This window comes from Lactuca virosa, chromosome 4, assembly GCF_052849685.1.
Source record: "Lactuca virosa cultivar CGN04683 chromosome 4, Lactuca_virosa_CGN04683_v6, whole genome shotgun sequence".
Classification (NCBI taxonomy): Eukaryota; Viridiplantae; Streptophyta; class Magnoliopsida; order Asterales; family Asteraceae; genus Lactuca; species Lactuca virosa.
The window spans coordinates 125,478,881-125,550,969 of NC_136429.1; the positions used below are offsets into that span (position 1 = coordinate 125,478,881).

The 72,089-nt window shown below is 37.1% G+C and overlaps 1 protein-coding gene and 1 pseudogene across 2 annotated transcripts; one reads left to right on the top strand and one right to left on the bottom strand.

Annotated features, from left to right (window-relative positions):
* Positions 1–12,066: 12,066 nt before the first annotated feature.
* Positions 12,067–13,351, bottom strand: LOC145107321 (putative long-chain-alcohol O-fatty-acyltransferase 5 pseudogene; annotated as a pseudogene).
* A 3,706-nt stretch (positions 13,352–17,057) lies between these two features.
* On the top strand, positions 17,058–23,083 carry LOC145107322 (uncharacterized). Of its 2 annotated transcripts, none has more exons than XM_079044178.1 (4): positions 17,058–17,329; positions 17,488–17,555; positions 18,277–18,380; positions 22,817–23,083. In XM_079044178.1, exons 1-4 carry the CDS (start codon positions 17,310–17,312, stop codon positions 22,994–22,996), a joined length of 372 nt encoding a protein of 123 aa, XP_078900304.1. In that variant the 5' UTR covers positions 17,058–17,309; the 3' UTR covers positions 22,997–23,083. The 2 variants fall into 2 exon arrangements, with proteins under 2 accessions (XP_078900304.1, XP_078900305.1); XM_079044179.1 differs by lacking the exon at positions 22,817–23,083 and adding an exon at positions 18,566–18,835 and having other exon boundaries at positions 17,066–17,329.
* The last annotated feature ends 49,006 nt before the right edge of the window (positions 23,084–72,089 follow it).

The following is a 72,089-nucleotide window of genomic DNA, read 5'->3' on the forward strand; positions in this document are numbered from 1 at the left end:
GGAGCATAGGGCTGAAGGATGATATTAGATTTAGTAGTTAGATAACCTTGAAATTTGTAAAGTGTAATTGACATTAGATGATGAATAAAAGGTGTTTTATTTATGAGTAAAGTGTTGCTATCTCTTGTCGATCGTTTACTATATTTCTTTTGCATGTTTTGACTTTCAGAATAATTATGTTTGGTATATCATATTATTCGAACCTCCACAGTCGGTCATATGTCAGAATAATTATGTTTGTTATAAAACGTGCTTTTGTGTATAATTCAATGAGTGGTAGAACAAACATATGAGTCGAAGTTTATCTGTTCCTTCTTGGATTAGAAGCTGATATCTGGGCCCCTCGATGATTTTGTTTTGACCTATATACCGGGCCCGGTCAGAACTAAGTTGATGTGTTCAATTAAGTTCTTTGTCAAACAAATCGGAAATCAGGAAACAAACTGCTGGACAATAAGTAAGACATTGTTCCATGTATTTGTCCGGCTGATATCAAGAACAGAGGATTATATGATCACTTATCTTAATGGCGTATCATCATCTTCTCAGTTCCGAGAGACCTTGAAAGAGCTACGATTGCCGATCGGTTCCTGAAGTATTGTTGTTATAGTTATTAGACTTATCCAAGTGGGAGACTGTTGGATAAGGTGTCTAAGTCCATAACTATTTCTGGTATGTACTTGACCCGACCCGGCATGGTCCATTTGGGTTGCATGGCACCATGCAATTGGATAAACTAAAATGAGAGAAATAACACTTATGGTTTATTAATATATTATAAGTTCTAATATATTAATAATATTATTTAATAAGTTTGATCAAGAATTAATTTAGAATTAATTAAGTGATCAAAAGATAACTAATTAAATATATGGGTAGATTATGTAAATCTTCCATATCTTATATAGTGGGCTAAGAGGCTCCATGGATTATCAAGTTGGGTTCCACCCATAGGATGCTCCATGGGAGTTACAAACCCATGGGTCATGGAAATGAAGAGTCATGACACATTAGGGTTTACATGGTGTAACCCTAGATGTGTCAACACTATATAAGAAACCCATTCTCCACCAAAATTGGCTACACACTAAGAAACAAGAGGGCTAGAGCCGATTTTGCAAGTGTAAGATTCTCTCAAAGTTTACTCCTTTGCATTTGGTGTTGTGTGAAGCATTTGAGGCATCACACTTGGGGTGCTAGGCTCACAAGGTTTCAAGGATCATAATCAACAACAACGTAAGTTATTCTATATTTCATTCAAATTAAAAATGTTCCCCATGTATGCTAGATAGGAATATAACCTTGGAATTCAACTTTGCATGATTATTAGACAAACATAGATCCAAGGTTATTAGGGTTGCATGTACACTTAGGAAGTGTTAGAATGCTCAAAACCCATCACATAGAGGTAAAGAGTGGGGGTTTTAGAGAGAAGAAATGAGAGAAAAGAGAGATTTTATCTCGCTGGATAGCTCATATCTCTCGTCATCTCTTTGGGATTATAATCCACCAAAATCGTCCACCAAAATACAGAGATGCTTATGAACTCATGACGAACTGAATGTAAATATCTCTCCCATTGGTATTGCTTCTAGGTTCGTCATTTACAGAGAAAATGAAGAGGGATGTTTTTAGAGAGAGAAAGAGAAAGGTGGAGTGAATGGGTGATCAAAATGATTAATATTAGGAAGGGGGAGGGTATGGCCAAAAATTTTAACTTATGAGGAGGGTTACATTTTATTTTATTTATTTATTTTGTATTAATTCCTTAATTTTTATACAATTTCTTTCAATTTATATAAAATGTATATTTTATATAAATTTTGTTCATAATTCTTGGATTTTTAGCTTATAAATGTAAAGTTAATACTAATGAATTAAATTAATTTCCTTGATTATATTTCCACATTTTAAATATATTAATTTGATATTATAGTGTTTACAAAAAACAATTATGGGATTTTAATATAAAACTTCATAAATTTAAGTTTTTAGGACTTTTAGGGTTTTAAGGAATTTTGTAAATCCTTGGATATCAATTGAATTTTGAGACTTCAAATTATTTTTGTGTTTCCTAACTCTTATTCAAGTTAGAAATAATGTTTGTAGTTTACTTTTATCGGTTCACTGGCATTTCTATGTAGTGGTTCCGAGATTCAAGTGAAGTTGATGAATCAAGTATACTAGTCCTAGTTTCAACTTTTATTTAAGTTTCTATGAGACTTTGACCTAATTTCTACTTCTAGGTCAATTGCATGATGTGTCTACATGATTCATGCAAAGATGTTCAATTCAAGGAATGACCCGAATATGGATACTCATTACAGTTAAGTAGTTATAGAATTCACATACCAATGTGAAATCTAAGTACACTATCCTTCGATTTTACTTGTTTCCAAGTTTCTAGTAGGTTATAACATAGCTCCTAGTTACAAAGTCTAGTATGTGTCGTACCTATATGTGCAACTAAGTTTATTCAAATCTAGAACCGTCTCAAATTTTGACGGTTGTCATAGTGCATGTGGGTCAAAAGGGTAAAAATGGAATTTTATGTTTTTGGGTCAAAAAATTTTCTTAATAGATTAAGACCCATATTAAGTCAGCGAGAAACAACTTAATATATTTCTTAGGTATGTTCCCATCTTCGTGTAGATACAAAAGATCATAGAAAACGGGTTAGAAACAAAGAATATATGAAGGTTAAAAGTAGGGATGTGCGTTCGGACCGAATACCCGAACCGAAACCAAAACCCAGACTGGACCAACCCGAATTAGGACCCAATAAGTTATTTGGGTTGGTTCTCGGTTATCTATGTTTGCCCAATTCGGGTTTCTGGTTATTCAGTCCAGGTTACCCGAATAAAGGTTTAATACCGACCCGGAAAATGAATAGTCACTTGAACTGAATAACCCAAATAAACCGAAATGACCCGAATAACCCAAATAAACCGAAATGGCCCGAATAACCCAAAATAAGGAAATTATATCTCTAGTTCAAGAAAAAACAATATTAGATTAATATTTTTTTCTTCAACTATATATAGAATTTCCTTATTTGGGTTATTTGGGCCATTTCAGTTTATTTAGGTTATTCGGGTCATTTTGGTTTATTTGGGTTATTCGGTTCAAAAGCATAGTGTAAATGTTTATTTGGGTTATTTTGGTCCTTTCAGGTTAATAACCAAACCGAAACCTGTATTACCCGAACCGAACTGGTCCCGTATTAGTATAATCGGTTCGAGTTTTGGTTCCCACTTTTCATCCAATTCGGGTTTCGGGTTATTCGGGGTTAGGTCGGTTCGGTCGGTTCCAGCCCGAAGCACATCCATAGTTATAATATTAGAAGAGAATGTCCCCAAAGATGGAATAGAATCGACTAAGAACTGTTGTCAAGCAGTTATTGCGGCATGGTATACAACTCTCCATGGTGCGGTGAGTGTAGAAAGGGATGGAGAAGTATTTGTTATTCGTAAGCGATAAAGATAATGTACTTTTCCCCCGCGATGCAGTATATGGGTGTCACGATGTGATGGCCAAAGTAGGATGCTAGTGGAGAAAGAGCACCACAATGTGGAAAGTACATCGCCACGGCATGCAACCAAGTGGGTTCCATTGACCAAGGTCAGTAGGCCAACGCAGCATGGTAAACATATGGTCGCGGTACGGTTACACAACAACTTAAAGCTATTAAGCCCTTCATTTTCGTCAAGTAACTCCCCAAAGCCCATAGGAGAGGAGCTCCAATTATTTTGAGGATGAAAGTCAATCAAGAGCATATCAAGGGTGTTTATGGCTTGGATTGAAGGTGGAATGATCAAGAGGTAATCATTTTAATCATTTTCAAGCTAATTAGGGCTAAATGGTGATTTTTATGAATTTAGGTAGTTATGTTAAATTAGATTTAAAAAGCTTGTTATGGTGTTAATGAAAGTGTTTAGATGCCAAGAAAAACCTTTGTATGTGATCACCATGGGTGGGATCAATCCAATGAGAGTTAGGGTTTGAAACCCTAACTAGTGGTTATGTGAATTGATGCAATAGATCTAGATTATAATGAATTAAGTAGTACATGATAGTAACTTCATTGTTTCGGTGAGATTAGAAGAAGAAAAATGAGAACTTAGATTTTCGATCAATTAAGTTGCCCTTTTGACCATAAGATTCATTAAGTTCTTAATAGGCTAAGACAAGTATTAAAATGCTTCCGTATATGTATGATTAGGCCTAAAAGCAAAAAAGATGGAACCAAAATGCATCAACATGATAGTATAGGAAAATAGGACAATTAGTCTTCGCTAACTGATAAGGTGAGTTATTACTCTCGCTCTCTCTCTCTCTCTCATTAGATTATATATATATATATATATATATATATATATATATATATATATATATATATATATATAGATACACACACACATATATATATATATATATATATATATATATATATATATATATATATATGTGTGTGTGTGTGTATGTATGTATGCATGTTAAACCTTGGGGCACTCAGTGAATGTACCAAAGTAATGAGATGAAGTTGGATTAAAAATACACATGTAAGAATATGTATCAGAGCATGTACATATATTAAGAGTATGCATGAGGTATACGTCAGATAGATGTAGGAGATCATGGATGTATACCTAGAGTATCTAAGATTAGATGAGAAGGGTATGTGCTAAATACCTAAGAGATAGAAAAAAGAGTTGGAATATGATTATATACAGTATAATCATAAGGGTAAGTAATAATGTCTAGACATTAATGGTATTGTGTACAATACATATATGTTACTAGACATAGATAAAGATTACGTAATTAATGAGTTAAGTATTAGATGAGTAGTTTAGTGTCTCTTGATGATATAAAAAGATATAGGTTCCTCCCGGGACAAGTGTTATGTGACGAGTCACATAACAAAGAAAGAGATGAAGAGAAAGATGTTTCCTTTAGGTACAAGAGATAGAGGTTTCTTTAGGGACAAAGAGTATTACTGCTTTGGGAATAAGAGTATGGTTCATTTGGGGACAAAGATTATGATTCCTTTCGGAATGATATCATGTATTTGCAGCAAAAAAGATGATGACGCATTTCGGGATGTAAATAGATGATGATACCTTTGGGGATGTAGATAGATGATTCATACGGGAATCTAGATTGTGTATGGTTAAAAAAGATAGAGAAAGGTTCCTTGAGAGGAACAAGACAAGAGAGTTCTTTATAAGAAATTAGATATAATCCTAGAGGGATTAAGAGTAAGGAATCTGTGAGGGATTCAAGATCACAAGGAAAGATTAAGGATCCATGAGAGATCATAAGAGGGAGGAGTAAGACCAGATGAGTGTATCAAAAGTGTTAGTGGGATGTTGTTTCCCTTAGAAGATAGGTAAGATTAGAGTAACGTATGAGATGTGACTGTTAGGTCTAGATGATAACACAATGTTGAGGCATTAGAGAAGAGATAGACCAGAGAAAAGATAGAGTAAAGAAGAGATAGAGTTGAGAAGGGATAGAGTAAAGAAGAGACAGAGTAGAGAAACGATAGAGTTAGAAACAAAGATAGAGTATATACAGAGTATGAGAAGAGCCTGATATAAGGCTAAGAAAGAGTAAGAAATGGAAAGATAATATTATGAGAAATATACTAGATGACAAAAAAAAGATAGATGAGATGAGAAAGAGTAGAAAGAAAGATAACAAAAAAGTAAAAGATATAGATGAAAGAAGAAAGAATAGCAGATCATGCTACTAGATAAAGAGTTAAATGACAAAGTGTAAGAACTAAAAGGAAGAGAAAGATAAGAAAGGATAGAAAGAATAACTCATCAGACATGTTTGTCTAATGTAGTAGAGATTATGTTTGCAGGTTCAGGTAGCAGCAGCCGTGGTACCAGAAGAGAAGATAGGAGAACAATAACCTAGACAAAAATAAAATGTAATTCCTTTGTTGTTTCTTTTATGTAGTAGATTTTTATTGTAAACCTATGATTTATCGTAGAATGTAAAGTGTTTTAATTTTTATAGAATTCCACAATTGTTAGATAAAACTTTGATATATCCCTTAGATTAGATTAATAGAAAACCGAATTTGTTAAAAAGATGTTTTCAACAGAGAATTTGGGAGGGATACGTCGGAGGGAAAGAAAACGGAAATATTAAGAGTGAACTGAATGTAGCGAAATTATGGGACGGAACTGGAAATTAGCGACAACTCTAGAAATATTTACCTAGTAAAAAATAGGGTTTATAGAGGCTCGTAATTTTTGTCATTGATCCCAAGAAAATCCATCGTTAATTAGCTACATATATTTTCCATCACTGATACCTCATTTTCTAGTTGTATTTTATATTTAACAATATAATTTATCAAATTAAGTAATTAACGTTCTTATTATAGTTTACTTTTTTATCATCTAAAACAATAAAATAGAAAGTATTAATTTTTTTAAATGTTTTAAATTATAACATATAAATAAAACACTCCCAAATATTACAATACAACTTAATGAAATTACATATTAATTGAACGTTCCTAAATATCATCTATTAAATTATGTGGCAAAGCATGAAGTACTACACTATCACGTAGCTTAGAATTCCATTGTGATAGTATTTTAACAAAATACAATATGTAATAACATTTGTATTTTAGATATCACACTTTTTAATCAATTTAATCAATGTAGTAATCATAATTTTTAGTTTCTATCTTGTAGTCTTTAATTTTTACTTGATATTATGGTTTTATGTACTTTTATTGTTATTATTATTATTATTATTATTATTATTATTATATATATATATATATATATATATATATATATATATATATATATGTGTGTGTGTGTGTTAAAATTAAAATGGTGATATGGAAATCCATTAAACTTTAAGGTTTTAATGGAATATAGAGTTTAACGGGGGTAAAGTAGTAAGATAAGTGAAATGATGATGTAAAATTCATTAAATTATGGAATGTTTAATGCATTGAAGATGGTCTTATGGGAATATGTCCTTATCCTCGCCTTATCAAGGGTTTATCTTTTTATTTTAGTTTATAATTTTAAGAGAAAACTTGATAATTGGTCTTTGTGGTTTTCTAAAATCTGGGATATACTTCTTTACTTAAAAAAAAACTCATAGAATATCTATGTGGTTTTCAATTTTTATCGTAGTTGATCCTTCACCCACCTAAAAAGACTTATTTACCATTTTAATTTAATGTATTTTTGATTTTCTTTGTTTAAATCTATTTGAAAAGAAAAGGAAAAAGAAAATAAATAAAAACCCCACCCCTTCTTCTCTAAAACCACCAAGTCAGAAATGTTTTGCTTCAAATCGAATTACTGATAGTTGTAAATATACGTTGCAGATCTATGGCGTTAGGCTTTCTTACTTTGAGCTCTCAAGAACAAACCGCAAAATCAAATAGGAAATCAAATATGTGTGTTCTTCAGATCTTTTTTCTCTCTTTATATGAAAATGTAAATGTGTGTGTGTGTGTGAAATTAAATCTAAAAGTGCAAGTGTGTATGTGTGAATTCGAATCTGAAAACCCAAACATGTGTGTATACGTGTGGAAAGTCGATTCTGAAAAACAAGCATATGATGTGCATTTCAAGAACATGTTTATGCCAAGGTATTCTTGGGTAGACTTAAACTCTCTTTTTTTTCTCTTTCCTCTCTTTATGAAAAAAAAAATCAAAATCAAACAGGTGGGTTTGTGAACAAAGGGGTTGAATGGATGAACATCATCTTTAGGTTCATATGATCTGGAAATGTATGATCAGATATGGATTTCTTTCTTTCTCTTAAGAACACATTTTATTTTTGTATATGATACATTGGTTTGTTGGTGTTTATGTATGTGTTCTTGGTGTTTGTATGTGTAAGAAATATGTGTTTGACTTGAGAATATGACCATAAAATTCATTTTTGGCCAAAAATATTATAATTGTCTCTTTAAATCGTATCCACATGTATGTGTGTATGAATTCGAATCTAATTGATAATTTGTTTACAATTTCTAGTTGATGAAGGTTATGATGGTGGATACGATTTCTGGTGGTGATTGTATTTTTCGGTTGTGCATCGATGACAAAGGAGGTTTGGTGGTGGCGGCACTGACGAGTGGTAATGGTCTCTTGAAGATGGATATTTAATGGGTGGGGTGGGGTTAATTATTTCTTGTTTTTCATTTTTTAAATGTTTTTAATTAAAGAAAAAATGTAAAAGAAATTAAAAAGGGTATAAAGTCTTTTTATGTAGGTGAGAGACTAACCATGGTAGAAATTGAAAACCATATGCCTCCTATGAGGCTTTTAAACTTAGGGACTATATCCTAGATTTTAGGAAACCATAAAGATCATTTATGAAGTTTTGTCTAATTTTAAACTTCTTTGGCCCTGCTTTACTTCTAGCATTGTTGTGAAAATCCCGACTAGGTCCCTATTAATCTCCGATTAATCCATAGGCGCTACTCGACCGATTAGAGACACCTAGCGATTAATCCATGCATACATAACGAGTGAAACAGTATCTAACAATGAAATTTTAACATTTTGAAGAAGTTTTATCTCAATGGAAACTATTTGCATGATTAGTGTTGTATTAATCATATTAATCTATTTTGATATGATATTAATGTTATTTACAAACTTTGATATGATATTAGACATATTTAATTTTTTAAAATTCAACAAATTAGCAATTAATGGTCCCTGATTAATCTTCGTCTAGCCGATTAATCCCTTAACCCCAGTCCACAGACTAGCTAACGTCGAACGTTTTTTACAACCTTGACTTCTAGTGTACATATGTGCAACTAAAAGATCAAAGAGGATTTTGTTGTAATTATTGATCATTAGGTAAAGCATAATTAACAAGAAAGGATGTCTAATATTGTAATCCGTGATGTTGAAGTCAATATTCATGAGTGTTCCATGCCAGACCAAAATGTTACTCCCTCCGTCCCATATTAATATTTCATGTTTCCTTTTTTGTTTGTCCCAAAATAATAGCCTACTTCTAAAAATAAATATTCCTTTTACCAAAATACCCCTCATTATTAGTTAAATTACCATGAAATTAAATACAACTACCATAGAATTAAATGCAACAAAATGGTAAGACTGTCATTTCATTTAATAAAGTTAGTGGTAATTAATATTTTCTTAATCTGTGTGTTTTTTGTCCATGGACAATAATTTCGGGATGGAGGGAGTATTTCTTAGCAACTTCCTCTGAATCATCTAAACCAGAGGATCATATCCCCATATTTCCCTTGTTTTCACCACTAGAGCATCGTCTCTATTACAACCATCTTAAGTTTATGAATCTAATCTGTAACATTCTCAAACATTTCTTTTCCTTTCAATATTTTACAAAGTGATTAAGCCCTTTTACATTTATGAAATATAATCTCAACCCCCCTCCCCCCAAATCTCTGGTCTTCTCAAACCTTCTATCTTATTGTCGTTAGGCCTGCTGAAAATAATCGATACCCGATTATCCAACCTGACCCGTTTTGAATTCGGATAGATCAGGTTGGGTAAATCGGGTATCTGATTTGAAATTTCGGATAATCGGATTACCTGATATTTAAGTAGATTAGGTATTTGGTAGGTTTAAAAAAATTCACGTATAACCGAATACCCAATTAAAAAAACATCTAATGTTAGTAACCTATATATATATATATATATATATATATATATATATATATATATATATATATATATATATAGCTAGGTTCAAGTATTCTAACTAAGGGAAATCTCCAGAAAAGTCCTAAAATTTTACCTTAATTTACGAAAAAGTCCCAAACTAAAATTTGTTTACGAAAAAACATAAATTACCGGTAAAAATGGTGATTTGACCCCTTTTTTCCGGTTTACCGGTTTTATTACTTACATGTTTCACTAAAGTCCCATTATTTTACCCTAATTTTCGAATAAGTCCCAAAATAAAATTTACTGATGATTTGGCTTTTTTCTTCATGTAACATACATTTTATCGGTTTCATTACTGACTTAGACACCTAGTCATTAAATTAGCTAATAAAATGAATATGATGGGTTATATAATGTCACATTTACTGTAAAATTTGATATCCATCTCATCGGCTCATTTGTGACTATGTATCTACGTCAGCAATGAAACCAATAAAATGTTTGTTTCCAAGAAAAAATGGCAGAAAATGAGTTGATGTCTGATGAGATGGATATATTAGGTTACATAAGATTAGATAGACAATTTGATATTTCTTATAAACGTAAAAAATAACGCAGTTGTTGTTAGTTTATGTAATTATTATAGTCTTCGTTGGATGCATTTTATGTTCCAAAAAGATATACAATACATCAGGATATCAAGTTTTATGCTAAACATAGCATTATATAACTCAATATATTCATCTCATCATCTTATTTAATGACTAGGCGTCCGGGTCAGCAATGAAACCGGTAAAATGTATGTTACATAGAGCAAAGGGTCAAATCATCAATAAATTTTATTTTGGGACTTATTCGCAAATTAGGGTAAAATAATGGGATTTTAGTGAAACAGATAAGTAATAAAACCAGTAAACCGGAAAAAAAGGGTCAAATCGCCATTTTACCGGTAATTCATGCTTTTTCGTAAACAAAATTTAGTTTGTGACTTTTTCGTAAATTAGGGTAAAATTTTAGGACTATTTTGGAGATTTCCCTTCTAACTAATTATTGTGCGGATGTGTGGACAATGTTATTCTATAAGAATTACTAAGAGAATAAGTTGTTTAGCAATGCGAATACGTTCAAACTTACAAAAATATTGTCATTTTCATGCATTCTTGCTAATTATTATTTATTTTTGTTCTCACACATCGTTTTTCACTCATTTTCATTATGATAGAATACGACTCAAAAAACATTCTGACAACATTCTGACAGAAATGAAAATAATAATAATAATAAGTGTATAATAACCTTATAGACGATTTAATTAATGAGAATGTGTGTTAATGACAATAGTTATGTAAGATTGAACGTATTTATATTATCAAACAACATATTTTCTTTATCATTCTCAAAAAATAATATTGTCCATACGTCCGCACATTAATATATATATATATATATATATATATATATATATATATATATATATTAACCCTATGTTGTATGTTTGAGAGATTTTTTTTAATGAGTATGTATGTTTGACTAGTTTTTGTTGATATTCTTTTTTATATTTTACGAGTCTAATTTTATATAGTTCGAAAGTTGTATAATAATCGGTTAATTCGAAAAAATGAAAATGTTGTTTATAGATGATATTACAAGATGCCAAATTAGATTGTATTTTCTCATGATAAAAATCTAATTAGTGATACTTGAGTAATTTTCGGGTATACCCGAAAATACCCGATTCGACCTAAAACCCGAATACCCGAAACCCGAAAACCAGAGTTGCAATATAGATTGGGTATTGAGTATTATTATTTTAACGAAAAACCTGATCTACCCGACTCGAACTATCCAAAACCCGAAATTTTTACCCAATCAGCGCCCCAAATTGTGTCGTTAGTTAATTTGATGAGTTATTTCCAAAATATCGACTTGTTTTATAGTTGTGGCATGTACTCCTTAAAACTGGGTTTTGGTTTCTTTTAAAATTTCCCAATAGGCTAACATTTCACTGAATTCTTATCATTACCTTCAATTGGTTGTTGGGATTTCCCAATAGGCTGACATTTCACTGAATTCTTATCATTCACTCACATCTATATTTGAATGGGCATTTCCAACGAAAGCTTGATCTCAATGTTATCATTAATATTTGAATAAAAAACATTATTATTACCTTCAATCATGCCTTGATTAGCATCTTTTTCCAAAAGAAGGTGACTGAAATTTATTAACATGGAATGAAAGATATGAGCTACTACACAATTATTAATAAATTTTAGATTTATTTTATATTTTATTTTCTCCACTTCAGTCCTTATCATGATTTGCAATTTGTAGAATCCATTTAATCAATACGTTAATACAAGAATCAAAACTTTAGGAAGCAAAAGTGAAGTTCTCAAAAAACACAATATATTGCATTTTTGAACTGTTACATAAACAATTTATGCTTTAAGTCCTTATACCATTTGAAATTTGAAAGGCGATGCTATGGAACTACTCCTACTTAAAAAATACTGGCGTAGTTCGTACCACATCCGTCGCTAACTCGCTAACAGCCACGTAATCTTCAAATGCTCTTTCGATCATATTACACCTCGATAATTCTGGCAGAAACAACCAATAAGATGTTGCCAACACGAAAGTCAAAACTAATGGTCTCGATAGTTGATTCGGCAAACTCCATTTATATCTTGTAGCTTTCTTAATCACCACCTCGAGAACCAAACAAACCCCATGTAGAGCAAAGAAAAGCATCACCTCCCCAGTGGGCCATTCCCTAGTAAAGTAAAAGAATATTAGTTCATGCATGATGCCCGAAACCAAGAAGGTGGTCAGGATTGCTGGAACTGGGGCCCACAACCGACCAACCACCCTGATCGAGAGTATCCGCATCGGTTCGTAAACGCTCGGATGAAGGATGCGGTTAACCATCACGTTCCACCTCCGTCCCCAAAAGTCCTGCAGGGATGTGGCAAGATAAGGCTCGTCAAACTGTTGGTCGAGCTCAACCTTGAGAAACAACCCGACTATGGTTGAGCTCAAAGCTACGAAGAGCTCAAGCATTAAGTAAACAATCAACCCAAAGACGCACCATGCCATCATCGGGTGCACATCCTCTTTATGATGATGATAAAGATGAAGGCAAATGGCAAGAACTAGACCCTTCGTGCCATAAGTGAACAAAGACGTTTTGTTGGGCTTGGAAAACCCTTTATCGGACTGAGTAACATCAATCGGGAAACAAGCCACTGCTAAGAACCGCAAAAGTGTGATTGAAGGTGTTGAAAGGGGGCCTTTTTCAAAGGCGAAAAGAATGAGTTTGAAGTTTGCAAGCCATGAAATGTAGAAGGAAAAAGCTCCAATCATGTGAACGGAAGTTAGTGTCAGAGGGATGAAGAGAAAGACGAGGACAACAGGGAGGATAGAGAGGAATCTTAGAACACCTTTGCGGACAATCTTGCCTACAAAATAGCAATACCCAAGTGAAATAAGTGCACATAATGCTACCCTCATAAAGTTATGCACCTCCTCTTTCAACTCCATGTCCTCTAGATCTCTATCTCTCTCCAAAACACACAATATAGAATATATATGAAGCAGTCAGCGAAAGAAGAATGAAACAAGAAGCGTGTAGCACTTATGTTTTATGGTGGTCGATCATAGAAAACAAAATGTGTTTTATACTACTATTAATATTGTTAACCTTTTATATATATATATATATATATATATATATATATATATATATATATATATATATATATATATATATATATATATAGAAAAGTGAATATATCCTTAAGAATATATAAGCTTAGGTACAAGCTCACCATATTACGTGGTTTTGTATCATATATATACATTGTAATTGTCTAATGTTCTTATAATTTCATTTCTAACTTGATTTACTTCTAAGATTTTTATAAATTCCACATTTATCTTCATCTTATATAATTTTTATTTTCAACTATAATATATATAGAGTAGTAGGTGTTCAACAAAAGGATGTGATGTAAGAGGAAGATAATAGTGAAATTTCAAAAATATTGAAAGTAAATCAAGTTAGGAGTCGAAACATCATCAAATCACAGACCATCGTCGGAACCACCGCACCACTGGCCGTCGAAACCACAAAATTGCGACCTCTTTGCTCTCTTCATATATGTTATTGTTGTCATTGGCAACTCCCTCTTCTCCTCTCCACGGTTCAGGCTCAATTCCAATTCAATCATTGCTCTTACAAAAAAAGAATTAATTAGACTTAAAGTTATCTCCCTGTCGTTGAACCTCTTTTAGTGTGAAAAAGGAAATGTGGAAAATGAATTTATCATTAGGCAATCAAATCCAATAAAACGTGACATGGGCAACATTGGAGAGTATCTTACGTTTTATTTTGGTTTTAACATGTTTTTTACTTGTTGCCTATAATAATAAATATATAATATTTTTAATTGTCTAAACCGGTACCAAGAAACTAAAAAACCGACGAAAACCAATGAAACCGAACCGAAGCAAAACCATCGGTTAGGTTTTGAAATTTTTAAAAACCGAAAAATCGATTTCAGTTTCGGTTTTTACCCAGAAACCGACTAATCCATACCGAAAAATCGACCCACACTTGAAACCGACAAACCGAGCAATCAAAAACGACCCATGACATTCACTTGATTATATATATATATATATATATATATATATATATATATATATATATATATATATATATATATATATATATAGGCCTACGTTATTCTATTCAAAATAATTATTGTGTTATTGTATGTATAACTGTGGGCCAATCAATTTTACTTATTTTAAAAAAGTGATTAATATATATTATTGAATTAAATGTAATTGAAAAATATCATCTAATTTAATTACAAGGGTATTTTAGTCAATTAATATAGATTTAATAAAGGAAAATTGCATATTTTAAGGGATCATAGATTCTATTAATTTTAAAAATCCGATTTTACGAATTATAACTATTTTAATTCGGACATTCTGACAGAATATGTTTATTTATTTAATTATTTACTCAAAAATAAAAATATTCTTGAACCATAAATAATAAAAATATTCTTGAACCTATTTCTTGATCATGAATTTAAAAACTTCTTGTAGAATAACAAATTCTTGAACAATAAACTGAAGAATAAAAACAAAAAATACATTATTTCTTATAGAATACGGGTAACAATTGTTAAAAATTACATTTATTATTAAAGAATAAAACAAAAAAAACTTTCAAAACGAGAAAAAACATCAAAATCTAACAACGACTAATACATTCTAAAAGAATAATGTGGTATGTTTCAATTTTGTGGTCCGTTCTTCAAGCATCAACTTCTGTGATTCCAACAGAATAGGAATTCGTGATTCCATTCCAACAGAATTGGAATTCGTGATTTCATTCCAATAGAATTGGAATTTCACCAATATCATCCATTGAATCATCTACATAAACATACTTGATACCTTTTCAGAATTCAACCTTGTCAAGATCCTGCACTGTCCACATAAATGAAGTGTTAAATCAGAAAAAAAAATTTGAAATATGAATTAATTCATAAAATGCAGCCAAACAAATTGGAATTACCTAATAAGCCTCGTTTTTTCAAAGCCTGCAAACACTTTCAAATTGAACATATTAGAATAAAACATCAAATCCATCTATTTCAATGTCTTTCTAGGAACCCACGCAATGGATAGTCTTGCACAGCATTATCATAACATAATAGAATATGATAAAAAGCTTTCAATAATTAAAAAGCATTAAGTAAAATGTAAACAATTACAGTGGTCAAAATAATCACCTTTAAACAATTACTTTCATACTCCATGGGAGAAATTTATCTCCACATTGTCTTCTCAATTATCGCTTTGTCTGATATTTAGTTCTCAACTATCGCTTTAATATTATGCAAAAGGAAAATGACTAATTACCAAACAGAGGAGATCTAATTAATCCGAATTATGTATCAAATAATGATTTTTCTTTTTGGAATCAAATAAACCCTAATGAACTTTGATACTAATTTTTACCGTTCATTTAATTTAAAGAAAGGAAACGAGGGATCAAACCTGTTGGAATCGACCGAACATACAAATCGCTCTACGAGAACCGATTTCTTTGAATTCAGATCGTATAGCTTCAAAAAATCAGATTAACGTTATCACATATTTGAAAATACTCTTGAATCTAAACTATCTAATTGTAGATCATCGGTTTGTTTTGGCTACACCCACCTGCAATCGGAACACAAAGAAGAAGGGTGGGCTGCGTTCAATTCATGCTACAAGATGGAGGGTCGGCGGTGAAGAGGTCGTTGGTTTTTTTTGGCCACCTGTGAGCTCTCGTAGGAAGAAGTCACCGGAGAAGGGCGTCTGCCCCTCTCTTTCTCGTCTTTTCTTCTTCCTGTCAAACACAACAATGGAACGCCCCCTGGATCGGTGCTGTCCCGATGCTTCTTCCCTCCGCACCTCCTCGCGATTTACCAACTATCACAGAAGCTCCGTCGACATGTCCTGTTCCTTCGTTTCCCTTACCGTCAGCGTCTTCGACTGATTAGAGGAGAAGGGCGTGAAGGAGTCTTCAACCGGTGATGAAAATTGATCCTACAACGATTGATCAGATCAGTGCTATATATAAAAGGGGGATTAGGTTAAAATCAACGTAACTAGCAAAATTATAGGGAGTATTTGCGGAAGTTATTTCTCAAATTACCTAGTTACCCTTATTGATTTATTTAATTATTGTTTTTTCTATTAAATTTTGATTGGTCCACAATCATGCATACAATTATACAATACTTAGTTAAAACACTTGAACCTATCTCTCTCTCTCTCTCTCTCTCTCTATATATATATATATATATATATATATATATATATATATATATATATATATATATATATATATATATATATATATATATATAATACCTTATAAAACATATTTGGTCAAACGCTTAAAATTAAGTCGTACAAACCATAATGCAATGTGTACAATCAATTTCTGCATTTAGAAAATGTAAATCTTATCCGGTCAATAAGTCAAAAAGTCAACAATCAGATTTTGAATTTTTAAAATTTAAGATAAGATTGATTATGTCTATCTCATTTGAAATTCAAGTTTGCTTGTTCTTATCTCTTAAATATCAAATGTGATTATTATCCCTTAGATATCGGATGTGGAGTTAGCCGAACTCATCTCCAAATTAAATTGGTCAAAAATTGAAACAATATTCCCTCTTATCAGGCCTATTGAATCATTCACAATATATATATATATATATATATATATATATATATATATATATATATATATATATATATATATAATCTATTATTATTATTATACCTTAATATGCATTAATCACAAGTTGTTATCATCATCGCTTTTAATTAATTGTCGGCTGGTGGAGATGAATATCCGTTCAACAGATTCAAATTGAATTTTCTAGCTCAACAAATTGAAATTTCCATTGATCCCTTTTAAAAGCCACCATCCCCTCTCAGAATTTCTATCGACATAATTTCTTCAAAAACCTAGCTCCTACCATTACTACCTATATGGTTTTTTTTCCTTCTGAAATACTCTTTGTAGGTTAATTTGTGTTGGTTCACTATCATATGTCACAGTTGGTTTTGAGGTACGCTAGGTTCACCATCATCTATCTATAGGCATTCGTTGTGGAAGAACCTTAAATAAGTTGCCATCTCTTCTCTCCTTGAACTCTCAATCTCTCTTTTAAATACTCTTAACTAACCAATTGTTTGTATATTTCTATTTTCTCTCTCAATCTTCCAGGAAACCTGCTACCACCATTCACCGTCGTCACCATCAAAATTTTCTTTATTCTCTCTATCATGGTGGAGGTACGTTTTAAACTCATGATTTTGTATCACTTACCTATTTCTATGTGATGAAGTCGAAGAGTGGTTTTCTGTACTACGTTTTTTAATGTAGATCATGTTTGTATGGTCATAGTTCAATTGATCGGTTTTTATTTATTGTGTTTCTTATTTTATTTTATTTTGATTTTTTTTTTTGCAAATTTGTTGCATACCTCTCTCTCTCTCTCTCTCTATCTGTGTGTGTGTGTGGAGGTACTCTTTAACCCTTGTAAATCATACTTCTATCGATTCTTCTATGGAAGATTGGGTATTGTTTGGTGATTATAGTTAGATAGGTATGATTCTTAATTTCTTATTGTTATGAAAGTTAGTTAGTGCCAGTATTTTAAGTTTGTATATAGGTCAAATGTTGGGAATTGATAGGTCAACATCGACTGTTTTTATAATTATGCACACACATAACATATAATCTAATCGTATAAATGTTTTTCTTAGAGCTTTCAAAAAATTAATTATTATTGTGATTTTGGATTTTGTAAGTTATCCCAAATTTATTTTCATTACTGTGGGTAGAATTCCCCTTTTATATGAATAACAAATATTGTATCTATTTTTTGTTAAAAAAAGCTCTTTGCAAATGGTCACATAATCAAATTTGACTTGAATATCTTGATATTCCACATGTTTCTTTTTTAGATGTTAATTGTTTGCTAATCTATGTTTTGATCCCTTGATTTTACAGCTACGAAGACCCTCAACATGGGTATATTTGAGTTTTTAGTGATGGCAATAGATGATGAGTCTCTTGAAATCATTCCCCATTTTCCCTTTCTTGGTGAAGACAAGGTATTCAACAGTTAACACAATAAAATATATACAAAACTTTCATTAAAATTTCACTCTTCTTTGTGGGTTTGTTTTAAATCCCTCATAGATTTCATCATAAACAAAATCTTGATCTTTTTTTCAATGATAATATCTTATTTTAATAAACATATTTGGCAATTGGCATAATGTACCATATATTCAAGCATGTGGAGACCGAAGTTGGAATCAAAAAGGAAAAACAAAAGAACCAATGTCCAGTGTCCATTCTGTTGGAGTTTACTCTACAAGTATATGGTTGAATTTGCAAAGACAATAATTGGTAAACATGTGTAAACAGTCCAAGATGAGTGCGATGTTGGAGTTTTTGGATTTGAAATTTTTCTTAAGCTACCGATATGTATAGTGTTTGCTCTAATTGGACGGATTTTTCCTGATTGATTATTGTTAGATAAGGTATCATATGTGTTCTGATTTGGACGATTTTGTTGGGGTTGGAAAACTCTTCTATTAAACACGAAAATAGAACTACAATAGGAGGAGCAACTCTCACACTCAACTATTACGAAAAACCAACCCTCTCACTAACACTCTCACTCTAAGTGTTATACTATTTGTTTCTCTGTATTTGGGATGCATACAACTGAAGAATGAAGTCTCTATTTATAGTCTTGGCAGCCACCATTGTAGTTGCGTCTATTAATTGTGTTCATCATAGGGTGGGAAGAAAAACTTGTCCCGTAGGTTTCATTTTGTCAACAATGATGGCTACTGTAGCTTTGGAGGCTTTGGAGGCTGGAACACAACAAATCTCCCCCTCCAGTCTCCGTCCAACAATCCTCATCCCAACTATGTCAGCACATAGTCTGTGTTTCTCTTGTGTCACCACCTTTGTCAACATGTCTGCCTTATACTTCATAGTATTTCCCTTTCCGTCTTTCTTCAGTTTGAAAACCCACTTGTTTTTCAAGGCTTTCTTTCCTTTGGGGAGTTTCACCAACTCATATGTTTGATTCTTCTGCAAAGAATTCATTTCTTCTTCCATGGCCTTCTGCCAATTTGCTTTGTCAATATGAGATTGAGCTTCTTGAAAGCTCTCTGGCTCCCCCTCACTAGTAAGAAGGATGTAGTTTGAAGTCGGATATCTTGTTGATGGAGCACGTACTCGTTCGGATCGTCTAACTTGAGTTCCTTCGTTTGCAACTTCTGGCAGTGGATCTGAATTATCCAGGGGTGGAAGCTCCCCCTGCTCAACACCTTCTTGATCTGCATCATCGACTTCTTCATCCACTTCTTCAGTGGAAACATCATCTTTATTTTTAGATATTATATCTGAAACTTTGGAGCTTTGTTGCTTGTTAACCGGTGCCTTGAAATCATAATACTGGTTTTCATAAAAAACCACATCTCTGCTTCGAATAACCTTATTTAGTTCTGGATCCCATAGCCTGTACCCGAACTCTTCATCTCCATATCCAATAAAGATGCATGGAGTGGATTTGAGGTCCAATTTCTTCCGCAATTCACTTGATACATGTGCAAACGCTTTGCACCCAAATACTCTCAAGTGAGAATATGATATGTCTTTACCCGTCCATATCTTCTCCGGAACTTCAAAATTCAATGGAGCGGAAGGTGACCTATTTATTAGATAGCAAGATGTCAATACAGCTTCACCCCAGAATGGCTTTGGGAGTTTAGTCATGCTGAGCATGCATCGAACTTTCTCAACAATGGTGCGATTCATCCGTTCTGCTACACCATTGTGTTGTGGGGTTCGTGGGACAGTCTTTTCATGTCTGATACCATGTTCCGTGCAGTATTTAGAGAACTCACGGGAATAGTATTCGCCTCCATTATCTGATCGGAGACATTTTAGCTTCTTGCCTGTTTGTCTTTCCACCATTGCATGAAAAGCTTTGAAGCGCTCCAATACTTGGTCCTTCGTTCTCAAACAGTATGCCCATACCTTTCGTGACGCATCGTCAATGAATGTCACAAAATACCGGCTTCCACCAAGAGATTCTACTTCAATGGGTCCACATACGTCGGAGTGGACAAGGCTCAGCAACTCAGAGCGGTTCTTTCTTGTGGAGCTAAAGGAAACTCTGTGTTGTTTCCCGAATAGGCAGTATTTACAAGGATCCAAGGCAACATCTTTTGCCATTGAAATGGACTCCTTTTTTGCAAGAGTCGTCAATCCCTTCTCGCTCATGTGGCCTAGTCTTCTATGCCACAAGTTTGGTGATGTCTCTTCTTTAACAACATTGAGACTTGGTTGAAGCAACTTTGCATGACTTTTATAAAGAGTACCATCAAGTTTTCCCCTTACAACAACCATAACACCTTTCAACAACTTCCAGGTGCCATTTTTGAATTGATTATCATATCCTTGGATGTCAAGAGCTCCAACTGAGATAAGATTCATTCTCAGCTCTGGGACATGCCGAACATCTTTCAACACCAATGTACATCCAACATTGGTCTTTAAATGCACATCACCAATACCAGCAATGCTTGAGAAACTGGTGTTTCCCATCTTCACGGTACCATGGTCTCCGGGTTTATAAGTATTGAATAAATCCCGATTTGGAGTCGAATGATATGATGCAGCGCTATCAATCACCCACTCATCATCATGAGTTTCAACATGTAGGCATGCTTCCTCCTCGTATGTAACAAGGGCAACGTCTTGTGTTATGGTGACCATGGTTTCACCATTCTCCCTGCTTGGATGCTGGCTTGTCTCGGGCTGCTCTCGTAAGAACCTTCGGCAATCACTCCTTTTGTGGCCATAATAATTACAATGATTGCAATAGCCTTCGAACCATGTATTTGAAGATTTACCTCGCTCTCGCGATTTCCCTCGATCTCGTGATTTCCCACGATCTTGGGATCTTCCTCTACTTTGACCATGTCTACCTCTGCCTCTACCTCGACCTCGGCCTCCAGTTCTGCCTCCGCCTCTTTCTTTGTTTTCTGACACGAGGGCAAAAGACTGGTCTGTACCAGCTTCTTTCCTTCTGGCTTCCTCGTTCATTAGGGCATCTGTGACCATCTCCATTGTCACTTTACCACCGGGGGCAGAATTGCTGATAGTCACAACAAGCGTCTCCCAATTATCTGGTAGAGAACTCAAGAGCAATATGGCTTGTTCCTCGTCTTTGAGAACCCAATCAGCAGCACCGAGCTGGTTTACGAGATCCTGGAACTGACTCGTATGCTCGGTTATGGACGTTCTACTTCGTAACTTGTGGTTTACAAGGCGCCTCATCAGCAAGGTCTTGTTGCGTGCCGTCTTTGCCTGATACATATTCTCGAGCTTCTCCCAAAGTTTGTACGCGTCTGTCTCTTGAGATACATGATGAAAAACACTGTGGTCGATCCACTGTCGAATTTGTGCCACCATTTTCCTGTTTATTCTCGTCCAAACTTCGTCTGTCTTCGTGTTGGGTTTGACGCCTTGCTTTTCTATAGGCTCTGCTAAATCTTTCAGATTAAGCAAATCTTCCATCCTTGGCTTCCACATGTTGTAATTTGTGGGCGTAAGCCGAACCATCGTAATCGTACTTGTAGATTCCATCGAAAGTAATTGAAAATTTATTTTACAAATATTTCGTGGAAAAATTAGATAAAACCAAGCTCTCAGTTGGATTCGGAAGCGTCAAAAATGGTGGGGTAGAATTTTTCGGGCTCAAAATATACTTTCTTGAAAAGTTATGTGCTAATTTGTAACTTTTCAGAACTATAGGGGCTAAACTGTAATTTTCGGAACTTACAGGGGCCAATCTGAAATATTTCTGCCAACCAGGGACTTTTCTGAAACTTTTCAGAACTCCAGGGACCAAAACAGATGTTTTCAGAAGAACAGGGACCGAACTGCAGTTTTTCAGAAACAGAGGGACCTTTCTGCAATTTTCTGGAACTTCAGGGGCTAAACTGCAACTTCCTGAAATTCTGGTCAATGATGACCTCACTGATGACGTCACTCCTTCTTCCCCGGCAGTCTTCTCCGGCCACCTGGTTTTTCCGGCGAGATTTGACCAACGATTTGAGGGCCTTCTGGTGGTCAAAAAATTACGAAAAATATATTTTCGGAATCCTTGAAACAAGCCCTTTCCAACGGTGTACTCAAAAACGGATTTTGAGACAAAAAAATTTTGACGAAAAAACAGAGAAATTCGTAAAGTATTCCCTGGACACCGAACCAAGCTCTGATACCAGTTGTTGGGGTTGGAAAACTCTTCTATTAAACACGAAAATAGAATTACAATAGGAGGAGCAACTCTCACACTCAACTATTACGAAAAACCAACCCTCTCACTAACACTCTCACTCTAAGTGTTATACTATCTGTTTCTCTGTATTTGGGATGCATACAACTAAAGAATGAAGTCTCTATTTATAGTCTTGGCAGCCACCATTGTAGTTGCGTCTATTAATTGTGTTCATCATAGGGTGGGAAGAAAAACTTGTCCGGTAGGTTTCATTTTGTCAACAATGATGGCTACTGTAGCTTTGGAGGCTTTGGAGGCTGGAACACAACAGATTTTACCTATAGTATTTTGCTCATTTCCAAGTGGATTTTTTTGGTTCAGATTTTGTGTATGTTAGAAGATAGTGCTGGTTACCCTTAGTGGATTGGAAGTATTAAAATTATGTTCTAGTTTTATTATAGTAGTCATTATATTATGTAAATAGACTTATGTGGATCACTTGTGCGTCATTATACACTTGCAATATTACGCTTGCAACATAGTGATTCTTTGGTTTTTTAATATTAATAAAAATCTCTAAGATGTAGTGTAAAATAATTTTTCTTAATTATTACTTGTGGGGACAATTTTATATTTACCAAGAATATTACATAAAAAATTACATCAAAATTACAATGTTTCAAAAATTCAAATATTACATTAAAACTTTAAAATTTTAAAATTTATAATTATTTATTTTATTAGAACATATAAATATTTGAATAAATTTTCAATGAATTATTTATATTCTAACATACATAACAATAAAAAGTTGTCATATTATTAATTTTTTTAGGAGATATATAATATTTACTTACAAAAAAATAAATTCTAATATAATTTAGATCATAACAAATTAAGGATCATAAACAAGTTGCATCAAAAGTTTTTTTTAATCATAAATATTTTCTATATTTTTTTTAGTAATTTAGTTTAATTTTTTATGTTTTTTATGTTTTTTTTAGTAATTTAGCTTTAATTTTCTATTTTTTTAGGTTTAATGTTCTATGTTTTTTAATTAATGTAATGTGGTTTCAATTAATATAAAATATTTTATTATGTTTTAAATTATGTTTTTATTTAATTTAATCATAAAAAAAGAAAAAAAGAAAAAAAGAAAATTGTGGAGTGGTAACTAGGGATGTGATTTAGAACCGAAAAACTGGACAGGAACCGGAATCGGACCGGAATAGAAACCGTTAGAACCAGAATATGTAGAACCGGTCCGGGTCCCGGGTTTAAAGAATGGCTTTATCCGGGTTCCGGGTAATCCGGGTTTTGGGTTCTTCGGGGCCGGATAAACCAGGTTTAAGAACCGGAACCGTGTTAGGAACCGAAACCGGTTTCAGGGGCCGAAACTGGTTTCTATGAAAAGTTTAAAACATGCATATCTCATTCGTTTGAAGTCTGATTGGCATGAGATTTTTTCCAGAGTGTAGTTTATAGGTTGTACATGATTTTAGACTATAATTTTGTCATTTTTGAATTTATATTCATTGACTTACAGTCCCTCAAAGTCGGGATATCAAAGCTGGACATTTTATGTTTTTTAGATTTGTGTTTGTATTATGTGAATGTTTTAAAACATGCATATCTAATTCGTTTGAAGTCGGAATAACATGTGGTTTTTTCCAAAGTGTATTCTATAGTTTGTACATGATTTTAGACTATAATTTTGTCATTTTTCGTTTCATATTCATTGACTTACAGTCCCCCAAAGCCGGATATCAAAGCTGTGAATTTCTGTTTTTCAGCTTTATTTTTATATTTTGTGAAATTTTAAAAATGCATATCTAATTCGTTTGAAGTCGGATTATCATGAGGTTTTTTGAAACGTGTAGTTTAGAGTTTGTACGTGATTTTAGATATAGTTTTGTCATTTTTGGTTTCATAATCATTGACTTATAGTCCCCTAAAGTCAGAATATCAAAGTTATGACTTTTCTATTTTTCATCTTTATTTTTATATTTTGTAAAATTTTAAAAATGCATATCTAATTCGTTTGAAGTCGGATTATTATGAGGTTTTTTACAACATGTAGTTTCGAGTTTGTACATGATTTTATACTATAATTTTATCATTTTTGGTTTAATATTCAATGACTTACAGTCCCCAAAAGTTGGGATATCAAAGTTGAAATTTTTCAAAGTTCAACCACTAAGTAATTACCAAATAATTCCGGATTTCCCAGGTTTTCCGGTTCTAGACCCACTTTACCCGGTTCCACCCGAAACACTTTAATGTTTCCGGGTTTTCCGGTTCTAGACCCACTTTACCCCGTACCTTACCCGGAACCGGTTCCTATATACTGGTCCGGTTTCCGGTCCTACAAAATCTCGTTAACTGGTTCCCGGGTTTCCGGGACCGGGTCTATCGTTTCGGGTTTGGACCTACTCTCATCCCTAGTGGTAACCATTTCCAATGTCTAGCGGGTTGGTGGTGGGTTGGCGGTGAAGCTGACGTGGCACAGAGATGACAACACTTTTTCGGTGGGTTGATGGTGACCACACCCAATAGACTAGTTAAGCTACCGTTTACATGATATCTCTCGATCTCTTTATTTATCTATAGTCTCTACTTAACCTACTTGACCTATTGAAAACTCAAACCCTAAAATTAATATTCAAGAATGTTGACCATTCATCCCCTCGATCTTCAAGAACGCCGGCCACCCACACCCTCAAATCGCCAGCATACAACAACCATCACCACCGAACAAATATAATCAATGCCTACGCAAATTGATTTTTGATTTAGATCGACAGAAAGAAAAGAATAATCAATCAACGATACGAGATTCATAAAGTTGTGAAGAAATTAGAAATTACATAGTAATTTCTCAATTTCGGTTCAAATATATTCATATTGGCGTTTTTAGAATCTAATTTCTTGATTTTCACTATTGATTAACTGCTTTCTCCCTCAAACACAATACTTGTTTCACCTGGTTCAGTTCAACCATTGCTAAATCTGGATTGGTTGGAATCATTTTCAGTTGTACTTGTCTAGACAAATCTCCATATAAAAATAAAAAGGAAGAACAACAAATCTTGTGTGTGTTTTTATTTTATTTTATGGCATCTTAAAATCTTTGCCATCAATTTAAAATCAATTACCCTAATGGCTAAAAAGAATAAATGAAGAGAAGCTTAATAGCAGCAGGCATATCGAGTTGCGTATTGTGAAATGGAAGTTGTGGATTGACAAATTTCCATGTTATTATGAGTTCTTAAAATTTGATATCAAATTTAATTTTAGAGATTATTTTCACAAGTTGGTATTGTCCTTTAAGGTTGGTGGGTGTGGACTCGGCTAGAACTCGGTGAACTAGACGAACACCAGGCCGAGGCCGAGGCATGCGAGCTCGGCTTGGCAACTCGGCGAGGGTTAACCGATGAGAGAGATTTATTTTTTCTTTTTTTTAACCCATTTATTACTTAAACCTATTTTTCAAAAATTACCCTCTTTCCAAAAAATACTCAATTTCAAAAATATAACCGTTTTTTTTTTAATTTCAAATTTTAAACCCTCAATCTTCAACTATAAATACCCTCATCCTTATTCACTCTTCACCCCATTCAAATATCCTTAATTCTATTCTCTTAACTTTCTTATTTTTTCATTCTTTTATACACCTCATCACAAAAAATGACTATTGTTTGGTCGACTGAAGAAAAGATTTTACTCGTTCGTTCATGGATTGATGTAGCAGAAGATCCACACCACAGTGACTACCCTTCGACTACTTTTTGGAGTAGAATCGCCAACATACACAACCGACAAGCCCTTCAACCACAAAGAAAAGATCTACTCTATGCCAAATGGAGAAACGCACACGCACTCGCAACTCGGTTTACCATTGTGTTTCGTAGGGTGATGCATGATGCCGGAAATGGTGAAAACGAAAATACTTTGCTACAGAATGCTCTTTAGGCTTACCATTTGAAACTGGAAAAAATTTCAAGCTTGTTGAGTTTTGGCAAATTGTGAGGCGGAGCCAAATGGCGTCAAATTTGAATCTTGGCTTCTAATTTTTAGTGGGTTGTGTGTTTGAATTTCTAGTGTGATGTTTCTGAATTTCTAGTGTTCTTGTGATATTTTTAATTTCTATGTTTCTTTTCTTGAATTTCTATGTTTTTTTTTTAATTTCTATGTTTTTTAATGGAATTTAAGTTTTTTAAAAAAATAATATGTTTGCAATATTTATTTTCTAAATTAATTAAAGAATATATATATATATATATATATATATATATATATATATATATATATATATATATATATATATATATATATACACATGGAAAGTGTGACAACTCGCGCCTAACAAATGGCAAGTTCTGGCTAAAGTGTGGTAAAAATGACGTGGCGCCTACGTGGACTGTTCCAAGTGTGGCACCACATCCACCAACCTAAAACTTAGGGCATCCATAATGCATTGAACTCTATAGAGTTTAATGGATTGCCACATCATCTTTCTACAATCCATACAACTTTATCATTTTTTTCTTACAATGCATTAAACTCTACAAAGTTCAATAGAATGCTACAAGATGTAATTTATAGTAAATATTTAAGAATTAAAAATTTTCCTTTTTCCCATTGAAGAGTTCAATGGTCATTGAACTCCAAATCCATTAAATGTCAAGGTGGCATCTCTTAATGGTAGAGTTTCATCCATTAAATGACACATAGACTTGTCACCTCATTCAACTCTCCTATTGAACTCACCATTATGGATGTTTTTAAATTAAACCTCTTCTGTGATATCATCCCTGTGTGATGATGGCATTCAATTCAATTTTAGAGATTGTAACGACCCAAAAATCCAAGGTAAAAAATTCATTTTTATTATAACCAAAAACACTATTGTAACTTGTTTAAGAAATTGAAAAACATTTCAATTAAAACAAAAATCAGAGTCTAATCCCAAAGATCACATATTGCGGAAAACACGGGTGTATGCGTTGCGATCGTCCCGAGCTCTTTCATTTGAAAACTGGAGTACCTGAAACAAAAACCGAAAACTGTAAGCACAAAGCTGACTGAGTTCCACAAATACCACATACCTTACATGTCTAACGATCCATGCAAGTCATACATAACCGTGAGCCATACATATCATTCATATATCATAATCAATAAAGGTGTTATGTGCCGCACATAGTCTTGCCATTATGCCACGAGCCACCTCGTGGTCTTTCTTGCCAGGCCGGGGGCCACAACCCTGGGTCTTCCAGACAAATGCCAGGAACCACCTCCAAGTCTTCCATGCAAGTATCACAAAGACAACTAGCATACAGTCTACATCTACTTAACTAATTATTGCCAGAGTTCAGACTCTGGTCTTTCATACAGTGTGCCATGAGTCGCCTCCTGGTCTTTCATACATAATGCCAAGGGCTAACCCCCGGGTCTTCCTACAATACGTAAACCGAATGGGCCGGCATTGGTGCCTTCGACCCATAGAACAATGAGCAGACTCACCTCGAATGCTGAAGCTCATTGCAAGCCCTAGTTGCTGCCCTGACGACTTCCTAAGCCAGCGATACCAAAACAAAATCCATTTAGCAACTGAATTCCAATCCATGATCAATAATCCAAACTTGGGGTAAAATAACCATTTTACCCCTGGCCCATCAAGACTCACAACCAAGGCCCAAGCCTAAAACCAACAAGGCCCAAAACTATAAGATCCATAAAAGCCCATTAATGGCCCAATTTTCCAAATTGGGCCCAACCCCATATGGGCCATACCCAAAAGCCTAACATTTCTTGGTCCAATAATAATTCTCTGATGGCCCAAAGGTCTAAGCCCATTGGGCCCTCTAAAGTCCAAAACTATTTGGCCCATCAAGGCCCAATACAAAATATTGGCCCAACTAGACATGTCCAAACAGAAGCCCAAGACTCTAAGATTCCCCTGATCAAAAGCCCAACATACAAATTCCAAACCCATGCCCAAAGCCCAAGCATGAAACAAACCCATAAGCCCACTGATGCGCGTACGCAGGGTGTACCCCCTTAGGTACGCCCAACGTACTCGAAGACAAAGATCAGGAGCCTCAGATCAGTACGTGGGGCGTACAAGAACTTACGCGGGGCGTACCCGTAGATCCTCCAAACTCCTTTTGTGACTTAACCAATTAAGAACTTTGCGTCTAAACTTCAAGAAACCTAAAAATAAAACTCTTAATGCATAAAGTCGGCACCTTTATGCATTTGCATGACTCAAAGGGACCCAATGACCATCTTAACCCAATAATACCCATCTTAATCCATCTAGAACATGCATTAATGGTTTCTAACCTTAAAGATGGCAACTTTTTGGACTTAAAACCTCATAAATGCTAAGAGTAGCAACTCAAAGCTCCTGGAGTGGTGTCCAACCACTAGATCTCACTCATGAGGTCAAAATGAGACCAAAAACCTACATAATCATATATATTAACTTCTGATGATCAAGTTAAGAACTTTTTACCCTCTAAGATTTGAAAATGTAGCAAAGAGTCCAGATCCACAAGCCTTTCCTTGATTCACCACCTTGCACAAAGCTTCCACACTTTAAATACACACTAAAACCCACCAAGGATGCACATAAGAAAACTCACAACACTCTAGGATAAAGCTACAGCTCGCAATTAGGGTTTAAGACAATGAAGGATGAAAAGGAGGCTCACACCTAGAACTTAAGGTGTTTAAATAGTGAGCAAACCCTAAAAATTAGGGTTTTGGGACTCAGCACATTACGTTGGGCGTAATTTCTTTACGTTGGACGTACATCTTGATCAGCCGCACATCACTAATCCAACCTTACGATGGGCATACCCAGCCAAACACAAGCATGCATCCTTGCATTCATGGGACTACCTTGCCAATAATTTCCATTAGGGACCAAAATTGCCAATAACTTCAAAATACCATAACTTCCTCATTCTAGGTCCGTTTCCAACGAACCTTATATCCACGAAAAGGTGGCAAGAAGCCCTACGCTCCTAATAACACCCCCAAGACTTAAAACCTCCCAAGAAAAACCCAAAATCTATAAAAGACCGAGATATCAAATTACGATTATACCCTTGGCTTCCGAAGACACGGTCGAATACTTGGATCACTCATACCATGACACCCACATCCTAAATGGGCCAAAAACTTCCTTTCCCGAAGCCCTAAGCCTCATGACAACTGATGACTGGGCCGCAACTCCTTACTAGGTGTAAGACTCATGTATTACATGAGTTAATTAAAAAAAATTATATATATAAAGGTATAAATATTTAAGAACTTTGGTTTTATAAAAAAATAAGAAAAATAATGAAGTATTAAAATTGATTTTTTTTATCTTTTGAATTTAAATAATTAAACAAAATAAACTAATGAGCTTTAATTTAGAATTTTGAAATAAGAAGATAAGTTAATTAATGAAATTGATATTTATTTATTACTGCATTTATTATAATTATTACATTAAAGTGTTATGTGAAATTTATTAAAATAGAAAAACCCATAATGACATTTGACAAATTAAATGAGAGTGTGACATGTGGCAAAAACACCTTCATTTATTAGAGTAGATACAACTTAAGGAGAAGGATTGAGTTTTTATATTGCTCTAGATATCCTTTTTTTTTAGTTTTTACTTTTTAGGAATATTCGAGAATCACGTATTTGTATTTCTTTTCTTCTTACTTGATTTACAATAGTACACGAATACCTGTGTTTTGCGCAGAATACAATAGTACATTTGAAATATTTATAAATATATATTTTCTAAATATATCAATGATGTTGTTGTTAGCTGTTATATAATAAATCTTATAATAAGTTGGTATAAACATTGTTTGTTTTGAATTATATGATAATGTAGACATCTTTTAAATATAATCTTAATTGTCTCAATGACCTCTACCAACAGGTTACTCATGAATAAAATTAAATATAATATATGGTTTAATAATATTTATAGTTGTTGTTATGATTAATTAATTTTAAAAAGTTTATTTGCTTAAGATTTTAATTTCTATCATTGTAATTATTTAAAACATCAAACATTGTTTTTATTTTTAAAGGTAATAATATAATTTTTGTATATAATGTTACTTTTAACTATTGTTGTTGTAAGTTATTTAAAATAACGTATTTGGAAACTCTTGATTATTTAATTTGGTTTCTGAAATTTAACTTTTTTAAAATTTATTTGATGAATATTGTTAATTTCTTTGATTGTAATTATTTAAAACAACAAACATTGTTTTTGTTTTTAAAGATAACATTATAATTTCTTATATAATATTACTTTTAACTATTATTATATGTTATGTTTAAGCTACTTATTTGAAAATTCTTATTGATTATAAAAAATAGTTTTATGGGGTTTTTTTTTTGTAAATTTAAGATTACAATTTATGTTTAACACTATAATTTATAACTTCTAACTATTTATAAAATTATTTCTCGATTATTTTCAAGTTTAATTGAATTTTTGATTTAATTTAACCGTTTAACATTATATTGAAATTAATAATTTAACTCTTTTGCATAAAATCATAAATTATACAAAAGTTGTGACTTTAAAATGACAATTGCTTACATACGACAACATATTTAAACTAATAAGTTAACTATAATATGTTAAAAAGTTAAAGTCATGATTTTTTTAAATAGAAGTAAAATGTGATATTTTAATATTGTAGTTTAGTTAATTTATGATTACAATTTAGTTTTTATATTAATTTAACATTATTACCCAATTTATAATAATTATTGGAAAGGAATTGAAAATTTATGGAGGTTTCATATGCATGTGGTGCAAGTAAAAATATCTATTTTATAAGTATACTAGGCGAATGTCCGCGCGTTGCGCAGAAACACCAATATAGTTGAAATTTTTACAAATATATGTTTTTTAAGTATAACAATAACGTTGTTGTTAAATTTGATATAATAATGCGTATACCAAACTTATATAATATATTGATTATTTTGAATTATATCAAAATATATACATCTATTATAACTGCATAATCTCAACCATTTGAATGACTTCTACTTGCGAGTTACAAATGAATAAAATTAAATATAATATATGGTTTAATGTTATTTATAGTTGTTGTTATTGTTAATTAATTTTTTAAAATTTATTTGCTTAACGTTTTAATTTCTATCATTATAATTATTTAAAACATCAAACATTATTTTTTGATTTTAAAGGTAACAATATAATCATTTAAATAGAGTTATATTTAACTATTGTTATTGTAATTTATTTTAAGCTACTTATTTGAAAACTTTTAACGATTATAAAAATATCTTTAGGAAATATCTTAGTTAAATTGAGATTATAATTTAGTTTTTGCCTTTAGCACTACAATTTATCACTTTTAACCATTCAAAAAATATTCATTGGGTGTTTTAAATGAAACTGAAATTTATATTTAAGTTAACGCTGTAATGTTATATTTAAATTAACAATTTAAGTATTTTGTCTAAACTGTTCAAAAGTTGTAGCTCTAAACTGATAATGGTTACATACAACAACATATTAAATCTAATAAATTAAGTATAATATGTTAAAAGTTAAAGACATAACTTTATGAGTAGAAGTAATTATATTATTTTAATATTGAAATTTAGTTTATTTATGATTACACTTTAGGTTTGATATTTATTTAACCTTATTAACCAACTTATAATCATTATTAGAAAGACACTACAATTTATCACTTTTAACTATTTACAAAATATTATTTTGGTTGTTTCAGTTGAACTAAAAATTATATTTAAGTTGATCATTAATGTTATATTTAAATTTATAATTTAAGTATTTTATACAAATTGTTCAAAAGTTGTAGTTTAAAATGATAATTGTTTACATCCAACAATATATTAAAACTAATAAATTAAGTATTATGTTAAAGTTAAAAAACATAACTTTATAAGTAGAAGTAAAGATACAATTTTAATATTGAATTTTAGTTTATATATGAATACACTTTAGGTTTGATATTTATTTAATCTTCTTAACCAACTTATAATAATTATTAGAAAGAAATTGAAAAATCATAGGAGTTTCAAATAAATGTGGTAAACGGAAAAATGCATGTGAGTTTCAAATGAATGTGGTGAAAGAAAAAGTGGGTCCTTCATAAGTATACTAGGCGAATGGCCGCGCGTTGCGCAAAAACATCTATATAGTTGAAATCTTTACAAATATATGTTTTTTTAAATTTAACAATAACGTTGTTGTTAAATTTGATATAATAATTCATATACTAAATTGATATAATATGTTGATTATTTTGAATTATATGATAATATATACATCGATTATAACCACATAATCTTAATCGTTTGAATGACTTCTAACCGCGAGTTACTCATGAATAAAATTAAATATAATATATGGTTTAATGTTATTTATAGTTGTTGTTTTTGTTAATTAATTTTTTAAAAATTATTTGCTTAACGTTTTAATTTCTATCATTATAATTATTTAAAACATCAAAAATTGTTTTTCATTTTAAAGGTAACAATATAATCATTTATGTAGGGGTTATTTTTAACTATTGTTATTGTAAGTTATTTTAAGCTACTAATTTGAAAACTTTTAACGATTATAAAAATATCTTTAGGAAATATTTTAGTTAAATTGAGATTAGATTTAGTTTTTGCATTTAACGCTACAATTTATCACTTTTAACTATTCATAAAATATTCTTTGGGTTTTTTAAGTAGAACTGAAATTTATATTTAAGTTGACACTGTAATGTTATATTTAACTTAACAATTAAAGTATTTTATCTAAACTGTTCAAAAGTTGCAGCTTTAAACTGATAATGGTTTACATACAACAACATATTAAATCTAATAAATTAAGTATAATATGTTAAAAGTTAAAGACATAATTTTATAAGTAGAAGTAAATATATTATTTTAATATTGAAATTTAGTTTATTTATGATTACACTTTAGGTTTTATATTTATTTAATCTTATTAACCAACTTAATATCATTATTAGAAAGACACTACAATTTATCACTTTTAACTATTTACAGAATATTATTTGGGTTGTTTAAGCTAAACTGAAATTTATATTTAAGTTGACCATATAATATTTTACTTAAATTAATAATTTAAGTATTTTATACAAATTGTTCTAAAGTTGTAGTTTTAAAATGATAATGGTTTACATCCAACAATATATTAAAAGTAATAAATTAAATATAATATGTTAAAAGTTAAAAAAAACAACTTTATAAGTAGAAGTTAATATATTCTTTTAATATTGAAATTTAGTTTATATATGATTACACTATAGGTTTGATATTTATTTAACCTTATTAACCAACTTATAATCATTATTAGAAGAAATTGAAAAGTCATGGGAGTTTCAAATGAATGTGGTAAAAGGAAAAATACTTGGGAGTTTCAACTGAATGTGGTGAAAGTAAAAATGCTTCCTTTATAAGTATAGACTAGACGAATCACCCACGTTGCGCGGAATAAAATTATACGGTCAAATTTTTGGTAATCATACTTTATTGAAAATATTTATGTCATTTTTATTAACTATAAAATAATAATAATAATAATTACATTTAGTTGATGAAAAATTATAATTAATTTGAATAATAAATAATATAACACTTATTAAAATCAAATCATTTACTGGTCTCTGCTCACGTTTTACATGTGTATAAAATTAGTTGTGGTGACGTAGTAAGACATGTGGAAGATATGATGAATGAATTATTGACCAATATTTAAATTATCACACTACTCCAGGGCATGATCCATAGTCTTATATTTGCATCGAGGGATTATTCGGGCATGGAACCCTCGTTAAGCAAGTTCTCTTTCCAGAAAAAAATAGTTATAGTACTCACTATTTTGATTAACTATTGTTATAATTTATTAAATTTTATTTTTTTTATGATGTTTTAATTTCATCAGGAATAAGAAGTCTCTGCTATCTCCCACTCTCCGCTATCATCAACATAAGAAGTCCATGCTATCTCGCCTAACTAGCTCGCGAATACCATTACATATCACTAAAACTAGATAATTTTTCGAATGAGAGATCCTACCCTACAACTGTTGGACTCAAAAAAGAGCTGCGAAATAGAGCTAGACCTAACCTTCTAAAATTATTTAGTCCTCGCAATATATAACTTAACATATTCGTTTACTAGTTAGTAAAAGATAACTAAGAATCCTAAAAGCACAAAGTAAGCAGTATTCGAGCATACAGGAAACATAATCAAGCATATCCTAATCAGGCCATCATATCACTGAATAATCTGTACAAGCATGCAGTTCATAAAGTTGATACACATATAACAAGCACATAAGGCATCCTTCCTAGATCCTTAGTCCTAATCTAGCATGCAGTTCTCATAAACATATCATAACATAAACTTGTATGGGTAATTTGGGGGTACTTACTTGAGCTCGGCTGATTGCATGCACCACACCCTTTTCTCTTTTCAAATTTCTTTTTTCTTTAAAAATGCTTTTCAAAATTCTTTTTATAAAAATGATTTTCTTTGAAAATTTTCATACCAAGTCCTCAGTTTGAGTCCAGACACACCCGAGAGTGTGCCCAAACCCCTCAAACCAAGGCTCTGATACCAACTTGAAACATCCCAAAAATACGGTCCAAAAATTTTGTTTTAAAAATCATTTAAGAGAATCATAATTCATCAAACTTCATAATAAAATCATAAGTTATGTGTCTCAATCATCATAATAAAATACTGTATCAAAATCATGTCTCAAAATATCAGAGTCTAAACGTCCCAGTCTGAAAGTTGTGGTGTGTGCCATGCAGTCATCCCAAGCTCTTCCCCTTACTAGCGGAAGTACCTGAAACCAAAACTGAAAACTGTAAGCATGAAGATTAGTGAATCTCCCCAACTACCACATACCATACACATAATCATATAATAACATACATTGGGCCTTGACCGCTACATCGGGCCCCTCCCGGCATCGAACCAAAGTCCGTCATCGGCCCCGCCGGCATCGGGCCCCGCCCGGCATCGGACCTAAGTCCGGTATACATATATCAAATCAACAAGCATATAACATAAAAACATAACATAAAGATATAAACATTCCTTGGGCTTGCCCCGGCATCAGACCGAAGCCTGATACACATAAACATAACATACAAGCTAAACATTCCTCGGGATTGCCCCGGCATCAGACCGAAGTCCGGAACACATAAACAAACACATGCAAGAATCACGAAGACATCATGCATACAAACATTTCTCGGGCTTGCCCCGGCATCGGACCGAAGTCCGGAAACATATAACTACATCGGGATAACCCCGGCATTGCTAACATCCATAAATGGGTCGGCCTTTGTGCCTTAGACCCGTTCATACATGAAGAGGACTCACCTCACAAAGCTGACTGCTGAAATCTCGAGTGAGGAATCTCTGACGGCTGCTCCAACGACTCCCCGGCTATTATTAACACAATATCACTTAGTCAAAATCTAATAATCCTCCTTAGGGTAAATGACCATTTTACCCCTGGTCAAAGGCAACGTGTTGGTCAAAGTCAAAGTCAACCATCCGAGTTGACTCAACTCATCGAGTCATCCCCCTGACTCGCCGAGTCCTATAAATCTAGAAATTCTGAAATCGCGATCCACCTCGTCGAGTCCCTTAGCAGACTCGTCGAGTTCTACCTTGTACAAAATCGGGACAGAATGTCATCAACTCGTCGAGTCCCTCTCTGGACTCGCCGAGTTCCTTAATCTGTTTGGGTCAACTTAAAGGATAATCCCCTACTCTTCAGATCCAAACTCCATACTCTATCTACATATTGGAAATGCCTTTTTAAGGGTAAAGTTTCCAACTTTACCCGTTAGTAATCCTTCTAAATGGGTTTAGCTAAAAACCCGAGTTCTTTAGGACATAGATCTTTATCCAAAAGCCTTATTACCCCATACCAAAGCATGAAAACCCAGATCTAGGTCCTAGACACCAAAAGAACACGTAAAGCCTCAAACTTTCATTCCATGCATGGCCTTTTGGGGATCAAAAGGCCATAACAACACCTTAGAGCTTGCATGGGGGCTTCAATGGCATAAAGTTTGCACCTTTATGCCTTAACAACCCTTAATGATCCCAGATCTGAAAGGATCCTTGCTTAGGACGTCCAAATCCCAAGGGTCAAGCTTCTTGAACCAAAACCCTGAAAAAGTGGAAAATAAGGAGATCTAATGAACAAATGATCAAGTTAGAGACTTGATTACCAGAAAGTGAAGGGAATGAGATGTTGCTCCTGGATCTACAATCTTCTCTTGGAGTCCTGTAGCTTCTTCTTCTTCTACAAGCTTCAAATCACATAAGAACACTTAAAAATTGCTCACACACTCACACAAAGCTCTAGGGTTTCGTGGATTAGGGATTGGGACTTGGAGGCTGGAAATGAGGCCAAAAGATGGGGATTAAGATGCCTAAATAGGGTGCAAAACCACGGAATTAGGGTTTCACTCTGGCAGACCTACTCGCCGAGTCGAGGGATCTCGACTCGTCGAGTAGATAGCTTAAAAACCGCGCCCAAACTCGTGTCTACTCGACGAGTCTGGGGCTCCCAACTCGTCGAGTAGCTCTATTAAAATGAATAAATTATAAATAAATGTATACAAGAAACCAGGAGTTACAATTCTCCCCCCACTTGACTTAGACTTCGTCCTCGAAGTTTGCTACGTCTAGAAACAACTTCAGGTAGTGCTCCCTCATCTCCTCCTCGGGCTCCCTAGTCCACTCAGAACCCTTATGGTGCTGCCACTGCACCTTCACTAGCTGAACAACCTTGTTCCTCAAGGTTTTCGTCTTGCGATCCAGAATCTCCACCGGACTCTCAATATAGTTCTGGCTGTCGTCAACCTGAATATCCTCTAAGGGCACAATCGTTGAATCATCCGCTAAGCACTTCCGCAACTGGGAAACATGGAAAGTGTTGTGGATCTGGCTGAGCTCTGCTGGAAGATCCCGTCGATACGCCACCTTGCCCACCCAAGCTATAACCCTGAAAGGGCCGATATACCTGGGGCCAAGCTTACCCCGTTTCCGGAACCGGATGACACCCTTCCAATGTGACACCTTCAGGAGGACCATGTTGCCCACCTGAAACTCCAAGTCTGAACGCCGCTTGTCGGCATAGCTCCTCTGCCGACTCTGAGCAGTCTGGAGCCTGCTCGGGACCTGCTGGATCCGCTCTGTAGTCATGAGTACTACCTCAGTACTCCCCATGGTTCTCTGACTAACCTTGCCCCAACACATTGGGGTCCTATACTTCCTCCCGTAGAGAATCTCGAAGGGAGGTCAGTCTATGCTGGCGTGGTAACTGTTGTTATACGAAAATTCCTCTAACGGAAGATACGTATCCCAACTGCCACCGAAATCCAAAACACATGCGTGTAGCATGTCCTCGAGAGTCTATATCGCCCTCTCGCTCTGCCCGTCCGTCTGAGGGTGGAAAGCGGTGTTGAAGTGGAGACAAGGACCCATCTCGTCGTGAAACCGCTTCCAAAATATGGAAGTGAAACGGACATCTCGGTCTGACACCACCAAGACAAACACTCCATGTCGTGCCACTATCTCATGCACGTATATCTCGGCCAGCTTCTCGGCCGATATGCTCTCCTAGATCGGGATAAAATGAGCACTCTTGGTCAACCAATCCATGATGAACCATATCGAATCTACTCCATGTGCGGTCCTGGGAAGCTTTGTAATGAAATTCATAGTGATATCTTCCCATTTACACACGGGAATGTCCAGCGGCTACATCTTGCCATGGGGGCGCTGATGTTCGGCCTTGACCTTCCTGCAGGTCAAGCACCGCTCCATGTACCATGCTACGACCCGCTTCATGTAGGGCCACCATTAACCAGGGCGAAGATCCATATACATCTTCGTCGCCCAGGATGGATGAAGAACCTCGACTTATGGGCTTCATCCATCAGAACCTGTCGTACTCCGCCCCAGTACGGAACCCAAATCCTCCCATGCAGGGTCAGCAATCCACGACTGTCATAATCAAATGAGGCCACCTGGCCTATTATATGCTCGCACTTCCGACGCTCCTCCTTCATGCCCTCTACCTACGCCTCTCTCATTTACTCCAGCAATGGATTAATCACTGTCATCCTCAGACAGATGTCTCTAATAGGGGCCGCTACCGCCTTGCGACTCAGGGCGTCGGCCACCACATTGGCCTTGCACGGGTGGTAAACAGATCTCACAGTCATAGTCCTTCACCACATCTAACCACCGACGCTGCCTCATGTTCAGATTCGGCTGATCCATGAGGTACCTCAAACTCTTGTAGTCCGTATAAATGGTACAACGGACCCCATAGAGGTAATGCCGCCAAATATTGAGGGCGAACACCACAGTCCCCGGCTCTAAATCATGCGTTGGATAGTTAGCCTCGTGAGGCTTCAACTTCCTCGAAGCGTAAGCGATCACATGACCCCGCTGCATCAACACCATACCCATGCCTGTAATCGAAGCTTCACAGTAAACCACAAAGTCATCAACGCCCTCCGAAAAAGTCAGGATCGGTGCCTCGCACAACCGCTGTCTGAGAGTCTCGAAAGCTGCCTGCTGCTCAGGCCCCCAGCCGAAGATCACCGACTTCTTGGTCAGTCGGGTCAAAGGAACAACGATCTTGGAGAAGTCCTGAATAAATCTCCGGTAATAACCCGCTAGACCAAGGAAACTTTGAATCTCAGTTGGAGACCTCAGAATCTCCCACTGCATCACGGCCTCTATCTCTATTGGATCGACCACAATACCGTTCTGGTTGACAAGGTGCCCAAGAAACTGCACCTCACGCAACCAGAACTCACACTTTGAGAACTTTGAAAAAATTCTCTCCCTCCTCAACGTCTCCAGCACCCCCCTCAGGTGCTCCTCATGTTGCTCCTAAGTCTTGGAATAGACCAAGATATCATCAATGAAGAATATCACAGACCAATCCAGCATCGGTCTGCACACACTGTTCATGAGGCCCATGAACGCGGCTGGAGCATTGGTCAGCCAAAACGGCATCACCACAAACTCATAATGACCATAGTGAGTCCTAAAGGCTGTCTTCTCCACATCCTCATCCCTGAGTCGCATCTGGTGATAACCTGATCACAGATCAATCTTGGAGAACCAAGATGCACCCTGTAGCTGGTCAAACAAATCATCGATCCTTGGCAGGGAATAACGGTTCTTCACTGTTACCTTATTCAGTTCCCGTTAGTCTATAAACATATGATGTGACCCATCCTTTTTCTCCACAAACAGGATCGGGGCTCCCTATGGAAAACTGTTCAGCCTGATAAATCCCTTGTCTAGCCGCTCCTGCAGCTGCGTAGACAAATCCTGCATCTCGGGAGGAGCCAACTGATATGGTGCCTTGGCTATCGGAGCTGCACCAGGGACTAGGTCAATCCTAAACTCAACCTGTCTCTTCGGAGGTATCCCAGGTAAATCCTCCGGGAATACGTCTGAGTACTCTCGCACTACCGGTACATCATCGACTGTAGCCTTACCCTTATCTCGGGTATCCATGACATAGGTGTTGGATTAGTGTCTAAGTCCATAACTATATTTGGTATGTATTTGACCCGATTGGCATGGTCCATTTGGGTTGCATGGCATCATGCATTTGGATAGACTAAAATGAGAGAAATAACACTTAAGGTTTATTAATATATTATAAGTTCTAATATATTAATAAGATTATTTAATTAGTATTGATCAAGAATTAATTTGGAATTAATTAAGTGATCAAAAGGAGACTAATTAAATATATGGGTTGATTGTGTAAATCATCCATACTTGTATAGTGGGCTAATGCTCCATGGATTATCAAGTTGGGCTAAAACTCATAGGATGCTCCATGGATGCTCCATGGTGTTTTTTACCCATGGATCATGGAAATGAAAGGCCATGACAATTAGGGTTTACATGGTGTAACCCTAATTGTGACAAACTATATAAGCATCTTATTCTTGTCAAAATCGGCCACCATGAGAGGACTATGTATGTATGGTGAGGGCTAGCCGATTTCATGAAGGTGTTCATTTCTCTCTAAGTTATTCCAAGTGTATTTGATGTTGTGTGAACCATTTGAGGTGTCACACTTGGGGCACTCGGCTCTTAAGCATCAAGGAATCAAGCTACATAAAAAGGTATGTCTTCAAACTTGTTTTTATTACCCAAGTATCAAAGATTGTATGCTAGATAGGGTAATACCTTGGAATATTCATATTTGCATGTATAATAGAGAAAACATAGATCCAAGGTATTTAGAGTTGCATGTACACTTAGGAGTGTTATAATGCTCAAAACCCTTCAGTGGTATCAGAGCCTAGGATTGTTTTCTTGTTATACTTGCTAAAATTGCTGAAAAATCAAAGTTTTTGCTGCCTGAACAGCAGACTCGCCGAGTCCATAAAGGGACTCGTCGAGTCCAAGGCAAAACTCATTCAACTCGCCGAGTTGGTTCGTGCACTCGACGAGTTGGACCCCCAGACAACATATCTTCGATTTTTTTGGCTGGAATTGGACTAGGAACATTACCCTAAGTTGTTTTTGAACTTATAAACTTGTTTTTGATGTGGTAATGTTCATGCTAATCCAATTTGAAAGATAATTGTCAATAGATTCATGTTTTGTATTAGTTTAAAAGTTATGCTAATTACATGAAAAAGTTTGATGTGAATTATCTTTGTTCATATGAGTTGCTTAGATTAATAGAAAAGTTAATTGATTATGTTGTTTTCAATCCATTTTAATCTAAGAGTTGATTCTAAAATGTGTTTTTGTAACTTGTCCTCAAGTTACATGAAAAGTCACATTTAAGAATCATAAAACTCATAAATATTTCATAAGTTATGAATAAAGGAAAAGTTACATTCTTTTAATAGTTTAAATTCTTCCATAACTTGTCATCAAGTTATGGAACTTGAAGAGTTTTTGTACTAAAACTACTTTAAACACATAAGTTATGGAATTGAATAGTTTCAAAACTTGCCCTCAAGTTTTGGAATTTATAAAGTTTCCCTCATGAATACTTTAATTCCAAGTTAAGCCCTTAGAATTTTAAAAGTTAAAATTCAACCCTTATACTTTATAATATTATAAGTTAATAATATTTATATATATGTATAAGAGTAAAGTCGTTTTACCATTAGTAGGCCTCATTCACGAAGCCGGTCTATAAGGGGGGGTATAAGGTTACTGCCTATAAAATGGCAGTTTAATGGGTGTCCACTCTCACCCACCGCTTCCTTGACCGGTGGAGGGTCGTTAGCCGAACAGGTAGGACAAGGACTATAATTCTCCCTTCATTATAAGTATAATGATAAATACTAAGTAACTAAACACTTATAAATTCCCAATCTTAGTTACTTAGGAAAAGGTGAATAAGGTGCTAATCCATGAAATTACACTTTGCACTTTGTTTAAGTCGGTTAGTGGAGCGCGTGTGGTTAACCGGCACACTAGCTTGATTTAACAAGGTAGGCAAAGGGGTTCTTAAAGTTTATCATAGGCCGGTGGAGCGTGAGTGGTTAACCGGCACATCGGTTGTGTGATAAACATTTAAGCGTACCAAGTAATTTGCATGGTTACTTCACACCTTGTTTTGTGATCCTCGGCATCCCAGTCACAAAACCTGAAGGGCACACTCGAGATTAAAACATGCCATTGAAAAGTCCAATGAATCTCAAAAGATCTAGGAATTTCAAATCCAATTAAAACCTATTATTTCTATTTCGTTTTTCATGGTGGAAATTGGCGAATCGTCATTCGTCTACCTTCAAATATTTTATAGCCTGGATTACGGCATCCCTCTTCCAAGTTATAAAATATTGTGTTGGGTCCTAGCCTTAATATTTCATATTGGGTGTTATATTAAGGACTTTAAATCAACTATCTTGAATTTCTCCCAAAAGATGTCTAGTTCAGACATCTATGATCTTCCCAAATCTCTTGGAACTTCACTTCCTCCAACTCCTCCAATTATTCTCCCTAACCCACAAGTTCAAGGTCACTCAATCCCTATTGGCAAGCAAAGTCTATGTGTGCTCACATCTTGGAGATGAAGTCACATATTGACAAGTCGGGAGAGTTGGGCATCAAAGTCTTAAGAAAGTTGGATGTTCAACCACTTTCTAAGTCACATAGTGAGTTCCTTTGGGACTACTATGAAAAAGACTATGACATGACCCTTAATGATCTTATCTATTTGCTAGGTGCTGTTGAATCAACAATGATTTGGAGCACTGGTAAAGCAAATTTGATTAAGAAGATCAACTTCCCAAACCTTAAATGGACATTGACAATGGTAACATTGGATATCCAGAAAAGCTTTCTCTTCCCAATGGAAAGGGATCGGCCATAGTCAACTCGGTTGACCAAATGGTAAAGAGAAAGTCTAAGTCTGTGATAGTCCTGTGTACCATTTCCATAGAGTCCATATGTTTATATTGCCAAAGGAAGGGGCATTGGTTACAAAACTGCCTATTTACCTGAAGGATCATACGGTTGATCAAGTCAAGATGTTTGATTCTACTTTAGGTGAAGTTCACTATCTAACTTTGTTAAGTTTCTATTCTGAGATTCTCATTACATGATGTGTCTGGGTCACATGTTGTTGTTTTAAGAATCAAAGAAAAGTGAAGAAACTTAAAGGAAGTATATGTTGATTCTGATCGCGAAGATGGATTTCGATCGCATGGTTCGGTGATCAGAATTTTTGAGCTGTTGCTTAGGAGTTATGATATAGTGCTTAGGAATAGATAACAACAAGTTTTCATATGTATTTGCACTGTAAGGTTTTTCCGCAAAGTTTTGAAATAAAATAAAAAGGTTTTAATTTTATATTTATTTTAAATATCCTTACAGTGGCATTTGTGAAAAATGGTTGTTTATATGATTCCATTGATAGCAATATTGGAAAAATGGAATTTGATTTTGTCGTTTGTCGTAGTGTCATAATTTACCAAATAAGGAAAAATTCTCATCAACCAAGTTTCAGTTGGATAGAAACTTGGAAATCATGCAAGTTGTATAGTATGATGAATGAGAATTTTCATCTTTGGAAAATTAAGATTAATTCCTTGTTCACATGTATATGTGAGTCAAGTGAAGGACTAAGGGATCGAGTACACATTCTGGTGCACTGATCAAGTCCACCACAAAAGATCGATAAGACTATTCGTCATGATTTACTAAAGTTTAGTAAATATGGTTATACTTACTAGTTTAAGTATAATTCTGAAACATTGGAAAAGTTTCTATGTATGGCAGAACGAATGAGAAGAATCAAATTAGGCAGAAGGATAAAAGTTTCTCAAATCTGAAAAGATGGGAGAGTACTTTAGTATCATGTTTTGTGATCATCTTAATGATTTAGAAATCATGTCACAATTAGTCCTCTAAGGACATCTTAGTGCATTCTTATAACTAAGAAGAGGAATCTTGAATTGTTGGAATGGTTAAATCAAGAAGATGACTCATACTTCGTTCCAAAACAAGTCTTAGAGTCATACTCCAAGACTGTAAGTTGAGTGACATATCTTAAAGAAAGGTTTATAACACTTGTCAAATGTAAGAGTACAAATGTCCTACTCTTGTACATTTGAAATTGGTAAGTTGTGATGTTTTGGATAAAACAAAGACCAACTAAGGCCAATTGTGTGAAGTGTTTGTCTTGATAAAGAATCCGCACTATCTCTTGAATATTTGGCAAGAGAGACTTATATGTCAAGAGGACAGTGGGAGTTATAAAGATCTTGAAAAACCTTCAAGATCAAATAAAGAGTAAAAACCTGTAGTTCATCACTAGCACACGACTTGAGGTTTATAACCTATCGTGTTGACATATTCCTACTTCTGTGCCCATTCCAGTGAAAGTTGGCTTTGCATATGAGTTCTGAGAGTTCTCAATTGGTTGCATAACAACTTGGAAGCAATGACAGGCCCTTGTGCTGCCAGGTGGCAAGAAAGTAAGATTGAGTTCAGTCCATATGAGTTTGGATAAGAACACTTACACCATAAACAATCTAAGTGTCATAAGGTTTCTCTTCGATTCATGAAAATGATGGTGAGGAAACGCTTTCACTAAGTAGATTTTAGGTAGATAGCAAGTGTGATATTTGCATTCTCAAAGTCGTTAGAGGAGCGTGTGTGGTTAACCGGCACACTAACATGGACTTGTGAGGAATGGCAAAGGTCTGAACAATTGAGACTATGATTACGACATCCTTTTTGATAGTTCTGAAATTGTTTAGACACACATGTGTGCTATCTAAGGAAAGGTGTATGATCCTGATAAAGTTTTATCAAAGCATCTCGTATCAGAAATTTGAACTTTGGTAAGAAAGTCAATACAATATTGATTTCTAGAAGTGCAGCTGATTTCTGAGTATATGTCAAAGCTAGTGGGAGCATAAGTGTTATGCCAATAATTCTCATGTTAGTGGGAGCATGATAATTATGATTAGTATTGTAAGACAGCAATGTTAATTATAGAAAACAAAAGTTTCAATTCGTGAAGTTGCAGGGGTTGACAAGTTGTTTTGCTATAATTAAGGGAGAGGAAATTATACTTCATTTCAATTCTAAAAGCTTAGATTGAGGTTTTAATCATATTTAGTCAATGATATATATGAATTTTGTGTTGGAATGGCTCAACATAAGGAAATTCTATATATGGGTCCATTATTTGCGTTCTAAAATTCGATTATGATTACGACATCCCTTTTCATAATCTGAATTATGAGAACTTGTCAAATAGATACAAAAATATTATAGCAAAAGACCGGTCTAGTATCATGTCTTTGTGTGAGACATCATGAATCGTGTCCCATATTCTTCGGATATAGGATCGATTGCATGTGCTATAATATTCATCCGTTCTAAATTTTCCAAATGCTCAAGGCATTAAGAAGGGAAAATTCTAGAATTGGATATGACTAAAATGATTAAGCAATTGTCGAAGACAATCTAAGGTTTACCAAAGATTGGTTGCTCAGGGACAGTTGGAAGTATAGTGTTAATTTTTGGAAGGACCATATTGACATATTCTGAAAAGAGGCAACTCTTGTTTAGGAGTGATAGTCAAAATGGGAATACGGAGTTGTCTCCATAGATGGAAGCAATCTGTGTAAGATTAGAAAAACTTAATGCAAGAAGCATGTTCAAAGCAATGGACCTTGAATATGAGACTTTGTTTCCATGGAGTAGATCTTCACTGGAATACCCTGTAATGATTGTTGACAAGTCTTTGTGACTTTGTACACATTCATTACAAGAGGGTAGTGCATTTAAGTTTAAAATCTAACAGATTTCGATAAATGATAAGAATTTGGAATTCTTACATTTACGATAAGGATTTGGGAGTGTGAAATTAGAATCATTGAAATTATGTTCAATTGGTTTATTTCACAAAGTAATGATCATAGACAAACATAGAGTGCATACTTGGTGTATGGCAAAGCTATTGTTTAGAAAACATAGTGTACATGCTTGGAGCATGGGACAACTATTGTTTTAATTCAAGTATAACGTTGACAGTTGAAACAATATACAATGAATAATGGGTAATCAATATGGTGATAAATAAAAGGTGTTTTATTTATATTCATAAGTTCTGAGACCATATTGGATTCAATCATTCTTGTGTTTCACTTTGCATGTTTTGACTTCCAGAATAACTAGGTCGTTCTTCCTGAATGACTAAGTTATTCAAACCATCCACAGTTGGGCATATGTTGGAAGTAGATATGAATCAAGACTGTCATGGGTTGGCTTGTAGAGGTCTAAGATGTTGGACAAAGCAGTGCTACAACACTCATGAGTACTCATAAGTTCTGAGTATTGGATTCAACCCACGCTCATTTGACTCACTTCATGGATTTTATCACGAGTGATCATGAGACGATAATATCTTATATTCTTCAAACCTAGATATATGAGTTGTTACTATGAGTTGGTTATATATTGATTGCACGAAAATGCATTGGTAACTCAATGTTATAAAACGTGCCTTTGTGTATGATCCAACAAGTAGTAGAACAAGCCATATGAGTCAAAGTTTATCCATTCCTTTTACCTTCAGGATAAAAGCGATATATGTGGGCCCCTCGATGATTTAGTGATGACACATGTGAGTGCTTAGCTAAGCCAGGACTGATTTGATCTGTTCAATCAGTCAGTCATCATGAATCGGAAATCGGGAAACAACAAATGGACAGAGAGAATGATTTATAATCCATGTCTTAGTCTATATGATATCTAGAATAGACGAATATATGATCCCTTATCTAATAGACAAGTCATTGACGAGATCAGAGTATAGTTACAACGTCAGAGTTCGACAGCGGCTTAAAGAGCTACGATTGCCAGTCAGTTCTTGAAGTCATACTCAATAATAGTTTTAGACTTATCCAAGTGGGAGACTGTTGGATTAGTGTCTAAGTCCATAACTATATTTGGTATGTACTTGACCCGATTGGCATGGTCCATTTGGGTTGCATGGCATCATGCATTTGGATAGACTAAAATGAGAGAAATAACACTTAAGGTTTATTAATATATTATAAGTTCTAATATATTAATAAGATTATTTAATTAGTATTGATCAAGAATTAATTTGGAATTAATTAAGTGATCAAAAGGAGACTAATTAAATATATGGTTTGATTGTGAAATCATCCATACTTGTATAGTGGGCTAATGCTCCATGGATTATCAAGTTGGGCTAAAACCCATAGGATTCTCCATGGATGCTCCATGGTGTTTTTGTACCCATGGATCATGGACATGAAAGGCCATGACAATTAGGGTTTACATGGTGTAACCCTAATTGTGACAAACTATATAAGCATCTTATTCTTGTCAAAATCGGCCACCATGAGAGGACTATGTATGTATGGTGAGGGCTAGCCGATTTCATGAAGGTGTTCATTTCTCTCTAAGTTATTCCAAGTGTATTTGATCTTGTGTGAACCATTTGAGGTGTCACACTTGGGGCACTCGGCTCTTAAGCATCAAGGAATCAAGCTACATAAAAAGGTATGTCTTCAAACTTGTTTTTATTACCCAAGTATCAAAGATTGTATGCTAGATAGGGTAATACCTTGGAATATTCATATTTGCATGTATAATAGAGAAAACATAGATCCAAGGTATTTAGGGTTGCATGTACACTTAGGAGTGTTAGAATGATCAAAACCCTTCAATAGGCAACATAACCCGCGCAACCCTACTGAAGGTAGCGCCTCGCTCTCGTTGTTGAACATAGAGTCAATCCACCCTGCTGCCTCTCACCCTGAATCACTAACCCTCCCCTACTAGGAGTCTGAACCCTCACTAGTTGTTGCTCGCAGTGGATCACTGCCCCATTGGGGCTCAACCAATCCATACCCACTATAACCTTATTCCCTCGCAGGGAAATAGGGACTAGATCTACAAAACCTGCTCATCAAATAATTGTAGTGTACATCCTCGGTGAACTCTCGCAACCCTGAAGGTCCTATCGTTTGCTATCTCCACATCAAGCGAGCTACCCAGCTCTCCAGGAGCCCCTGTGAATCGTTTGCTGAGCGCGAGCGACACAAAAGATCGAGTGGCACCCGAATCAAATAGTACCAAGGCTGACATACCGTTCACTAAGAACGATCCTATAACAAACACATAAACATAAGCAATAATCAATACAAATAAAGAGATAAGGAGAAGATACATACCGGTCACCACGTCGGGAGCTGCTCTTGCCCTCTCTGCTGTCAATTGGAAGGCTCTGCTCTTCACCACTGGCGCATCCACCCGGCCCTGGCGACCGTCGGTAATCCTCAATGTAGCAAGAGCGGGTGCCGCCACCTGTCCTGTTGTTGCTAAACTCGGGCACTAGGACCGCTTGTGTCCCCTCTAATTGCACTGAAAGCAAATCAGATCTGATAATGTCGTGGTGGTGGTGGTAGCTGTACAATCTCTGCTCACATGTCCAGTTTGGCTGCACTTGAAACAGCCTGGACTCCCTGCCTTGCACGTCCCCTCGTGCAACTTGCCGCATTTTCCACAACGGCTATGGTCCTACTGGCTCCTAGGTCGGTGGTCTGATACCTTGGGCTTCTTGCCTGAACACCCTTACTGAACCCCATATGGTTTCCTATTCTTCTCCATCTCCAAATCCAACTCTCCCTCTCTCTCGAGCCCTAGCAATCATGTCCTCCAACATCTTGCAACTAGAGCGGCTCACAAACTGGCGGATATCACTCTGCAACATCTCATGATATCGGGACTTTTTCATCTCCTCGTCCGCCACGTACTGCGGAACGAGAAGGGCCCTCTCCCTGAACATAGCGGTGATCTCGGTCACCGTCTTCGTAGTCTGCTGGAGATCCTGGAACTCCCTCGCAAGCTATTGCACCTCTATCACAGGTGCAAACTCGGCCCTGAACCTAACCGAGAAATCACTCCAAGTCATCGTGTCTAGAACTGCATTATCTCCAATGGCTCTCCCAACCTCCTCCCATCAGTTACATGCCCTTTCCTTCAGAAGACAGGACGCAAGTCTAACATTGTCCCCCTCAGGACATCTGCTGGTGCGGAATGCGTTGGTGCATCTGCCAACCATCTGGTACTCGCAATGGGGTCTCGAGCCCCATGGTAATCGGGAGCTCCACAAGCCCTAAAATCCCTAAATTTCAGTGTGCGTTCCCCTATCATGGACGCCATCTCGGTAAGGAATGCACCCAATCTCTCATCAAGTATCTCCAAGATGCCCTCCTTGACCGAACCAAAGATTACAGGAGTCTGGTCTAGAATGTTGTGTGTGATCTCAGACGAGATGAACTCTCTCGTCTGCTCATCAAGTTGCCCGACTCCAGAGCCCGAGCCTGATCCCTCACCAGTGCCTGAAGTGCTGACTGGCCTAGTGCGTAGCGTCACCATACTGAAAATACACCATAACAAACATTAGTATACTCATCATAACTCAAGGGATCTCACATACTACAAGTTCCCTGGTTTCATCTCAGCCTTCCTTGATTCGAGTATGGATCCTCTGCTTTCATTAGTATGGGCCCATACTACCTTCCACATTTATCTGTACTTTCCTCAAGAACTGCCTTGACTTCACCAATTCCCTTATACTACTACTGTTGTTCTCACGCTAATGTCATCCTAGACTTGCCCTAGGGTAATCACCAACCCACTCTCCGCTATCAACTGCATAAGAAGTCCCTGCTATCTTCCCCTAACTAGCTCGCGAATACCATTACATATCACTAAAATTAGATAATTTTTCGAATGAGAGATCCTACCCTACAATGGTTGGACTCAAACAAGAGCTGCGAAATAGAGCTAGACCTAATCTTCTGAAATTATTTAGTCCTCGCCATATGTAACTTAACATATTCATTTACTAGTTAGTAAAAGATAACTAAGACTCCTAAAATCACAAAGCAAGCAGCATTCTAGTATCGAATAAACATAATCAAGCATATCCTAATCAGGCCATCATATCACTGACTAATTTGTACTAGCATGCAGTTCATAAAGTTGATACACATATAACAAGCACATAAGGCATTTGTAACATCCATTAAAATCATGCCAAATTTAAACTTTTTAAAACATTTAGAAACCAGCAGTTATTACAAATTTGTTTTCAAAATAGTTCTATATCAGAGTATCCCAGAAACATAGTTATAAAATGTGAGGAGCGGTACGATCACGCCTTTGCCTTCCCACGATCATCTGATGTACCTGAAACCAAAAATGAAACTGTAAGCCCGAAGCTTAGTGAGTTCCCCTAATATACCGATACATAACAAATAGTACACAAAATAACAGCATGTAATGGGTCCACAACTCTACAGACTGGATTACCCCCTGGGCCCACAATGTGAGTTTGGCTTGCCTTCCGGGCCCACAGCGCACATCTGGCTTGCCTCCTTCAGTCCTAAGACTGAAACATAATTGATCAGCCCTCAGTATGAGTCTGGCATACCACTTGGTCCTCAGCTCGTATCTGGTATGCTACTGAGTCCTCAATATGAGTCTGGTATGCCTTCCCGGCCCTCAGCTCATATCTGGCATACTCCAGGGTTTGTTGGTCACTACACGAGGCAGTGCCACCTCAACCCTACCCATTGTTGTAAAACTCGCCGAGTTGGCCGAGTACTCGTCCGAGTACTCGCTACTCGGCCCCTTACCGAGGCGAGTTAAAAAATCCGAGTACTCCCCGATCGGCCCCTTATTGAAGTGAGCACTATTGTAACTCGGCCAACTCGGTGATTAATATGTATATTATACTTAATGATTTATTATTTAACATACACATATATGATTATTACTACATATATATCTTAAATTCTCAATAATTATTCACGAAGTGGGACCATTATGTGTTTTTTTAGTTTTTGTGTATTCACATGTATCTAATTTTGTTATATATTTTATTCAACTTATGGTTTTAACTTATGATTTTGACATATATAATTTCCCTAAAAATATTTCTATATGAATTACCGAATCCGAGTACTCCCCGAGTACTCCCGAGTACTTGCTACTCGGTAGTCGGCCGAGTAGGTACCGAGTAGCGAGTTCTACAACCATGACCCTACCCACACAACATGTCTACATATACACTAAATTGCACATACAGATAATCAAACAGTAACACAGGTAGTCCTACAGATCTACCAAACTAGCATAGCAAACTAGCATGTATAAGTATCTCATACTCAACACGTCATCAACTACTGGGATATCAAATCCAATCGTCCGTCCTTGGTGCCTTAGACCCCATTAGTATAGTGAGGATAACTCACCTTGAAATGTCGATCTCAACTGATGAATCGAACTCCCGAATCGATGTCTCACCCAAAATCCCAACTATCCAAAATAACGAATACTAAGTCAATAAATGGGGATACTAATCTTGACTAAGAATCCACATAGTCCATTTCTAATTTGGGCCAAGGCCCAATATCAAATTCACTATCCAAAAGTCCATATACCTAAGCCCATTAATGGCCCAATTTTCCAAATTGGGCCCAATTCCCTAATTGGGCCTCATTCTAAAATCCATTACAAAAACTGGCCCAAAACATCATTGTTCAGAAAGTCCAGCAAGGCCTATGTCAAATTGTCCCAAGAGTGGCCCAACCTCGAAGCCCAAAATGTCAAAAGCCCAACAGAGGGCGTACGTGGGGCGTACTCCTCTGGTACGCTGGGCGTACTTCCATTTGCGTTGACCACCATCGGGGTGGTTGACTCAGTACGCTGGGCGTACAGTAATTACGCGGGGCGTACATAGGTTTCACCAAAATTCTAATAAGTGCTTAATGGCTAAAGCACTTAAGCCCATATTTCATATCCATCGACCAAAAGTGTCTTAGAACCATAAAGTCTCGAACTTTAAGACTTTGGACGTCCAGAAAGCTCTTAATACATGGTATTAATCCATTAAGACCTTTATACTACATGCATGGGACATCTTAAGCCATTGGGACCTCATTTTTATCACTTAGGACCCTTTCTAAGGTCTGAAAGGATATCTTATTTCGTCCAAATCATATCATGCACCAATTTGGGGACTTTGGGACAATAAAATGGTTCCTTAAGGCTAGTATGGCAAGATCTATATCATACAAGCATAAAGTTTGAAGCTTTTTACCTTCTGGAGCTTCTAGGGCACCAAACAACTTCAGATCTGCAAGCTTGTTCTCTTTCTCCAACTCCTTGATGCAACACCTTCTTCTCCAACTACTCAAAATACACTCTATAAGCTCACACACTCAAGGAAAGGATTAGGGTTTGGGGAAAACGGCTCTAAACAGTGGAGGCCGAGGTAAGGGGGGTTATGAGCTCATAAGGTTGTTTATATAGCACCCAAATCCTAAATATTAGGGTTTCCACCTGACGTGAGTACGCCCAGCGTACACAAGTGTACGCCCAACATACTAGGGCGCGCCTAGTACGCTCAGCGTACCTTATGTACGCTTAACGTACTCTCTTGATCCCAAAGTTGCAACTTTAGCCCTTAGGCTTCTTATGGGTCGATTCTTCTAACCCTAGGGACTACAAATGACTAAATAATAATTGAAGAAGGGATTCGGAAATACCTGCCAAATCTCGGGATGTTACAATTCTCCCCCACTTGACCTAGACTTCGTCCTCGAAGTCTGCGGTGGTAAACAGATCCAGGTAATGCTCCCGCATTTCAAACTCTGACTCCCAAGTCCACCCAAATCCCCTCCGATGTCGCCACTGCACCTTTACAAGAGGTATCTCCTTGTTGCGCAGAACCTTTACCTTCCTTTCCAAAATAGCCACTGGCTGCTCCACATAGTTCAGACGCTCGTCAACCTGAACATCATCCAACGACACTACCGCATCCTCGTCCAATATGCACTTCCGCAACTGGGAAACATGGAAAGTGTTGTGTATCTGACGGAGCTCCTACGGAAGATCCAGTCTGTATGCAACCTTGCCAACCTTGGAAATAGCCCGAAACGGTCCAATGTATCGGGGACCCAACTTTCCCCTCTTTCTGAAGCGAATCACACCCTTCCAGGGTGAAACCTTCAGTAATACCATGTCACCCACCTGGAACTCCAACTCAGATCGGCGTCTGTCGACGTAACTCTTTTGCCGACTCTGAGCGGTCTGCAATCGCTGTCTAATCTGTTAAATCTTCTTGGTAGTTTGCAAGACTACCTTTCTCCGTCCCATCACTCTGTGACCAACCTCACACCAACAGACCGGGGTGTGACCTCCCCGCCCGTACAACAACTCAAAAGGTGGGGCGCCAATACTGGAATGATAGTTGTTGTTGTAGGCAAACTCTGCAAGGGGTAGGTGGGAATCCCAGCTCCCACCGAAATCGATGACACAAGCCCTCAGCATGTCCTCGAGGGTCTGTATGGTCCACTGACTTTGGGCGTCGGTCTGCGGATGATAAGATGTGCTAAAGTGCAGCCGCGTGCCCGGTTCCTCATGGAACTTCTGCCAGAAGCGGGAGGTGAACCTAACATCACGGTCGGAAACAATAGAGACCGGAACTCCATGGCGAGCAATGATCTCGCGGACATACACGTCGGACAGCTTCTCAGCCCATGAGATCTCTCGTATGGCCAGGAAATGGACATTCTTGGTCAATCGATCCACGATGACCCATATAGCATCAAATCCCTTCGTCGTCCTCGGCAACTTGGTAATGAAGTCCATCGTGATCTGTTCCCATTTCCACATGGGAATATCCAGAGGCTGTAGCTTGCCATGTGGCCTCTGATGCTCGGCCTTGACCATCCTACAGGTCAAGCTCCTCTCGACATACCAAGCGATTTCTCGCTTCATGCACGGCCACCAGTAGCTCAAACTCAAATCATGGTACATATTAGTGCCCCCCGGGTGAATAGAGAAGTGAGACTTATGAGCCTCCTCCATAACCATCTGTCTGACCCCCACCAGACATCAGAACCCACACCCGACCGCATCGGGTCAATAATCCTCGGCTATCCTGAACTAACCGGGTGTTCTCACCCCTAATCCTCTCCAGCTTCCAATTCTCCTGACGCATACCCTCTGCCTGGGCTTCCCTGATCAAGCCCACAAGTAGAGAATCCACTGATATCCTCATACATAGTGTCGGAGTGGAAGATCCAGCTGACTTGCGGCTCAGAGCGTCCGCAACCACGTTCGTTTTACCTGGGTGGTAAAGGATCTCACAGTCATAGTCCTTGACTACATCCAGCCACCTGCGATGTCTCATGTTCAGGCTCGGCTAATCCATGATGTGTCTCAGGCTCTTGTGGTCCGTGTAGATGGTACATCGGACCCCATAGAGGCAATGCCTCCATATCTTGAAAGCGAATACCACCGCTCCCAACTCCAGATCATGAGTAGGGTATCTCGCCTCGTGCAGCTTTAGCTGCCGAGATGCGTAGGCTGTCACCCATCCTCTCTGCATGAGGACCGCTCCCAGACCCGTGATGGATGCATCACAGTAAACCATAAAATCCTCCACTCCCTCGGGGAGGGTCAAGACTGGATCCTCGCACAACTACTGTCTGAGGGTCTCAAACGCCCTCTGCTGCTCGGGGCCTCACCGAAAATCAACCCCTTTCCTCGTCAGACGAGTGAGAGGTACTGCAATCTTGGAGAAATCCTGTATGAACCTCCGATAGTACCCTGCCAATCCCAAAAAGCTCCTGATGTCTGAGGGAGACTTCGGAACCTCCTACTGCATAACCGCCTTTTTTGGCCGGATCGACCAAAATCCCCTACTGGTTAACGAGATGTCCCAGGAACAGGACCTCTCGTAACCAAAACTCGCACTTCGAGAACTTAGCATAAAGTCGTTCTCGCCTCAAAACTCCCAATAATTCCCACATATGCTCCTCATGCTGCTCACGGGTCTTGGAGTATACCAAGATATCATCTATGAATACGATGACCGAGTGATCGAGCATCGTTCTGCAGACCCGATTCATCAAGTCCATAAATACTGCAGGTGCGTTGGTGAGCCCAAACAGAATCACCACAAACTCGTAATGTCCATAACGAGTCCGGAACGCGGTCTTCTCCACGTCCTCCTCTCTAACCCTGACCTGATGATGCCCAGACCTCAAGTCTATCTTGGAAAACCAAGATGCACCCTGAAACTGATCAAATAAATCATCTATCCTTGGGAGCGGATAACGGTTCTTCACCGTCAACTTGTTCAACTCCCGGTAGTCGATGCACATCCAGTGTGAACCATCCTTCTTCCTGACGAAGAGTATCGGTGCTCCCCATGGGGAACTGCTCGGACGAATGAACTGCTTTCCCAGCAGTTCCTGCAGCTGTGATGACAGCTTTTGCATCTCTGGTGGTGCCAACCGGTACGGCGCCTTGGCGATAGGGGCCGCACCTGGCACTAGGTCGATCCTAAACTCGACCTGCCTCTCCGGAGGCACTCCGGGTAACTCCTCCGGGAACACATCAGCAAACTCCCTGACCACCGGAACCTCTAAAACTGAAATCTTATCTCTGAACTAGGGATGTTATTCGGGCCGGAACCGAACCAAACCGACCCGAACCCGAATAAACCGAAAACCGAATAAGGGTAATTGTATGAACCGAAAACCGAACCAAATAAGCAATATGGGTTCGGTTCGGTTCGGGTATTATTTGGTTCGGTTCGTTTCCGGCCCGAATAACCCAAATAACATGTACAAGATGATTAAGGAGCCGAATAACCCGAATAACCCAAATAACATTTACAATGTGATTATAAATATTATATTTTGTATGACTTTTGTAGCTTATGATTTCATAACAAATTTTTTAAAGAAACAAATTAAACACTAAAAGAGTAATGTTGCAAGGATGAGAAAAACCTCAATCGATCAAAGAGTAATTTCGTCGACTCGTCGATTTGGTGTAATACGCTACTGTCGATTTGGTGTAATACAGATGATCAAATTCGATTTCGTTGATTTTTGGTGTATTACGTGGGTTTTGTTGGGTAAAGATCGATAGAAAAGAAGACCTAATAAGCAATCGTGTTAGGAAAAAAAATGTGACTTTTCATATTCGGTTCGGTCCTTTTGGACCGAATAAGCCCTTATTCGGGTAACCCGGACCGAATAACCCGAAAACCGAATAAGCCTTATATAGATACCCGAAAACCGAATCAAATTGCTTATTCGGGTCTAATTCGGTTCGGTTCGGTTCGGTTTTCAGTTCGGTTCGGGTTTTCGGGCCAAATTCTCATCCCTACTCTGAACCACATATCTACCACATACGCTAGATAACCCGCACACCCGTGCTGAATGTACTGTCGAGCCCTAGCAGCTGAACAAAACCCTGATCCCAATCTGGTACCCTCGCCATAGACAATCAGTTCTCCCCCACTTGGGTTTCGAACCACCACTCGCTTACCCTCGCAATCGATCGTAGCTCCAAAGCGACTAAGCCAGTTCATACCCACAATCACACATACATCCCCCATAGGAATCGGGATCAGGTCTATCGGAAAAGATACTCTGAAAATCTCCAATACGCAACCCCGATAGACCGAAGAAGCGGAAGCCCCGTATTCGTTGGCGATGGAGACTCGCAACAGACACTCTAACTCTCTCACTGGTAACCCGAACTCACTACTGAAAGTCTGAGAAACAAACGACCGACTCACCCCCGAGTCATATAATACCAAAGCAGGTTAGGAGTTCACTAAAAACGTACCTAATCACAGGTACAAACATATAAGCATAAAACAGATATAATCAGTAAGATAAGGGATAGAAACATACCAGCAACCACATCTGGTGCTGCTCTGGCCTCCTCGGCTGTAAGCTGGAAGGCACGTCCCTAAGCCCTCGGGGGCGCTGCTCGACCCTGACCCCCGTCAGTGATCCTCAGTGTAGCTGGTGCGGGAGCCTGCGCCGGCTTAGCGGCGAGTAACGGGCAGTTGGCCTTCACATGGCCAATCTATTCATAGTGATAACCTAACCTCGCACTCGGAACTGGGGCGGGCTGGAGACAATCCTTCGCATAATGCCCCTCCTTGCCACACTTGTGGCACCCGCTACCTGATCAACAAACACCAGAATGACCCTTTCCGCACTTTCCACAAGTGCGGTTGCGCTAACCTTCGGTCCTAGTATCAGCGGTCATGGACCGCTTCGGCGTCGGCTGTGACTGCGTCGGGGCCTGCCGCTGCTCCCTCTACTGCAGCTCAATCTCCAACTCACACTGCCTAGCGGCCTCCTGTAGATCCATAAGCGTATCACAATGTTGGGTCGCCACAAACTGTCGAATATCAGTCTTGGGCATGCTCAGATAACGTGTCATCTGAGCCTGCTCAGAAGCAAACTCCAGGAAGAACATCGCCCTCTCATTAAACATGCGGGCGATCTCCGTCACTGTCTCATCATCCTTTCTCAAGTCCAGAAACTCCTGAGCCAGCCGCTCCCGCTCCACCCGTGGGAGGTAGCGAGCACGGAACATATCCCTGAACTGCTCCCAAGTAACCGTAACTCTCTGGTCATCCGAATAAGACCGAGTCATCAGTCTCCACCTGTCCTTTGCCCCGGACCTCAGCAGGTTCAGGGCACATCTGACCTTCTGGTCAGTAGGACATAAGCACGTGAAGAAACAGCCCTCCACGTCAGACAGCCACATCATGGCTCTGATCGGATCCTGAGTACCATCAAATGTCGGGGGCTTCGTTTTATCGAAGTCCCGGTACTGAAAAGCTCGGCCAGCTCCTCCCCCTACCGCTGTTACAGCCATTGTAGCTGTTGTGGCAGCCGTCTCAGCTAGGGCTGCATATCTGTCGTCAAAAATACTCCATCATGGCGGTCTTAATAGGACCAAACTGTAGGTTTTTGAGCATTCTAACACTCCTAAGGTGTATATGCAACCCTAGAAACCTTGGATCTATGTTTTACTAAGATACATGCAAATTTGATTTTTCTAAGGTTCTTAACCTAACTAGCATGGCATGGGGAACTTAAAACATAAAAGCTAGTAGAAGAACATACATTTCTTGTTGCTTGGATTCCTTAAGAACTTTGTGAGCTTATCACCCCAAAAATGATGCCTCAAATGTTTCACACAACACCACAACTCTTGGAATAACGTTGAGAGAAGTACACTATCACTCAAAATTGGCTAGCCCTCCTTGTTCTTGTCTAAGTGCCGATTTTGCTAGCCTATGGGGTCTTTATATAGTGTGTCACAAGTAGGGTTACACCATGTAAACCCTAATTGACATGGCTTTTCATTTCCTCCATGATCCATGGGTTTTAGCCTCCATGGAGCATCCATGGAGCCCCCTATGGATTTAGCCCAATCCAATAAACCATGGATCATTAGCCCACTATATAAGAATGGATGATTTACAAAATCAACCCCATATATTTAATTAGTCTCAATTTTGATCATAAAATTAATTCCAAATTAATTCTTGATCAATACTAATTAAATAATATTATTTCATATTAATATATTATAACTTATAATATATTAACAAATCATAAGTGTCCTTCTTCTCATTTTGTCTATCCAATTATCATGATGCCATGCAACCCAAATGGACCATGCCAATCGGGTCAAGTACATACCAGAAATAGTTATGGACTTAGACACCTTATCCAACACAAACATCTCCGGAATCTGACCCCGGACAATCTCGACCACCTCCTCGCGGATGATCTCCCTGACACGATCCTCTGTTAATGTTGGCCCACCCTGGCCGATAATCTTGGGCACTCTCGGAGCTCCCTGATCGCCCTGCCCTGATCTCGATCTGGATCCGGTCACAAAACGTCTCGTAACCACCATACTGAAAATACACCAGGAAGATATCAGATAATCCACATAAATAACAAGGAATCAACTCCCAACTAAACCCTAGGGATTGTGACTTCCTTGCTACGTGTATGGGGCATGTGCTTTCAATAGTACGGACCCATACTACCTTCCACACCTACCCATATTTGTCTCAAGTATCATCACAACGCCCTAACAACATACATATGCATGGTGATCACTCAATACTCACTCCTAGAGGAAAGCTAACTATCTCAGAACTGGTCTACTGACCTCGCACAACTCAACCATCCATGAAACTTCCACTAACCCTGCATCACTACTGTATGCTAGTCATACATAACGCTGGACCGTATAGACTTTCGAATACCTGATCCTACCCTAAGCCCTTCATCAAACAAGAATAGGAAATAAGGACAAACCAAACATTCTCAGGCTATAAGATCTTAATTATGTACGTCTGTGATGCATACACTAAGCAACTACAGTAATGATGTCAATTTCATATAAGGAAAACCCTAGGCTATCAGGCATCATACAATCAGGCAATTCTATCACGCAATTCCTAAAGATCCCTAGCTTAGTACTAGCATGTTGTTCTAACATATCACATAATCAAATAAATGCATGGTATTTTGGGGTCTACTTTATGTCTCCGGCTGATCGTACCCTCTACACCCTCTTTTTCTTATTTTGAAAACCATTTTTTTTTTCAAAAATCAATTCGAAAATATTTTCCTTAGTTTGAAACTGGATTCACACGAGTGTTCCTCCAATTCACTCAAACCAAGGCTCTGATACCAACTTCTAACATCCATAAAAATCATGCCAAATTTAAACTTTTTAAAACATTTAGAAACCAACAGTTATTACAAATTTGTTTTCAAAATAGTTCTATATCAGAGTATCCCAGAAACATAGTCATAAAATGTGAGGAGTGGTACGATCAAGCCTTTGCCTTCCCGCGATCATCTGAGGTACCTGAAACCAAAAATAAAATTGTAAGCCCGAAGATTAGTGAGTTCCCCTAATATACTGATACATAACAAATAGTAAACATAATAACATCATGTAATGGGTCAACAGCTATACATACTGGATTACCCCATGGCCCCACAGTGTGAGTTTGGCTTGCCTTCCGGGCCCACAGCTCACATCTGGCTTGCCTCCTTCAGTCCTAACACTGAAACATAACTAATCAGCCCTCAGTACGATTCTGGCATACCACTTAGTCCTCAGCTCGTATCTGGTATGCTAGTGAGTCCTCAGTATGAGCCTGGTATGCTTTCCTGGCCCTCAGCTCATATCTGGCATACTCCATGATTTTTTGGTCACTGAACGAGACAGTGCAACCTCAACCCTACCCACACAACATGTCTACATATACAGCTAATTGCACATACAGATAATCAAACAGTAACATAGGCAGTCCTACAGATCTACCAAACTGGCATAGCAAACAAGCATGTATAACTAACTCGTACTCAACACATCATCAACTACTGGGATATCAAATCCAATGGGCCGGCCTTGGTTCCTTAGACCCCTTAGTATAGAGAGGATAACTCACCTCGAAATGTCGATCTCAACTGATGAATCGAACTCCCGAATCGATGTCTCACCCAAAATCCCAATTATCCAAAATAACGAATACTAAGTTAATAAATAGGGATACTAATCTTGACTAAGAATCCACATAGTCCATTTCTAATTTGGGCCAAGGCCCAATATCAAATTCACTATCCAAAAGTCCATATACATAAGCCCATTAATGGCCTAATTTTCTAAATTGGGCCCAACTCCCTAATTGGGCCTCATTCTAAAATCCATTACCAAAACTGGCCCAAAACATCATTTTTCAGAAAGTCCAGCAAGGCTCATGTCAAAAGTGGCCCAAGAGTGGCCCAACCCCAAAGCCCAAAATGTCAAAAGCCCAACAGAGGGCGTACGTGGGGCGTACTCCTCTGCTACGCTGGTGTACTTCCATTTGCGTTGACCACCATCGGGGTGGTTGACTCAGTATTCTGGGTGTACAGAGATTACGCGGGGCATACGCAGGGTTTCACCAAAATTCTAATAAGTGCTTAATGGCTTAAGCACTTAAGCCCATATTTCAGATCCATCGACCAAAAGTGTCTTAGAACCATAAAGTCTCGAACTTTAAGACTTTGAACGTCCAAAAAGCTCTTAATACATGGTCTTAATCCATTAAGACCTTTCTACTACATGCATGGGACATCTTAAGCCATTGGGACCTCATTTTTATCACTTAGGACCCTTTCTAAGGTCTGAAAGGACATATTATTTTGTCCAAATCATATCATGCACCAATTTAGGGACTTTGGGACAAGAAATGGTTCCTTAAGGCTAGTATGGCAAGATCTATATCATACAAGAATAAAGTTTGAAGCTTTTTACCTTCTGGAGCTTCTAGGGCACCAAACAACTTCAGATCTACAAGCTTGTTCTCCTTCTCCAACTCCTTGATGCAACACCTTCTTCTCCAACTACTCAAAATACACTCTATCAGCTCACACACTCAAGGAAAGGATTAGGGTTTGGGGAAAACGGCTCTAGACAGTGGAGGCTGAGATAAGGGGGTTATGAGCTCATAAGGTTGTTTATATAGCACCCAAACCCTAAATATTAGCGTTTCCACCTGACGTAAGTACGCCCAGCGTACTAGGGCGCGCCTAGTACGCTCAGCATGGGTTGATTCTTCTAACCCCAGGATTACAAATGACCAAATAATAATAGAAGAAGGGATTCAAAAATGCTTGCAAAATTTCGAGATGTTACAGCATCCTTCCTAGATCCTTAGTCCTAATCTAGCATGCAGTTCTCATAAACATATCATAACATAAACTTGTATGGGTAATTTGGGGGTACTTACTTGAGCTCAGATGATTGCATGCACCACACCCTTTTCTCTTTTCAAAGTTCTTTTTTCTTTAAAAATGCTTCAAAATTCTTTTTATAAAAATGATTTTCTTTGAAAATTTTCATACCAAGTCCTTGATGGGTTTTTTAGCATAACATCAATCCTATGGTGCACATGAAAACCCTAAAGCTTTGGATCTAGTTTTTCTAATTGTACATGCAATAATCATCCAAAGCTCATAAACCCTAGATCTAGCATACTATAATCGAAATTAACATGTAATTAGGGTTTAGATCTTACGTTGATTGTTATGTAGCAATAACAATCACAAACCTTCTTGATCTTGACTCTTGAAAGCTTAGTGCCCCAAGTGTTGCACCTCTAATGGAGTCACAAACACCATAAGCAACAAGATGACTTAGGAGAGGGAAGAGGAGGCACAAAATTCTTCCAATGCACTCTTGAGAAGCATAGGGCCGAATTTTGGGAACCTTAGGGTTCCTTTTATAGGTGAACTGTTAGGGTTTCAGTCAAAACCCTAATTAGATTGCTTAGCCACCAAGCATCCCTTTAGATCCTTCCAGAATCAAGACCTGGACGATTTTTAAGTGGGCTTCCACCTTGAATTCGTCCACCTTATTCCTAAAGGATCTACAGCCCAAAACCAATTATCTTATAATTGCAATTCCAGTCCCCTAAGTTTAATTAATCTCTTTTGACCACAAAATTAATTCTAAATTAATTTTTGATCAATATTAATTAAACAATATAAATTCTCTTTTAATATATTATTCATATAATATATTAATAAATCATAATTAATCCTCTTTCTCCATAATTCATCCTATCAGTTGCTATGGTGAAGGCAACCCAAAAGGAGCATGCTCATAATCGGGTCAAGTACATACCAAAATAGTTATGGGCTTAGACACCTAATCCAGCAGTCCTCAGTTTGAGTCCAAACACACCCGAGAGTGTGCCCGAATCCCTCAAACCAAGGTTCTGCTACCAAATTGAAATATCCCAAAAATGCGGTCCAAAAATTTTGTTTTAAAAATCATTTAAGAGAATCATAATTCATCAAACATCACAATAAAATCATAAGTTATGTGTCTCAATCATCATAATAAAATACTGTATCAGAATCATGTCTCAAAATATCAGAGTCTAAACGTCCCAGTCTGAAAGTTATGGTGTGTGTCATGCAGTCATCCCGAGCTCTTCCCCTTACTAGCGGAAGTACCTGAAATCAAAACTGAAAATTGTAAGCACGAAGCTTAGTGAGTCTCGCCAACTACCACATACCATACACATAATCACATAATAACATACATTAGGCCTTTCCCGCTACATCGGGCCCCACCCGACATCAGACCAAAGTCCGACATCGGCCCCGCCCGACATCGGACCTAAGTCTGGTATACATATATCAAATCAACAAGCATATAACATAAACATATAAACATTCCTCGAGCTTTCCCCGACATCAGACCAAAGCCTGGTACACATAAACATAACATATAAGCTAAACATTCCTCGGGATTGCCCCGGCATCGGACCGAAGTCAGAAACACATAAACTAACACATGCAAGAATCACGAAGACATCAAGCATACAAACATTCCTCGGGCTTGCCCCGACATTGGACATAAGTACGGAAACATATAACTACATCGGGCTAACCCCGGCATTGCTAACATACATAAACGAGCCGGTCTTGGGACGTCCAAATCCCAAGGGTCAAGCTTCTTGAACCAAAACCCTCAAAAACTGGAAAATAAGGAGATCTAATGAACAAATGATCAAGTTAGAGACTTCATTACCAGAAAGTGAAGGGAGTGAGATATTGCTTCTGGATCTACAATCTTCTCTTGGAGTCCTGTTGGGTCAAAAAATATGGTTTATACTTTACTTTTCTAGGCTTTAATAGTTTTTGGTCTAGAACCGAAAACACCTTGGGTTTACGGTTCATGTGGTGTTTGCGGTTGGGTGTGTTTGCGGCTGTAAACATGTTTACGGCTGTAAACGTGTTTGCAGCCACTGTTCCCTATATATAGTGTCAGTAGAGTCATAAGGCATGGGGGGCTAAGTGTGTGTAAATCAGTGTTTTAGAGAGAGAAAGTGAGAGAGAAGAAGAGTGTGTATTTGTGAGAATCTCATATGTATGGAGCATCATTCATATTATTGAATACATCATAGATTCATCTTCTTCTTCTTCTCCTTCTTCCATATTTGATCTTGCATCATCTACTTGATTGGGATTCCACACCATCAAGTGGATCTGATTGATACATCAAGCAAAATTTGGGACTTATTATTTCAGAAAATATGATGTGTCAAGTGAGGTAGTTGCTTCTATGATAGAAAAACAACTAAAATTTAAAGATAATCAAAACAAGGGTCTATGGTATCATAGTGTTCCACCTCCTTTTAATGACAACTATAACCCACCCCTTGAGACCAATGAGGAAGAAATTCCTGCTCAGTTTGGCCCACTCCCTGAACAAGCTTCAGCTAATACTAAACAATCTGGGCCAACTGAGAATATTAAGGTGAACGTTTTTGATAATTCTACTACTTGTGCAGGTAAAGTAGCAGAAGATGAGAACAAGGAGGACACTATTGAACAAACCAATGTCTCCTTGAACTCTGAATATGTTGCTTCTAACTCAGTAACTACTAAACCTGCTGCTGGGAAATTCAGGCCACCAAAACAAGCGAAACAGCCGGCTTGCTGTATGTGTGCATGTGGGAACAATCAGAAACGAGGCAAGGGTATGCCACCAGGGGCAGGAAGAAACAACTCCTATGTGAAGAAACAAACATGTTTTCACTATGGAACACCTGGACACATTGCCATAAACTGTCCTAATCTCGCATACATTCCCTACTACGCACAAGGATGGAAGAACGCGCCAAGAGGGAGATCTTTCAAAAGAAACCCTTCGAGGCCATGTTCAAACAATGATGATTGGAACGCGCAGAAGGCCAAGAATCAAAAACCCAAAGTCAAGAAGGGAATGTCGGCCAAGAAGCAAAGCTCAAGAGATGCTCCAGTGAAATCAAGACCGGTTAGGTCAATGTCATCTCGAAAACCGACTTCAAGTTCTAAATCAAGAACTGAGCCACCCATCCGCTCGAACAAGAAATGGGTTAAACCCAACTACAGATAGGTACCAAAGGTTCAATCTCCCAAATCGTCTAATGATTCTAATATTTCTTCATCTTCTGTTTGTGATAAGCAGGATGTGTCATGGGAAAGAATACCTTACAAAGATGACAAAGGTCGAACCAGTTTCAAAATGGACTGGGTTCCAAAGACCAACTGACCCCGCTCTATGTTGGAGCAGCTATGGAGGAATATCATCAAACTTCGGTTTGTTGATAGTGGCTGTTCCAAGCACATGATAGGGGACATCTCTCAACTGTACAACATTTAGAACTTTGTTTGAGAGTATGTGTCCTTTGCGGGAAGGGAAGAAAGGAAAGGATCACACATGGGGTTTGTGCTTAAAGATGTGAAGAATTTTCGGATCTGTTCTGAGATCGAAATATGTGTGTTTTTCTCAGACCTTCTGGATGTAAATTCAATCGGTGATTTATGGTTTGAGTTTTCTTCTCGATACTCCTGAGTTTTTCTTAAACTGATTCGTTTTGAAGACAATCTTTTATTTTCTTATAGTTTTATAGTTTTTGGTTTGTAGGTTTTGTTTGGGAAGTGATATTAACCAAGTGATAACAGGCAATTTCGATTTGTGTAAGGTACCAACGCTGAATTGTCTAGGCTATGTGTTCAATGTGCTGGTAGGCACGAAAGATTTAAATGGACCAGACTACGCATAGATTGACATTTAAAGGACTTGACAAGTATTGACTTAGATAGTTTCGTTTGGTCTGATAATACGACGCTCGAGTAGATTGAGCAGTGAGATAAACATGGGAGCCTGCAGGATACACTAAAAATCATATGTATCTAGAATTATGGCTTAACATTTCCCTGACGTATGGACTTATGTCCTTAATTCCGGTACTGATAGGGCGACTGGGGGTTCTGATAAAGTAGGTATGTAGGAAATAATTTTCTTGCTTTCTATCTGTCAGTCATATGTTGCATCCTCTGCGTGATTGGAACATATCCGACCTGGAATGCAACATATGAAACTCTATCTCTATGCATATCCTAATCTATAAAATTATTTCTATATGTTAGTCATATGATGTCCCCTCTGCGTGATCAGAAGATCCGACCTGGGACACAGCATATACACTCTACTATCTCTTAAATCCTTCATCTATGTTAGTCATATGTTGTTCCCTTTGCGTGATTGGAAGACATCCGACCTGGGATACAACATATGCACTTCTATATCTGACTTCTTTCCTAATGATTGAATACTCACCTAAAGTAAGGAGTTCTTTGGAAGTTCTTGATTACCGAAGTAAGTCAGGAAGTGGGAAACACGTTCTAGTACATCTAAAATTGAACTACTTAAAAGGTTGCCTGTAGATCTCGCTGATGAACTTAAGTGGACAACAATATCCTTGGTCGTTGTCGGCTAAATGGTCCATTTAGGAATATATATCACAATGACTTGTCACTTATAATCTGTCAAATATGCCCATATCCTTTGTGTTTAAGTGGACCACAATACCGGTGATTGACCAGATCTAAGCATGCATGCGTGTGCTGATAAACGATATTGAATTGCCTGAGAACTTTGATCTCAAAAGTCTTTAATTTAGCTATTATTTTTGTTTTTGTTAAATTTGTTCATAGTTTTTGTCACACCCCGAAACCGACGGCGGAAACATTCCGGGGCGGAGGACGTCATGCGTAGTATCACAACAGTTGTATCATAGTAAGCGAAGTAAACACAACCATTACATTATAATATGAGTATTTACATTGTTCAAAAACATGATTTATACAGAACAGTATATAACAAAAGTAAAAGACGTGACTTCAGAATGTTCCGTCTTCTCCAAAAGTTGGCAAGAGTACCTGTCTATTGATGTCCTGAGAATACAAGCAGTTTTGAAATATCAGCATAAAGCTGGTGAGTTCATAAGCGTTTAATTCTGGTGAAGGAAATGTTTCTTTGATTCTTTGAAAAGTTGTTTCCCAAGAAAATCCTATATTTTCTTATGAAAGAGGTTTGATTATCCATTAGTTATACGATAAACAGCCTGTTTATGAAAAGTTAAGTTATCCCAGGAAAATCCTATATTTCCCTTTAAAGTTGATAGTTGATTTTCGATTCTGATACGAGGTGTACAAGTATCTACCATACTTGTATCGATAAATGTAGTTTCCTTGAAAAACACTGGTTATTCGCTGTGAGAAGTATTAGCCTTATTACATAAATAAAACTAATAAAGTAGGTAGTGAACTAGATCCTAAGGGCGTTACTGATGCCCTCTAGTAATCAAATCGGATATTACTTTGAGGTTAGTTCACTCGTTTCATTATTACAAAAGTAAATTCTCGTTACCTAAGTTGTGAGTGCCATAACCGTACTTAGACTGGATAAGGCACGAAACGGGGGCCAGTATCTTTTACGACTTTGTCACCCCTGAACCTAACGGTTCCACTGTAGCTAGCAGCGAGGGTGCGGGATAGTCAGTCCCATATAGATCTATACACAATAGTCACGCTCTCCCTCCAAGAGATTCTGGTTATAAGTCGTAGTCCTCCACTCACGAATCCGAGGGAGTGTTACCGAGGACAAGTCCCAAACTTAGCCTAACAAATTTACAAGTAATAATATTGAAAATCCTGTTTTTGATTTGCATGAATCCTTTATAAAATATCACCTTTTATGATGAGATTAACAAGTTCCTTGCTTTAGTTTTGAAAACTGTTTCTACGAGTTGATTTCTTAATCGATTGGTAAAACAGTTTTCCTAAGTTAAAAGCATGCTGAACATATAGTCATTCTATGCAAAATAAGATAATTTAAGCACAAGTTTCCTTGTACTTTTGCTTATATCCCCCCCTGAAAACATGAAAAAACTCGGAAAAAGCTTAGGGGTATGAACTCACCGTTTATCGTAGGATCCGAAGGCAAAATTGGTTACGAGTGTTGAGTGTCAACCGATGTTTCGTACGCAAGTGGATCCTATTAGCATGTGATAACACATATGTGTGTTAGAATTAGGATGTTTCATGACTAAACATGACGGAAAACCACCCTAAAGACTTGGAAATGCTTGTCGGGACCCTATATGATCAAATAAGGGAGGTGTACGGCCATTTGAGTGGGTGTGCGGCCAGGGTGTGCGGCCAGGCTGTGTGTGCGGTTGCACACAGGAGTGTGCGGCCGTACAGAGGGTGTGTGCGGCCGTACACTCCATATTTGTGTCCGAAATGTCGATTTTGAGGTGTTCTTGAGGTGTTCTTGTGCTAATACCAAGTCCTACTATTGAATGAAGGCTAAACTCTTCACTTTGGAGAGTTTTAAGGTGTGTGCAGCCACCTCATGAAGGTGTGCAGCCGTACACCTTCAAAGGATGAAGAACACGAAGAACACTATGAGTTTTTGGCTTGGATTCAGGTGTCTTACCAATATAACAAGCTGAATGATGAAGTGGTTCACGTTTTTGAGGCCTTTAGAGTGTTCTTGGATGAAGTTCTTAGAGAGAGAAAGTAGTAGAGTGCAGCCAAAGGAAAGGAATGAGTGAAGGGGTCCCCTTATATATATAAGGGTGAGTGCGGCTGGAGGGTGGGTGTGCGGCCGCACACCCGTGTGTGCGGCCGTACACACCTCTCATGAGGGTGTATGGCCCGATTTTGCTTCCAATGATATGTTGACTCATTCCTAATCTCATTCCCAACTGTACTCAAGCTTAGAACACTTAAATGGACCCTTAAATAGCGTAAAATGATGATAAAAATCGAATTTAATATGGATTTAAAGATCAATTGTACGGGATAAAAGTTTCGGGTTGTCATAGTTTTCCTCTATGCACAAATTTAGAGGGAGAATTAAAATTTTAAACCCAAACAAAAATCAGAAAACCAAAAATCCAAAAATATTGTTATTTTTGTTTTATTTCTTATTCATAAAAATATAAAAAAAAATCCAAAAATAATTTTTGTTTCTGTTGTATCTTTTCAGAAAATATCAAAAAAAATTGTATGCTAAGTTTTCTTTTTAGTTTTGTTTTTATCTCAAAATTTTCTTTGTCTTGAAAACTGAATTCATATGTAAATGAGACTCATGGAGACTGTATCGATATTTTTTGAGCCAAAGCTTCATCTGTGATTGTCGAAGAATTCTCATTCGAAGGAACAAGAAATGAAGATGTTGAATCATAAAAGTAACCCTCTTGAACTTCAGCTACCGCAGCCCTCTAGAATCCGCAGTCAGATCTCCTTCAGCAACCGCACCCGAAGTCATCATCAACCGCAGTCACTCTTACTTACTAGATTACTTTACTTTTATTGTAATACTCTCTATTGTCCAGTATGCCTTGCATGGCTACTCTTAGAGATTTGATCCATGTAACTCCTGAGTCTCTATATAAAGGACTCAATCTTTCTGATTCAATACATATCTTTCACATCTTCTACAATCTATCGCAACTTCTATGCTATCAAACATATCTCTCATCTCTATCTGATTACGCACCTTACATCTCTCCTAACTCTCAAAGTTCACTAGAACATTACTGAATATTATTACTCTTCGGAGCAAGTCATTCGTGACTTAATCACTAAGTTCGATCTCACTTACTAACTTGGTCTGAATGTGTTCCATGTTATGAATCAACTTATGTGTATACTTGATATATCATCTGCTGTCATTTATTTTCCTTAAATTTGCGCAACTAACACTCTAACTATCTAACTCGTTAACTCTTTATTATTGTTGAGCTTTTAGATCCTTTGAGATAAACTATTCCGCAACTGTACTTGTTCTAACGTTTGTTCAAGTGTCTCAAGTTTTTCTCTCAACAATTGGTATCAGAGCCATAGTGGTTGCTTTTTGAAAACAAAACTCTGATTTTCAAAGGGCCTTCTATACCACTGAAGGTCATTTCTCAAAAAAAAAACTTTAAAAAAAAACAAGGAAAAATGGCACAAGCACTGTCTCTGAATGTTTCCAACAGTGTTGGTGGTTCGAATCGAGCCCCAATATTGGTGGCAAATGAATATCATCACTTGTCTCAGAGAATGGAAAGGTACTTAAGAAGACTTGGTAGAGACGTATGGCGATCCGTACAAGAAGGACCACATATCCCTGTTCTTACACCAGTTCAAACCGATTGCGCCACCGCCAGAGTAGGAGGAGGACAACCAGTCATGAACCATCCCACCAAAGATGATCTCGATAAAATGGAAAATGATGTTGTTGCTTTTTATGAAATCTCTTGTGGAGTTGCTCCTGACAACTTCGACATTATCATAAACTGCAAATCAGAAAAAGAGATCTGGGAAGTTCTCAAGAATTTGTACGAAGGCTCAGAACAAGCTCAAGACAAGAAGCTTACAACTGCACTCAATGAGTTCAACAATTTCAAAGCTCATACTGGCGAAAGTTTAGAAGACTCCTTTAAAAGGTTCAATCTGATAGTCACCAAGTTATCAAATGCTGGCACTATCCGCAGCAACCATGAAACAAACCTTCAGTTTCTCAACGGTTTGGGAAGACATTGGACTACTGCTAAGATGATAGTCCAAGGGGATAGAAAGATTCATTCTTTGTCCCTCTACAAGCTCTACGGGGAACTGCAAGCACAAGAATCAACCGTACTCAAAGACTGTGCTGACTTCGGAGGACCACTTGCTCTTATAGCACAAGCTCCACATAATCAATCATACTCTCCCTCGTATGACACTGCACTGCAGTCATACGAAGCTGACTCAGAGTATGATGATGAAGAAGAATTTCAGAAAGCTATTGCTCTTGTTAGTCAACAGTTCAACAGGCTACCACCTCCTTCTTTTCGTAAAAATCAACAGTTCAACAAACCACCATTCAACCGTAACTTCAACCCGCAGAACACCCATTCTCGTTATCCCAAAAGTTCTCATCCACCACCGCAATCTCAAAATACTCAACCAAAGGAGGCACTGCAGTCCATTCAAACCTCTGACTCCGGTACTCCCTCAAAAGACAAAACTGATGTTGTGATTTGTCACAAGTGCAACAAAGAGAATTATTTTGCAAGAGATTGCAAGGCAAATGTAGTGAAAGACAGAGCATTCTACCTTAGAATGGCTCAAGAATTGGAAGAAAAAGAAAAGGCTAGGGCATACGTAGCCCATGTCAAAAGAGACCATCAAGTTTGGTCATCCGGAGATGAAGAGGAAGCCATCAGCAATGTCAAAGGAAAAGGCAAAATTTGCATGCTGGCAACTACGGATGATGATGAGTCTACAAAGCTGGAAAAGAACTACTGCTACATGGCAAAGGATGGAACACTAAGCATCGTCGAACAGGTAAAACTCATGATTCAAACTCTAAACTATAGCATACATGACTGTCAACCATTCATAGACAATCTTAATGACACATGTGTTGCCGTCCTTACATACTATAACAAAGCCTTAGATGAGAAGAACATAGCGTCCAAAGAGATGTTTCATGTTAGAGACCGACTTGACAACAAAAGACTCAAAATGGCTATGTTAGAAAATGACTTAGAGTTAGAAAAAGATGCAAGAATGTTGAGTGAAACGCAACTAGAGATAGCTTTGAACCAAAGAGATTTAGCTAAGAGTGAAATTGTACGCTTAAATCTTTTAATAGAAAAATTGTTCAATGAAAGTGAAGCTATCGAAAATTTGGTGAATAATGGAACTGTGGACAATACATACAATTGGGGTTGGTCCAATGGATATCCTACCGTAAAGGATTCCTCACCCTGGTTCAACAAAGATCGACTGTATGTCCCCCCGGACCGAGAATTTCATTTTCCAGTCAATGACAAAACCTTCCCTAAAGATATCAGAACACACTTTGGTAGACTTCATAATCTAAGTAATAATTGTGTCATAGAGGAAATTGTGCCTGAGGTTTCGGGTCACACATGTGATCAAATCCCTATCTGTGGCACAATATATCCAAATTCTCAGACCTCATCAGTTGTTGATGAAGAAATTGTCATAGAGGGTCCCGAAGTCTCACAGGACTTCCCATCTCTGCCCTCAGACCGCAGTGTCTCTCACTGTAGTCATGAGCCACAAAAGTCCCACAAAAGTCCCACGGTAGTCCCAACTCAGACTTA

Excerpts from the sequence above, each read along its gene's own strand:
- LOC145107322 (XM_079044178.1), top strand. The coding sequence starts at position 17,310 with ATGTCACAGTTGGTTTTGAG. Across the intron at positions 17,330-17,487 it reads ATGTCACAGTTGGTTTTGAG|GAAACCTGCTACCACCATTC; the intron begins GTACGCTAGGTT and ends TCAATCTTCCAG. Across the intron at positions 17,556-18,276 it reads TTCTCTCTATCATGGTGGAG|CTACGAAGACCCTCAACATG; the intron begins GTACGTTTTAAA and ends TTGATTTTACAG.